The sequence below is a fragment of the Oncorhynchus keta genome, chromosome 10 (genome assembly GCF_023373465.1).
Source record: "Oncorhynchus keta strain PuntledgeMale-10-30-2019 chromosome 10, Oket_V2, whole genome shotgun sequence".
NCBI classification, from domain to species: Eukaryota; Metazoa; Chordata; class Actinopteri; order Salmoniformes; family Salmonidae; genus Oncorhynchus; species Oncorhynchus keta.
The window spans coordinates 24,827,379-24,893,603 of record NC_068430.1 but is presented as its reverse complement, the minus strand read 5'-3'; the positions used below and the strand labels follow the sequence as shown (position 1 = coordinate 24,893,603).

Sequence of the window (66,225 nt, the reverse complement as noted above, 5' to 3'; positions counted from 1 at the left end):
CATACAGTATGTGGCAACATTATTATTGGACTACTTGGGAGAATGATGATCTGCAACAGACAGAGCATCTCAGTATCAGAAGTAAAAATACAGCCAGACTGGCCTGCTACTGTGTCTTTCTAAACTGTCCAGAGGAAACCCACAATGGATCCAAATGGAATGAAACATTCAATTCACAGGACTTTAGCGCAGTTATTCAGATGACATTTTCACTGCAGCCTAGAGTAGAATTTTGTACCCACTTGAAGGCAATAATCCAAGTATTTGTTGCATTGTGGTGTTGTAGGGTACTATAGTCTAGGTAGGTTAATTGTATTATCCCTAAACAGGATCAATAGGAGAGCTTTTGAGCTGATTGTTTCATGGCTTCACTGTTCTTTCATATGCAATGATGCACCTCACCTCTCTGCGTTGCATCGTGCCTAAGAACAGCTCTTACCCATGGTATATTGGCCATATATCATAAACTCCTGGGGTGCCTTATTGCTATTATAAACTGGTTAACAACGTAAATAGAGCAGCATAAATGCATGTTTTGTCATACCCGTGGTATACGGTCTGATATACCTTGGCTATCAGCAAATCAGCATTCGGGGATCAAACCACCCAGTTTATAATAAAAGTTAGCACATGGAAAAGCATAGTGCATAAGGGAAGTACCAAAACACCTTGATATGGGGAAGGTGCATGCAAGCAGATGAGGAAATGTGGCTAGGATGGAAGAAATTATATAGTAAAACCTGCAAAACAGCTAATGTAAACAAGGGAAAAAACACACTACCCCCATTGAAAAAAACACAACCCACCCCAAAGCACACCCCTGTGTCCCTCCTTGGTCATAGTATTTTGTGTTTTCGTTAAATATTTGGTCAGGCCAGGGTGTGACATGGGTTTAAATGTTGTGTTTCGTATTGGGGTTTTGTAGGCATTGGGATTGCGGCTGAGTGGGGGTGTAGCATAGGTTTGGCTGCCTGAGGTGGTTCTCAATCAGAGTCAGGTGATTCTCGTTGTCTCTGATTAGGAACCGTATTTAGGTAGCCTGGGTTTCACTGTGCATTTCGTGGGTGATTGTTCCTGTCTCTGTGTAGTTGTTCACCAGACAGGCTGTATTAGGTTTTCGCGTTCCGTTTGTTGTTTTGTATATTATAAGTTATTTCATGTATCATCGTTTCTTCATTAAAGAACATGAGTAACAACCACGCTGCATTTTGGTCCGACTCTCCTTCAACAGACGAACGCCGTTACACCCTGCCCCAAAGCAAACCCCTGCCACAAAGCAAACCCCTGCCTAGTAAATGTTTATCTGTCCCTTAGCTAACTAGCTGCAGTGTCAAATATGTAGCTAGCTAACATGAGCTGGGTCAGTCCAGGGAAGCATCCTCCCACTCTACTGCTCTCTCTCACTCTGTGTGTCTAAATGTCATAAGCACATCTACCATACAGGCGGTTGATCATCCTAGTAAGCTTTTTGTACAACATATACTAGAAATCAAAAATGTTTGTGAGTTTGTCTTTTTATTTACAACTTGTAGTGGCACAACAGAGGGGAATGAGAATGTGCCAACAAAGAAAACAAAACACCCCTCAAGGTGGAAAGGAGAGGTTTGGAAGAGATGGAGGATGGAGGGTAAATCCCTTTTTGTCTAGAAGGGATACAGCTTTTGTCAAAATTATTCATTTAATAGCAGGTTAGGAGATTTGATGTAGAACATGCATTTTATACCATGCTGAAATGTGTCTGATTTGCATACTATTAACATGATTGATAGTAACATTTAGATATTGATTGTTGTTTGACTGATCAACCTTGATATTTCATTCTGACTGAAAAATTGAACATCACACTTGGAGCAAATCTTTTTAGTACGCATTCACCATCACATCTACTTGTAAAAGTAATTGTCATTAATGCTATTCAAATTGTAAAATTTGAGTACCGTTGACCTTTTTATGAAATTGAGCACATTGATAGATATTAAGGGAACTGTGTAAGACCTTAATTGAAACTGTCCAGCCTGTCCAGCCTACTGTCAGTCTTCATTCTAAACAACCTGTGCTGGAAGACATCTCCACTATGGTGCTGGAAGGCTTAATTAATAAATTAATGTCAAATAAATTGCACTAATTTGTTGTCGCTGTCACAGTTTGCCATGAGGTGTAAAATGAAATGTTTAACTAAGTACTTAAATAGTTTTCTGACTGGATACGTTTTACACTTACTTGAATAGTTTCTTAAGAGGCTTTTACTTGAGTAAATTACAATCTAAGTAATAGTACTTTTACTGAAGTATATTTTTTCTGTACTCTACCCATCTCTGTAAATTATACATAATCTAATTATAAAATGTGGGTGAGAATCCACACTGGAGGAAAGTAGCCTCATCAGAGTGTTTCATCATTATACATCACCCCTTGTTCCTGTGGCCGAGCCCATCAAGGCTCTGATTAGTGAACCACTGATCCATTCACAGCTCTTTGTTTGTTGGCAAGATTAGGGATTTCACACAATGCTTTTAACATACAGTGTTTTTCCAATTGACATATTTGACACACTTTAACATACACGATTACATTGTGCATGTTCATTTATACAGTAGTTATTATTCAACATGTCCTCCCATGGGAGTTTAACTCAAAATCTCTTTGTTCATGGCATTCCGATCTTCTTCCTATGCCGCCATGTCTGTGTCATTTATCAGTTAATCTGACTGTTCTCTCATCGTTGATTTGATTGACTTATTTCAGCAATTTTCGGGCTTTTTGTATAGTTGTCTAATGTTGGTGGGGTATATAACCCTGTTTTAATGTTACTCCAGTCCTGAATCACTATGATCAATAAAATATTTTTTCTTGAGTGTACTTTTAACAGACCTGAGATTTGCATTCATCCTATTGCTTACACCTATCCAGTTGTTTCAGATCAAGTGTCTAGGGAGAACGGTTAGGATTTGTTTACGGACATGGCCTAACTATACTGGCTCAATAAGCACATGCGTGCCCTAGAGCAGGGGCACTCAAATACTATTTGAGAAGGTCCAGTTACACTAATTTCCTAGGTGACAAAGGTCCGGATGGATATTGTCATTTATCGGCATAGTAACAAATGCCCAACTCAAATCAAATCAAATCTTATTTGTCACATGCGCCGAATACAACTTACCAGGAAATGCTTACTTACAAACCCTTAACCAAATCAAATCAAATATTATTGGTCACATACCGATGGTTAGCAGATGTTAATGCGAGTTTAACTAAATGCTTGTGCTTCTAGTTCCGACAGTGCAGTAATATCTAACAAGTAATCTAACAATTCCCCAACAACTACTTAATACACACAAATCTAAAGGGTTGGAATAAGAATATGTACATATAAATATATGGATTAGCGATGACCGAGCGGCATCGATTGTTCCAAGATGGCATAGCAGTTCAGACGTCTTTTGTCCTCGTCTTGTCGTGTCCCGTATATATATATATTTACAACTTTTTTCGCATACCTTTTTATATATTTTTTTATATTTTCCATAAACTCATCTTCAAAACACTCTCCTGCAACCCGCCTCACCAATTTATATTTATATTAAAAAATATATATTATTTACCTCAAATCTGTAATCCTCCATAGAAGCTAACCAGAAGATAACCAGAAGCGAATCAGAAGCTAATCAGATGCTAGTTAGCTTCTTTACTGGCTAATCGTTAGTATTCAGCTAACCACGGTTTGTGGTCATCAGCTATCCTTTAACTCGAAAATCTATCGCTAGTTTTGTACGGCGCGGCTCGGACCGGAACATACCGGACCTATTTTTCTCTCCATGACCCTGGATTTCAACCGCTAACTCTGGACATTCATACCTGGATCTCGCAGCTAGCTAACTGCTATCCGTGTGACTATCGGCTTTCGTCGATTCCGGAGCAAACATCAATTATTCCGGAGCTAGCCAGCTGAAGAGTTCCATCAATCACCCCTGGGCTACAATCACCTATCCGGACCCGTTTTACTGCCAACGCGGAGCCCCACCGGGCCTTCACAACTGGACTACCGACGTTATCTACCCGAAGGAGTTATCCGGCTGGCTCCTCCGTCGCGACGTTACCTGAACGCCCATCTGCGGTCCGCTAACCGTCAGCTGTCTTATCGGCTGCTATCTGAATAGACCCATCGGACAATTTATTTATTTTAATTTTATTTTTTCTTGGGCCTCTATAACTATATCTACTGTTTTTTTGTTTTTTGTGTGTGATTTGGATTCATCCCCTCTACCACACGGAACACCACTAATCCTACCGACGGAAACGCACAAGGTGGCTAATAACAGACCTCCATCCTATGCTAGCTTGCTACCGATGGCCCGGCCAGCTGTCTAAATCGCCGGGACCCCAACCAATGGTTTCTAGCTTCCCTGAACAGCTGCATAAGAACACCTCCTCCCAGCTGGCCATGCTTTCCACTTGGCTACTCCTACCCCGATCAACAGCACTGCACCCCCCACAGCAACTCGCCCAAGCCTTCAACATTTCTACTTCTCCTTCAAATCCAGTCAGCTGATGTTCTGAAAGAGCTGCAAAATCTGGACCCCTACAAATCAGCCGGGCTAGACAATCTGGACCCTTTCTTTCTAAATGTATCTGCCGAAATTGTTGCCACCCCTATTACTAGCCTGTTCAACCTCTCTTTCGTGTCGTCTGAGATTCCTAAAGATTGGAAAGCAGCTGCGGTCATCCCCCTCTTCAAAGGGGGGGACACTCTTGACCCAAACTGATACAGACCTATATCTATCCTACCCTGCCTTTCTAAGGTCTTCGAAAGCCAAGTCAACAAACAGATTACCGACCATTTCGAATCTCACCATACCTTCTCTGCTATGCAATCTGGTTTCAGAGCTGGTCATGGGTACACCTCAGCGACGCTCAAGGTCCTAAACGATATCTTAACCGCCATCGATAAGAAACATTACTGTGCAGCCGTATTCATTGATCTGGCCAAGGCTTTCGACTGTCAATCACCACATCCTCATCGGCAGACTCGACAGCCTTGGTTTGTCAAATGATTGCCTCGCCTGGTTCACCAACTACTTCTCTGATAGAGTTCAGTGTGTCAAATCGGAGGGTCTGCTGTCCGGACCTCTGGCAGTCTCTATGGGGGTGCCACAGGGTTCAATTCTTGGACCGACTCTCTTCTCTGTATACATCAATGATGTCGCTCTTGCTGCTGGTGAGTCTCTGATCCACCTCTACGCAGACGACACCATTCTGTATACTTCTGGCCCTTCTTTGGACACTGTGTTAACAACCCTCCAGGCAAGCTTCAATGCCATACAACTCTCCTTCCGTGGCCTCCAATTGCTCTTAAATACAAGTAAAACGGAGATGGTAGGGGACGCCATGTGCGACTGACTTGTTTTCCGTTTGCTCCCGTGGTATTTTTAAAGTTTATGTGAATTCTGCAGCAGAACCGTATTTATTTTCAAATATTAATTTGGTGATCCCTTTCCATAAAAAACAAGACTACTTTGCTTCCGAATGTCAGCATGTCGACCAAACATAAGGCCAAAAGCATGACTTTAAGAAAACCCGGCCTACAAGACCCGCTCTCATCACCGCCCTCTCCTGAGTCTGAGGGCCCAGGGACGCACACTTTACCCTGGGGCGCGGCTTGGCCTGGCGGCGCTGAAATTAACATTCTCGAGGCCATCAAACTACTACGCTCTGAGATAGTTGAAATGAAAACACAGGTGGTTGCTACGATTGAAGCCAGAATACAGGAGGTTTCTGATACTTTAAAAGCAGATTTAACCATCCTGCGGAACGAGACTGTGCCAGCAATCACAATACTCAAAACAACAACTGCGTCACACACTACAACGATTGCGGCACTGGAGACCTCCGCTACTAATGTCTCCGATTTAACTACATCCCTGGAAGCTGAAGTTAAACGCCTAGCTGCGGATTTGAAAAAGGTGAAGGAGAGCTTTGTGAGTCTAGAGGGATTCTTCCGCATCAATAATCTGAGACTTGTATCGGTCCCAGAGTCCACGGAAATGCATTGCGCCACAGATTTCGTTTCAGGGCTGCTGAAGGATGTTCTTGCCTTAGATGAAAAGACCCTGATTGATCGAGCACACCGGTCGCTGCGTCCAAAGCCCCGGGATGGGGAGAGGCCCTGTGACATAATTCTTTGAGTGCACTTTTTTCATGAGAAGATGGAGATCCTCCGACGAGCCCGCAATACCACTCTGAGCTTTCAAGGACAGAGCTTTTCCATCTACCAGGACTACTCCCCCACTGTTTCCAGGCAGCGCGCAGCTTTCGGACAGGCCAAACGAGTACTTCGGGACCATCCAAGTGTGAAGTATGGACTGCGATTCCCGGCCCGTTTATGGATATCTCATGAGGGTTAAGGCTACACATTTGAATCTCCGGATGAGGCTATTGCTCACATTCAACGTCACATCAAGTCTTGAACATGCTCACAGTTCAGCAACTGTTGCTTGCGAACTGTGGATAGTAAGTAACCCACTTATGGTACAATTATGCTTAGATATATCAGGCTAGTCTTGTATAGTTGGTGAAACTATTCAGGCTTATTTGATGTGATCTAATGTTTTGATCATCTATTGTGCGTGCCTTATCTCGCTCACCTATTTAGTTTGTTTACACATTGTCTCGGTGACTCAAAATATTTTTGGTTATTTGTTTACACCCGTTTGCATTGACCCAGTGAACAGTAAATGTCTCCCGAGGCTACACCGTTTTTGGGGCCTCACTTTAATTTAAAAAGTTTTGAGCGTCATTTAGGCCCAGCAAACGTTCAAAGGTTTTTGGTATTGGTTGTAAGCTGTCTCAGCTTCAACTAGACTACTATTATAATTACTATTATTTTTGATTGTCTTACTACGATTTCCTTACTTCAAATTAGATTTTTGGCTGAGAGCCTTTATACATTTGATTTATTTTCTCTCTCAATGCCTGTTATAAGACTGGGAATACAATTATATACATCTACAGGTGGTGCTTTTGTCATTCCGTTTGCACAAGGGATTCGCCTTTTTCTTATTTGAAAAAATACATACAAATCTTTCTTTTTGCTGCTTGATCCACTAACAAAACACGACTTTAAAGAGCGGGACTGTGGGTTTAGGTTTAAGACCGCACTCTCACAGACATACTGTGCGAAGAGAACATGTTCTATTTAGGATTGTACCTCGTTTGGGGAGGTATTGTCTGGGATGGGGGGAGGGGGTGGGGGGGCAGGTTGAATTGTTCAGTTCTAATGTTGTCATTCTGTCTTTTCCATTCTATGCTCTAATGACAGGGTTGAATAACGGGAATGCCCAGAGGGGCCGAAATAATACGATCAAGTACATTTCTTGGAATACCAAAGGGGTTAACAACCCGGTGAAGCGTAAGAGGGTGTTGACACACTTAAAGGGTTTGAATGCAAATATTGCATTTCTACAAGAGACTTACTTGAGGACTGGTGAGCATTTTAGGATGCGTAAGGACTGGGTTGGTCAAGTGTTCCACTCGAACTTTCATAGTAAATCAAGAGGTGCTGCTATTCTGGTTGATAAAGCTACTCGCTTTATAGCTTCTGAGGTTATTGCTGATCCTAAGGGACGATACGTCATAGTAACCGGTGAACTGTTTTCTACCCCTCTTGTTTTGGCTAGTGTTTATGCTCCCAATTGGGATGACACAAGTTTCATTTCTTCCTTTCTGTCTGCTATTCCCAATTTAGATTCTCATTAGTTGATTTTAGGGGGGGATTTCAACTGTAAAATGTCCCCAGTTCTTGACAAGTCCTCACAAACAAATACAGGCCCATCTAAATGTGCCCTACTTATTCCATCCTTTCTTCAGAAATATGCTATGTTTGAGGCCTGGCGTTTCCTACATCCTACAGATAGACAGTATTCCTTTTAGTCTCATGTTCATCAAACATACTCCCGGATTGATTACTTATTTTTGGACAAAAAACTTCTGCCTAACCTTCGGCAGTGTACTTACAAGAGTATTGTTATCTCTGACCATTCACCATTAGTGCTTGAACTAGAGTTTCCCCAGCGACCTCCTATGTGTTATCAATGGCGTCTCAACCCCATTTTACTCTCAGATAAGGAGTTTGTCAATTTAATTTCTTCTGAAATCACCTTATTCCTAGAAACTAATTCAACACCAGGTATGTCCTGCTCTACCATATGGAAGTCTCTCAAAGCATACCTACGTGGCCAAATTATTTCTTATACAGCCAACCAAAACAGAGTTCGCTCCCAGCGACATCGGGACCTGAGCGAGTCCATAGCCACACTGGATGAGAAGTATGCTACGGATCCTTCCTCTGATCTGCATAAAGAGGGCCAACTACTCCAATCTGAATTTGATGAGCTTTCTACCAGGCAAGCTGAACAGTTACTCTTGCGAGCTCGATACAAAGTCTATGAACAAGGCGACAAGGCCAGTAAACTCCTTGCGCATCAGATCCGTAAATCTGAGGCCTCACGTTTAATCCCAGAAATAAGGACCCCGTCTGGTGCCACCACAGTTATACATAAAAAGATGAACAATTTAAACAATTTTAAACAATTTTACTCTGCGCTATACACCTCTGAATCCCCTCAAGACCCCTTGCTGATTGACTCCTTCTTTAATGGCTTGAATATGCCTTCAGTTGATACAGACTCCCATGACTGTCTAGAAGAAGAATTTACGCTTGAGGAGATTGCAACAGCAGTGTCCGCAATGGACAGTGGTAAATCACCGGGTCCGGACGGTTTTCCAATCAAATTTTACAGGACGTTTTCTGGTCTGCTTTGCCCATTCTTGTCTCGACTATTTGCAGAGTGCCTCAATACTTCAAAGCTACCGCCTAGTCTTTATCAGGCTTCAATTTCATTAATATTAAAGAAAAACAAAGACCCCCTGGAATATGGATCCTATCGCCCAATCTCACTTTTAAACTGTGATTACAAAATCCTAGCTAAGCTTTTAGCCATCCGTATGGAAGGCTTGCTGCACCAAGTAATACACTCTGACCAGACTGGCTTTGTGAGAAATAGGCATTTATTTTTCAATATTAGGCGCCTGTACTCCCCAGCGTTGGAGGACCCGGAGGTGGTGGTCTCACTTGATCACTTGATGCCGAAAAAGCGTTTGACCGTGTTGAGTGGGATTACCTAACAGCTGCCCTTTATAGATTTGGCATTGGCCCCAAATTCATTGCGTGAATAAAGATTCTTTATTTTTCCCCCATGGCTTCGGTACGGACTAATAACTTGTCCTCTGACTATTTTCCCTTGCACCGCGGATCCAGACAGGGTTGCCCACTCTCCCCCTTGTTGTTTGCTTTGGCAATCGAGCCGCTCGCCATTGCACTACGCTCTAATGATACCATTCAAGGCATAATCAGGGGGGGCTGGGAGCAGAAAGTCTCGCTATATGCTGACGACCTCCTTTTGTTTATCTCCAACCCCGATACCTCATTGCCACGTGCCCTATCTGTTCTTAAAAAGTTTGGATCCATCTCAGGGTACAAGCTGAATCTAGGCAAGAGTGAGCTTTTTCCGGTAAACAAGGCTGCTTTAAAGTGCTCTTTTACAAGTTCTCAGTTTAGGATTGTCTGGGATCAATTCACTTACTTCGGAGTAAAAGTGACAAGGAAATATTCAAATTTGTTTCAGGAAAACTTTGTTGCACTAGCAGACAGATTGAAATAATCTGCTACCCCTTTCTCTTATCGGAAGGATTAATGTCATTAAAATGAATGTGTTGCCCAAATTTTTATATTTATTTCAATTTTTACCCATTTTTATTCCAAAATCTTTTTTTTATTTCACTGGATCAAACATTCATGCATTTTATTTGGGATGGCAAGGTACCACGGATTGGTAGAAAACATTTACAGAAGCCTAGGTCATTGGGGGGTTTAGCTTTACCAAATTTTCAGACATACTACTGGGCTGCAAATTTCAGAGCCGTTCTGTACTGGCTGCAGACTGATCCTACTGGCCCTAAACCACTCTGGGTCCAGATGGAGTCTGAATCGTGTAAACCTGCAGCACTTTCCTCTGTGCTGTGCTCGTCTCTCCCAGTGTCCCTAGGCAAAAGGTGTGTCAACCCAATTGTAAAGCAGTCTCTTAAAATTTGGAATCAGTTCCGTTTAGCCTTTAGCCTCCGAGGCTTTTCTCTATCAGGCCCAATCAATCAGAACATTTTATTTCCTCCATCTTTGAATGATGGGGCTTTTGGCATTGGCACTCACTAGGCCTCTCCTCGCTAGCCCAATTATTCTTTGATGATACATTTGCCTCTTTTTCTCAGCTGCAGGAAAAGTTCAATCTCCCCCAATCCCACTTTTTCCGCTATCTCCAGACTAGAAACTTTGTCAGGGCTAACACACCTGGATTTCCCAAAAGGCCTGCGAATACAGCTATAGAGAGTATCTTGGAGCTGAACAAGCTTCCTAGGGGCGCAATTTCAGATGTATATGCAATCATTCATGACTTACAGAACCCTTCTTTGGTGCCTTTAAAGACTCGATGGGAAAAGGATTTGGGGGAGGAACTTGGGGAAGACGCCTGGGAATCTGTGCTGCACAGGGTGCACTCGTCCTCTTTTAGCACTAGACACAGCCTCATTCAATTCAAGGTGGTTCACCGTATCCACTGGTTGGGGGCCAAACTTGGAAGAATATTCTCTGATTTTGATCCTACCTGTGTCAGATGTAAAGTGGAACCAGCCACACTGTTGCATATGTTTTGGGGCTGTCATAAACTGTCAGGTTTCTGGGAATTAATATTTAAATGTTTCTCTGATATATATGACACTGTTATAGATCCGTCTCCCCTTACAGCCCTTTTTGGAGTACTGCCCATGGGTACCCCCCTATCAAAAATCCAGTCGGACACTGTTGCTTATACAACTCTTTTAGCTAGACGGCTAATACTACAGAACTGGAAGATGGCAGCTCCCCCATCTTATAAATATTGGGTGAGGGATGTGTTGTGCTCTCTGAAACTAGAAAAAATTCAATTCAATTCACGTGGGAACCCCAAACTGTTTAATGAGGCTTGGGCTCCATTCGCGTCTTACTTTAAACAGTCCATCCTCTGATGGCATTCCAAATAATACTAAAATAAGTCTGTATTTGACCCCCCTGTGACTTAAGGGTTGGAGGAGCTTCTCTCTGTGTTTTTGCTGGGGGGGGCATTAAGGTCCATGTGCTTATTGATTGTGATCCGCAGATGCCTTGTTCATCTTGCTCGGGCAGAGACTGAAGTGTGAGCTTGTTTTTCCCAGTTATTTTTACATTTACATGAATAATCATTTTATTTTTTTATTTTAAAGCATTGTAAACTTTTTTTTCTGTCCAGTGGATGGTCGGTCTGTGGCCATGACTCTCTGTGAGTGGTTGCATTTCTCCACCCTTATCCCTTGCCTGTTTACAGGAACAATGGTGAGGTGTTTGCTCTGTCCCTGTACTATAGATTGCCCTTTAACCTCTGTAGCCTTCTGCCTGGTATGTTTAACTTGTCTAAAGTATGGTATCTTTAAAGCTATTTATTTATTTGTATTTTTATTTTTATTTTTTTCTAGTTGAGTATATTATTTATATTGCTTTGTCTTGTCTGTGTGTGTGTGTAAAACTTAATAAACAGAGTAAAAAAATAAAATAAAAATACAAGTAAAACTAAATGCATGCTCTTCAACCGATCGCTGCCTGCACCTGCCCGCCTGTCCAACATCACTACTCTGGACGGCTCTGACTTAGAATACTTGGACAACTACAAATACCTAGGTGTCTGGTTAGACTGTAAACTCTCCTTCCAGACCCACATCAAACATCTCCAATCCATAGTGAAATCTAGAATTGGCTTCCTATTTCGCAACAAAGCATCCTTCACTCATGCTGCCAAACATACCCTTGTAAAACTGACCATCCTACCAATCCTCGACTTCGGCGATGTCATTTACAAAATAGCCTCCAATACCCTACTCAATAAATTGGATGCAGTCTATCACAGTGCAATCCGTTTTGTCACCAAAGCCCCATATACTACCCACCATTGCGACCTGTACGCTCTCGTTGGCTGGCCCTCGCTTCATACTCGTCGTCAAACCCACTGGCTCCATGTCATCTACAAGACCCTGCTAGGTAAAGTCCCCCCTTATCTCAGCTCGCTGGTCACCATAGCATCTCCCACCTGTAGCACACGCTCCAGCAAGTATATCTCTATAGTCACCCCCAAAACCAATTCTTTCTTTGGCCGCCTCTCCTTCCAGTTCTCTGCTGCCAATGACTGGAACGAACTACAAAAATCTCTGAAACTGGAAACACTTATCTCCCTCACTAGCTTTAAGCACCAACTGTCAGAGCAGCTCACAGATTACTGCACCTGTACATAGCCCACCTATAATTTAGCCCAAACAACTAACTCATCCCTACTGTATTTATTTTATTTATTTATATATTTTGCTCCTTTGCACCCCATTATTTTTATTTCTACTTTGCACATTCTTCCACTGCAAATCTACTATTCCAGTGTTTTACTTGCTATATAGTATTTACTTTGCCAGCATGGCCTTTTTTTGCCTTTACCTCCCTTAATCTCACCTCATTTGCTCACATCGTATATAGACTTGTTTAAACTGTATTATTGACTGAATGTTTGTTTTACTCCATGTGTAACTCTGTGTCGTTGTATGTGTCGAACTGCTTTGCTTTATCTTGGCCAGGTTGCAATTGTAAATGAGAACTTGTTCTCAACTTGCCTACCTGGTTAAATAAAGGTGAAATAAATCAAATAAATGGGGGTGTGTCTAGACTGGCAGCTCCTTGCAGACTGGCAGCTCTGGCTGCTTCATGCAGACTGGCAGCTCAGGCTGCTCCGAACAGGCAGGAGGCTCCGGCAGCGCTGTAGAGGAGGAAGGCTCTAGAAGCGCTGAACAGGCGGGAGACTCCGGTAGCGCAGGAGAGGAGAAAGGCTCTGATAGCGCTGAACAGACAGGAGACTCCAGCAGCGCTGTAGAGGAGGAAGGCTCTGATAGCGCTGAACAGGTGGGAGACTCCGACAGCGCAGGAGGGAAGGAAGGCTCTGGCTGTGCTGAACAGGCGAGGCGCACTGAAGGCCTGGTGCGTGGGCACAGGAAGCCTGGTGCGGGGAGCTGCTACCGGAGGACTGGTGTGTGGAGGTGGTTCTGGATAGACCGGACCGTGCAGGCGCAATGGAGCACTTGAGCACCGAGCCTGCCCAACCTTACCTGGCTCGATGCCCACTCTAGCCCGGCCAATACGAAGGGCTGGTATGAACCGCACCGGGCTATGCACCCGCACTGGAAACACTGTGCGCTCCATAGCATAACACGGTGCCTGCCCAGTCTCTCTAGCCCCCCGGTAAGCACAGGGAGTTTGCGCAGGTCTCCTACCTGGCATAGCCATACTCCCTGTAAGCCCCCTGTGCCCCCCCCAATACATTTTTGGGGCTGCTTTTCGGGCTTCCTTGCCAGCCGTGTTCCCTCGTATCGTCGGCTCCTATCTCCGGCTGCCTCTGCTCTCCTAAGTGCCTCCACCTGTTCCCATGGGAGGCGATCTCTTCCGGCCAGTATCTCCTCCCAAGTGTAACAACCTTTGCCATCCAACACGTCTTCCCATGTCCATTCTCCGAATAATTCATCCTCCTTTCGCTGCTCCTGCTGTCGTTGCCTGTTACCACGCCACTCGGTCCGTGTGTGGTGGGTGATTCTGTAATGGCGTTCTTCTTGTCGAAAGAGAGTCGGACCGAAATGCAGCGTGGTGGTTACTCATGTCTTTAATAAAGAATAGCGATACATGAAATAACTTAAAAAAATATACAAAACAACAAACGAACCGTGAAAACCTATTACAGCATATTTAAAAAAATAATAATAATAATTTATTATCTTCAATACCATTCATTCTTTACAACTCATCATTTACATACATACTCAAATAATGGTATTTTACTTAAACTAATTTAACTAAACATAAACCCCAAACAAAACCTCAGGGGAGCATCTTCCCTCCCCGTCACCCTACAAAATACCTTTCCCTATCTCCCCGTCCCTAATCTATCCTCTTACAAATCTAAATGACACCCAGCCCTAAACCCCCCTTCCACCTCTCCCGAGCAGCATGCTGCCACCACTTCCTCTCCTCCCTCTTCATCCTCCCCCTCAAATCTCCTTCCACCCTCCTCACTATCCCTTCCACCCCCCAATCTCTCCCTGTCTTCACCATGTTCTGCCTTGCTTCCCACAGCCCCCTTTAAAGAGACTCATGAGAAGCCAGAGCAGAAACCTGTCCCTATCCGTCCCTCTCGCTCTCCCTACACCCCTCTCTAACCTGGCCCACATCAATACAAAATCCCCCTTTACCAAACCTAACAACACCCGTGCCCTAGCCCATACTACTCCGGCAAAGGCACAGTCCCAAAAGACATGGCGCACAGTCTCCTCCCTGCCACAAGAGGATCTTGGACAGGTGGGGGATTGCACCAAACTATACCGGTACAAGATGGAACGTACCGGCAAACACTTATGAAGGCTCAACCAATTCAGGTCCTTGAGCCTGTTGTCCAGACCCCGCGACTGCACTCCCTCCCAGACCACTTCCGAGATGCCCACTACAGGCGCCGGACTCCCTGCCTTTCTGACCTCCTCGTACAGGTGCCTGTGATCTAAACATACTCGGGCAACTTCAACCTCAGGGTGCGCACGCAGCCACTTGGCCGCATGACCAAAGTGCCACAGCAGCTGTTCCGCCCGAGGACCCGTGTGCTTCTCGCCTGATACGAGAAAAACACCCGCAGGAGGTAACCGGACGGGTGTATCACTGGCTGAGCAAGCTCCGTTAACAAGAAAGAAACAAAAATTGTGTCCAGCTTGAGGGGGAAATGTGGTACCCCCCTACCTCCCTCCCCGATGGGACAGATCATGCGTGCCCTGGCGACCCACTCGCACCTGCCAATCCACATAAACTGAAACACAAGCCTCACTAGAGGCCTCCTCAGACAAGCCGGCAATGGGTAGATGTATGCCAAATACAAAAGAGACGGCAACACATCCACCTTTAGGACCAGGACTTTGCCCATAAAAGACAAATACCTAGCTTTCCACATTGCTAGCTTCCTCTGTACCACTGCAATACGCATGTTTCAGTTTAGCGTCGCTGAGCCGGAGGTCTCAAAATGGACCCCGAGAATCCTCAGGGCCCCCTCACAGAGAGATAACCACCCAGGCACATCCGTTCTACCGCGCCATCTTCCGAAAAACTTGACGGAAGACTTTGCATGGCTCAGAACTGCTCCCGACGCTCGTGTGAAATCCCCAAAGATGGCAAGGGATCTTGTCAGGCACGAGTCCTTGCACAACAGCAAGGAAGTGTCGTCGGCGTACTGCGTCATCTTAACACGCAGCCCACCACTTCCAGGGATCAGCAAGCCTTCCACCCCTGTGTCTGCCCTAATGGCAGCCCCCAGAGGCTCCATGTACAGAACGAAGAGGAGAGCCGAGAGTGGGCACCCCTGCCTGACCCCAGACGAGAGGTCAAAAACGTCACCCAAGTGACTATTTACACTAACTCTGCACCCCGCTCCGACATATAATGTACGAATCCATCCTATAAACTTCTCCCCAAATCCTAATCGACCTAACACTCTGAATAAAAATGATTTATTCACGCGATCAAAGGCTTTCGCCTGATCTAGCGCTGCTACCATTAAAGGCAGTCCTCTATCTTCAACCCAAGCGATGGAGTCCCTGATTAACTGTAGGTTCCATCTAATAGAGTGGCCCTCTACCCCGCACGTCTGATCCTCATGAACGACGTAGGGAAGGGCAGTGCGCAACCGGTCTGCTAAAACCTTTGCAAGTAGCTTGTAATCTACACACAGCATGGTCAACGGCCGCCAGTTGCCAAGGTCTGTTACTTCCCCCTTCTTATATAAAAGTGACAGCACACCAACAGCCATTGATCCCCCGGGACCCCGTCTCAAGGATGGCCTTCAAGACTTCGAGGACCACTGGTCCAAGTATACCCCAAAACTTGAGAGAAAACTCAGCCGGCAGCCCATCCATCCCAGGCACCTTCCCTTTTCCCATCCTCCTAAGAGTGCTCTCAACCTCTTCTAGTGAGACCTGGGCCTCCATCACTTCTCTAATGTCCTCCGGCAACCGCCTGGACAAGTGTTCTAAAAACACATTTCCCTGCTCTACATCTATTTCCCTTTCCTTAAATAAACCTTGGAAATGATCAGTTGTCACCCTGACCATATCCTCTGGTTCTCTAACTATACTACCATTTTCTTCCCTAACACGTATTCGAGTTCAATTAACCTTTGGATACGATCCACCTCCCTCCTCTCCTCCCTTTTTTTCCTCTTGCAATACCCTATTATAAAAGCCCTAATCCTCACCTTAACTAATTCCCACTACTCTAACACCCCCTCGCACATGGACCGGAGGCCCTCGAGCCTCCAAAAGAAACCATAAAACCCGTCAACAAAAGCCTGCTCCTCCAGCACATTCCGATCTAGCTTCCAGTACCCCCTACCAAAGAGGCAGACAGGCGACCCCACCTGCAGGAGCACCCCGTCTTGATCCGAAAAGAAAACAGGCAACAGCCACCCAGACAACTTACCCAAAGACCTGGGTACAAAAATATAGTCGAGCCTCCGCTCAACCCCCCTGGAGTTGCGCCATGTAGGACCGTCCATTTTCGGAGTAGTGTGCAGACCACCATCTACCAGACCATGGCAAGCCATTAGCCTGGCAATGGCGCCTGCACTGCTATCCCCCCCTGTTCCTAAATCTGTATTAAAATTCCCCCCTATCACTAATTTCCTATTTGTGACACACAGGGGCGTCAGACAGTCCACCATCTCCCTCCTGTCTGCCACCACCTGTGGCCCATACACCACCACTAATCTAAATTTACAATCCCTTATCGTGACATCCACCCCTATAACCCTCCCCTGCATTACCACAAAAGAATCCTCCACTTTTACCTCCCTGTGCCCACACAAAATCCCTACCCCCGATGAGTGCACCCCCCCAACACCCCAAACCGACTCCCCCTTGTCCCACTCCTTCTTAAAGCTACTAACATCCCCTCCATCCCTCAGGTGAACCTCCTGTAAAAAAACAAAAATCAAACCCCACACCCTCCAAATAACTAAAAACCGCCCTCCTCTTAACAAAATCCCTTAAACCCCTTACATTTATACTAACAATAGTAAAATTAGACTCCATGAAAAAATAAAAACATGTAATACACTCAAATTCTAAACCCAGACAGAAAAAAAACAAAAACAGGAGACTCACCCGATGCTCCCCTGCTCCATATCTACCGGTGAGAACACCATCCGTAATCCCGACATCCCGCCCTCTTCCTCCATCACACCATCCCAGGATGCAGGAATAGTGTTTGGCTCCGGGGTGCCCTGCACCCTGGGTCTACCCCCACAATCCTCCCCCTCCCCAGTGTTGCAGCTGGTTTGGAAAAAAATTGGGGAGGCTGAGTCCCCAAACAAAAAACTCCCCACCTCCTCCTGTACCCAAGTCCTGAGTCTTGTTAGGTGTGTCCCCACCCAACAGAAGTTGAGGGCCTGGGGAAACCAGCTGCAACCCAGAGGTTTCTCCCACCCCATCACTCTCTTGGCCATCCCCCTCACTGTCGGCCAATCGCACCCTCTTCTTCATTCTCTTCTTTGGTGATGGCGGCAGTGGAGAGATACCACCCTCCTCCACCATACCCCTCATCTCTTCCACCAGGGCACTTTCCCCCCAGTCCACTTGCTCTTCCACCGTCTCCTTCTCCACCACTCCTCCCTTGCTTTCTTCTCTCTCATGCTCCTCCACTCGGTTGCCTTCTTCCGCCGCTTTTCCTGGTTCTCCTACTCCCGTGCCTTCCGTTTCCTTCTCTCTTCCATCCGCCGCTTCTTGCTCCTCCTCCTTCCTTGTGGCCTTCCCCTCTGGACCTGTACTCTGGTCATGAGGCGTGCTTCCTTCCCCTCCTCTTCTTCCCCCATCCCCCGCTCCTGCTCCCCCCCCAGCCGCAGACGCATATGACCTCTGACGGGCCGGGCACCCCCGCCACAGATGTGCTGACGAGCCACAACCATGGCACGTCTTAGGCTTGTCACAATCCCTCGCCTCGTGATCCTCAGATGCACAGAATCCACATTTTCTTGTACTGCACGAGGCGAATATGTGACCGTAGGCCATACAGCGCCTGCAAAATGGGGGCTGACGTGCATAAAACAACGTCCCCCTGTCAGCCCCTAGGGAGAACATAGCAGGAGGATGGAGGTAGCCACCATGTCCCTTTGGATCCTCTCTGAGGAGGGCCTGGAAGCCTCTCCTCCCATTCCAAAACCCAAGGGAGTCTTTGAGGTGCCTTGCTGAGGAGACGTTATCCATGTATCTCCCCAGAAAAGCCCTCACCTCTTCGTCCTTAACGTAAGGGTTGTAAATGTTGACAGTTACAACCCTAAAGTTATTCTTCGCCAGGCTTGTTATTTCGTAGTGGCACATCGGCCTCTCACCTCCCACTGCTCTTGCCCTTCTCAGGATATCATCGTGTTTTTCCTCTGTATATAGTGCCACGTCGTATGCCCAATCCAACGAGTTGCCTTGGAAACAAAACACGTCCTTCACCGTCAGCTTTAGAATCCCCATCAATATTATCCTTCCAAAAGATTCCCGTCCTAAAGGCTCCAACTCCTTTTCCTTCCAAGCAAACCGAATCGTGTTGGCCAGCCCAATCCCAGGGACCGACCGTGTTGATGTATTTAGCACCATCTCCACAAGGAGAATGGCGCTCGTTCTCTTCTTCCAAAACAAGTAAAAAAGAAAAACCAAAGTGACCGAGCCTATCTGGTGAAACTACACAGAGACAGGAACAATCACCCACGAAATACACATTGAAACCCAGGCTACCTAAATACGGTTCCCCATCAGAGACAACAAGAATCACCTGACTCTGATTGAGAACCGCCTCAGGCAGCCAAGCCTAAACTAGACACACCCCTAATCAACCACAATCCCAATGCCTACAAAAACCCCAATACGACAACACAATAAACCCATGTCACACCCTGGCCTGAACAAATATAAAACACAAAATACAATGACCAAGGCGTGACAATATACTGTATGTTAATGTAATTATTTGGCCACCGTTACAACACCCCTAACAGATCTAATTAAAATTGTTTTCTCATTGAAAGACGTGAATCTGTAGGATTAGCCCTTGAGCACAAATTATTACCACATGTCCTCTACCTCTCATGAAAATATCAGTATTTATTGATTCTATGTAGTTGAGCATTTCTCCATCATCTGCTTGTAGTCAAAGTGTGTCAAATATGTGTGTGTGTGTACGTGTGTATGTGCTTGTCCATAATCTTGCCAACAGAAAGCGCTGTAAATGGATCAGTGGTTCACCAATCGGGCTTTGATGGGTTCGGAAACAGTAACAACGCATGGTGTGTAATGAGAACTTTTTTTTGTTGTTCAAATGTTTTCTTTGGGACCATCAGGTGACACACAGAAATGTTACTGAAGCATTTCCATGAAACGTGTGTAGAACATTTATTATCTATTATTCCAAGAACATGACAACCATGTTCTGTGTATGTTTGGTGGGAAATTAATGGAATATTTTCCGAACCCTCAGAAAACTGGACACAGGAATATTCTTGCAACATTCCCACGCATGTCTAGAACATTAATATTGGATATCCACGTTCTGGGTCAATTCTGTTAGACATTTAGGGAATGCTCTCCTAACACCAATGCCAAAAACATGCTAAATAGGTTGTCAGGAGGTTTTGCATAAACATAAACATAAATAAAATGTTCCCCTAACTAATGGAGAGCTGGACACTCAAACTGTGTAAAATCTGGGTAACATTACAAAAACATTCTCTCTCCTAAATAAAATGCTCTGGGTATATATATCTCTATGGTGTATTTATTATATTTATATAAAATCAAATTTTAATGTGAAAATAACGTATAGATGAACAGCATATAGCTTTTCCTTTTTCCTGTGTTTTGTAGGATACATTCAATGTATCAAAATGTCTTTGAAAATGCAATGCAATAATCTATCCTTTGATTGGAGAAAACGTATTTTTCACTTAGACAATCAATTAGTACCAGTAACTCACATTTACCTATTTACGGAACCTTGTGGGCTATGTCAAAATGAGACAATAAATTGATCATCCATTTTTGAAAGGTTGCTTTGATATTTTATTTTGCTTTCTCTTTACCCCAAATAATTTTATTGGCTTGCTCTCTCATGCGATTGGCTGTCGTCTGTTTCCGGGGCTCACAGTAGTGACGTTTCACGGTCTGCTTTGAGACGATTTAGGCTAGAAGGGATTCAGCTTTTATCAAATTAACGTCAAAAGTTGAAATGTTTTGCGTTTTAGCTAACCCTTCCCATAACATAATTATCCTACGTTAATTATCATAACATGCTGCGTAAATTATCTTAACCTAACAAGTCTAATCTAACAAAAGCTGTATCCCTTCTAGCCTTAACAGCTTTGAGCTTGTAGACCAGTTTGAGAAAGACTGGGGGAGAATGGCTGCCAGTGGAGGTTAGCGTTTCTTGTTTGTTTGTGTTGACGATTCAAACTTATTTAACGCATTTTAAAGTTCCAGCATTCATAATGAAGGATATATAACCGAGATTACACTCTGACAAAAGTAATAGGCAATGACTTCTCTTTTGTTTTAGCTACAAGTGAAGCTGTAAGCGAATGGCTTCTTTAAAATGTGTGCTAGCTAGTTAGCATTGCTATAACCTTAGCTAATTCGATCAGATAGATGGCTAGCTAGTACAGCCGAGTCTAAACAATTGCATGTCTTTGTATGCAAATGACAGTCGTGGCTAAGACTGTCAACCTGTTCGTAGCTATCTTAGCTTTTATTAATAGTTGTCAAAGTGTGTAGTTCGATAGTTGACTAGTTAATATCCACCGCTACTATAGTTAGCCAACAGAAAAGTAGATATGTCCAGTTATCTACAGTACTTAACATAACCACGTCTCATCCTGACGAACAATTAACGGTGGTTGGCCAGTTTACTTGGATAGCCAGTTAACTGGCTAGCTCCATTTCAACATCATCAGCACGATATCCTTAACGATCAAATAGATTCGTGACTATCCGTTGTGTGGTTTTAGTGACCGTTTTGACTGGTTTAAGGGCTAAAAGATTGCTTTCGAGCTGCTTTAGCCGGCTAATAATGCCGCGGATGACTTGCTCTGGTACTATGCAACTGTGAGTTTCTAATCCGCAGAGCTAGCTGGCTTGTTGTGAAAGCCTCGTTGTTTTAGACGGGTCTTTGTTCTGTCATTAAGTTAACTCGAGCACACAAGTTGAACTGGGTGGGGAATTTCCATGGTACACTGGTAACGTTAGCACTACAAACAAGGTATAGAAAAGTAATTTTAGTTCAGTAATAGATTCATGCTACTAATCTCCACGTGTTGTAGCTAGAGTATTTGTTCTCCACTCTGTAAAGTACACTTGACTCAATTGTGCTGCATATAGCTAGCTAATGATGCCATTAACGTTAAGTAATCGTATTTAGTACCAACATAATTTTAACATCTGTAGCCTTTTGTTTGTGACTCTCGTATGTCAGTGTTGTTTAATCCATAATTTTTAAAAGGCATGTTGTCTCTTTCATGTTTGTTCCATAGACGTAGGCAAGCTGTTACAAGTACAGAATGTGACTCCTGCGAACACAACCTACAGTGGGGTTGATGCCGTTCATGCCTGTAACATCCTCCAGCAGCTCAAAGCCTTGTATGATGAAGCACAACTCACAGACATTGTCGTTGAGGTGGACCATGGCAAGACATTTCCGTGTCACCGAAATGTCCTTGCAGCAATCAGCCCTTACTTTAGGTAGGTCAGATATGTGAGGCGTTTGCTTGCTTTTAGTCTTCTACATTTGGGATATCACTTTGAGTTCAGGGAAATGTATTAGCTATGCTGAGTTTTTGAAGGGTCAAACCTTTATATGATAACAAATACCGTGACTCGCCAGAGTGCCAGTTTGTTTGCGCCATCATGCCAACTCTGTAACTTATTGTCATGTCAATGACAGCAATGGAGTAGGCAAGAGCCCAAAATATGCTGCAACACCTTTCAAACTTTTATGCATTTTCTGTTTCCTCTTCTTCCTACCAGGTCCATGTTCACCAGTGGCCTTACCGAGAGCAGCCAGAGGGAGGTGCGGCTCATCGGGGTTGAGTCTGAGTCCATGCACCAGGTCCTGGACTACGCCTACACGTCCAGAGTCATGCTGTCCGAGTCCAATGTCCAGGCCCTGTTCACGGCAGCCAGCATCTTCCAGATCCCAGCCCTGCAGGACCAGTGTGCCCTGTTCATGATCAGTCGTCTGGACCCCCAGAACTGCACCGGGGTCTACATGTTCGCAGACGCCTACGGCCACCAGTTGCTGAGGGAGCGCTCCCAGGACTACATACGCAAGAAGGTGGGTTTTATTCTAAGAACAAGCTGTTCTGTTCCACTGTTGTGCTTCACTTTGCTTGCCTTTTGGGAAGGATTAATGTATGGATCTGTTGTTAATATGGCCTTATAACTACATTAATATGAGAGCACATTGAAGTACATATGGTAGATGACACACTAAATAAGATTTAGATAAGTATCCCAGGTCTATTAGTTGAGCATGCTGTGACAGATGAAATGTAACATGCGGTGCTGTGTTGTAGTTCCTGTGTGTGGCACGGGAGCAGGAGTTCCTCCAGCTCACCAAGGAGCAGCTGGTGAGCATCCTGAACAACGATGACCTGAACGTGGAGAAGGAAGAGCATGTGTATGAGAGCATTGTGCGCTGGTTGGAGCACGACAGCCCTCGCAGGGAGACCCACCTGGCTGAGGTGTTTTCTCAATGCATCCGACTGCCCCTCCTGGATGACTCTTTTCTCAGCCGCATCCCGGCCCCTTTCGCCTGCGCCCTCTCTCTGTCCAGGGAACCTGCCGAAACCAAGGCACGTCTCAACGGCTGCTCTCAGCGCCTGGGCATGACCGCCTCCGAGATGGTCATCTGCTTTGACGCGGCACACAAACACTCAATGAAGAAGCAGACCGTGCCTTGCCTGGACACTGCTGCTGGGAAGGTGTTCAAGCTCTGCAAGCCCCCCAATGACCTGCGGGAGGTGGGCATCCTGGTGTCATCGGAGAACGACATCTTCATCGCTGGGGGCTACCGCCCTAGCAACAGCGAGGTGTCCATCGACCACCGGGCGGAGAGCGACTTCTGGCAATACGAGCATGCAGGGAACCGTTGGCTGGCGCGTTCGCCCATGCTACGGGCCCGGATCGGCTGCAGGCTGGTCCACTGCTGTGGGAAGCTGTACGCCCTGGGGGGCCGTGTGTACGAAGGGGACGGAAGGAATGCACTGAAGTCAGTGGAGTGCTACGATGCCAGGGATAACTGCTGGACTGCCGTCAGCCCCATGCCTGTCGCCATGGAGTTCCACAGCGCTGTGGAGTACAGAGACCACATCTACATCCTCCAAGGTGAGTCGGGATAGTGGAGCGACTATGGGATCTTGAAATGCAGTGGGAAAAATATTCAGGAGAGGTATTTATTTTTCCATGCAAGTTGACTGAGAACATGTTCTCATGTACAGCAACGACCTGGGGAATAGTTACAGGGGAGATAAATGAGCCAATTGGAAGCTGGGGATGATTAGGTAGCCATGATGGTATGAGAGCCAGATTGGGAATTTAGCCAGGACACCAGGGTTACCACCTCTGCTCTTACGATAAGTACCACGGGATCTTTAGTGATCACAGAGAGTCAGGACATCCGTTTTAATGTCCATTACGAAAGACGGCACCCTATACAATGTCCCCAACACTGCCCTGGGGCATTGGGATCTTTTTGTAGACCAGAGAAAAGAGTGCCTCCTACTGGCCCTCAAACGCCACTTCCAGCAGCATCTGGTCTCCCATCCATGGACCAACCATGCTTAGCTTCAGAGGTAAGCCAGCCATGGGATGCACGGTGGTATGCTGCTGGCAGGCGTAGGAGACTAAATAAATATAAAGCTACAGTTCATTCTTTTTTCAAAATGTGTCTTAACACTGGTGCTTCTCTTCTCTGTTTAACAGGTGAGTACTTCTTCTGTTTTGACCCTCGCAAGGACTACTGGGGCCACCTGTCCCCAATGAGTGTACCCCGGAGCCAGGGTCTGGTTGCCTTACACAAGAACTCCATCTATTACATTGCTGGCATTTGCAAGAACCACCAGCGCACCTTCACCATGGAGGTCTACGACATCGAACAGAACACCTGGGCCCGCAAGAGGGACCTTCCCTTCGACCAGGCCACCAGCCCCTACATCAAGGCCCTGCTCCTCCAGGGCAAGCTGCACCTGTTTGTCCGAGCCACGCAGGTCATGGTGGAGGAACACGTGTTCCGTACCAGCAGGAAGAACTCCCTCTACCAGTATGACGACGAGGCGGATGCTTGGACCAAAGTCTACGAGACGCCTGACCGCCTCTGGGACCTGGGCCGCCATTTTGAATGTGTGGTGGCCAAACTGTACCCGCAGTGTCTTCAGAAAGTGCTCTGAAAGGACCTTGGGGAATGGGTGGCAGGTAGCCTAGCAGTTAGAACATTGGGCCAGTAACCGAAAGGTTGCTGGTTCAAATACCCAAGCCGGCAAGGTGAATATCTCTGTGCCCTTGAGCAAGGCACTTAACCTTAATTTGCTCCAGCGGCGCTGTACTGATAAGGCTGACCCTGTAAAGCGTCACATTTCACTGGACCTATCTGATGTATGTGACAAACATTTATTGGGTTGAACCCCTCCGGGAGGAGGGAGCGTGAGGTCCTGCTTGTCTTGTGCCTGATGCTGTCCTGTTTTGCACCACAAGGGCAGTTAAGAGTTTAGTCTTAAAGCATTAACATATAAGGTTTAACACGATCAAATGGAGGTGCTTTCAAAAGATTGCAGTATTTGTGTTTTTTTCTTCCACTCAGCACCAAATACCCAAACTGATGCTTGTTTTACAGTCCAATGAATTATAAGTGCAATTATTATGTTTGCTTGTTGTTGAGCCATTTTGTTCCATTTAATCTTAAACATTTTAGGTTAAAAATTTTACAATTGATTGACATGCAGTTGATGGATCAGATGAAGTACCCTCTAGTTATGGAACCACGACATGTTAGCATAAAGTGAAAATTATATATATCATTAATTTTATATATATATTCATACGGGTAAGATGAGCAGTGTTGCTCATTGGTAGGTTGTTAGTCCAGATTGAGGGTTTTTGTCTGACTTTTGTATTGATTTGAATGCTGATTGCTCCCTACAGCAAGTTCGTCTTTGTGGAAGTGTTTATTAGTTGTGTATGAAGTGTGCTAGTGATTTAGATCAATTTAGTATTATTGCCATGTGTGATCGGTATGATGCTATTTTATGAAACTAATACTTTGCTTTCAAGAGATGGCCTAAGTTGTCAACCAATGTGCTATTTGGCAGTTGGATTTATACTTTTTGAATTCGTAGACTAATGCAATGGACTCTCAGAGCTGGCATCCATTTTGTTGCAACGAGTTTCACATGCCAAGACAACTTAAGAGAAGTTATTTTTTATTTGACCTTTATTTAACTAGGCAAGTCAGTTAAGAACAAATTCTTATTTTCAATGACGTCCTAGGAACAGTGGGTTAACTGCCTTGTTCAGAGGCAGAACGACAGATACCTTGTCAGCACGGGGATTTGAACTTGCAACCTTTCGGTAACTAGTCCAACGCTCTAACCACTAGGCTGCCCTGCCACCCCAAGTTAGACGATTCACTCTCCACATTGGAGAAACGAGCAGGGCGTCAGATGTGTGGTTTGCCAAGATAAGTGTGACATTTCGAACCAGGCAACAGTTTGCTTTGATAGCAACTTAACAGAAGTCAGATAAGGAATGAAGGGACATGGTTCAGGCTGATGCATTGATTTGGCCAAAGTGTGGGCAGCTCGCTGCAGAATAGTCTTTTCTGGGGGGTTTTCAGCATGTCTGGTATTCATTACAATCTGCTTTAAAAAGTGTTTGGGTTAACCTACCTCTTACATGCCAAAATGCATTTAAGAACTTTTGTTTCATCTGAAAAGTTGATAAAGTTTCAATTAGCTATAACTAAGGAAACTTTGATACAGTTAGGTTGGGCTGGGACGATACCAGTATTGTGATACTTGTTATTATGGCAAGGAAACAAAACATGAAGCAGATTTAACTTCTTTAGGATAACAGTTATAATGTTGGAAACAGACCTCATTATGTTATCCGGGGTCACCTTTATTTATTTTACAAACTATAGCACAATAGTTGACATACAGCAGGTTTTTAAAGGGCCAAAGAGGGTGGTCTGCTTCATGTTTTCATTTTTGCCGTTGATAAAATATTGCAATACTGGTATCGTCACAGCCCTACATTTAGGTTTACGCTAGTTGAAGTGGATTACATTTTGTTTTCAAGCTTAATTTGGGTACTTACATTTGTTCGTTGAAATGTTTCAATATTTGCCTGTGTGGCTGGCTGCTGTACAGTAGTTGTCAGAGGAGGAGTAAAGTAGAGATTGTTGGTGTGTAAGTTAGTCCAGATCCCATTGTGCCTATGGGTGGGTGGGGCATCCAGATAGTAGTCCTGTGTGTTTTAGCCTGGCGAGGTAGTGTGTCTCAAGTCTTATTGATCATTGCACTGAATCACTCTTCAACGGTCCGTCACTGCAAACTTGACCAAGCAGCACCCACCTGGACAGAGCATTACCACAGAGAGTGCTTCTTTTATACATGAATCCATCTCTATGCTATGACATAAAGAAAAACTAACTATTGGTGCTGCTTTTTTGATGATCTTGTATATATTAAATAAGTAACAGCAATTGACTGATGTTCCCTATGGAACTGTAACAAATTCAATGACGTCAATTTCCTCATGCAGGTTCCTGTATCATCTTTGCACTACATATGATCATTTATTTGATCTCATATTTAAAGCATTTCCCCAAAATATATCATTGACCACAAAGCAATCTTGGGAAATGCAGTTCTGTCTTCACAGAATTTCAACTGGAGAGTAGTATGAAAACGTTCTGTTTGTAGCTGTGGACATGAACTTTTGTAAAGAAAAATACAGCACATCACTTGGCACTGGTTTGATCTGGCCAGAGCAGTGCCCTCCATGGGTGAGGAAGGAGAAAAGGGGTTTCCTCAAATGCCTAAAAACTCACGTGGGAACCAGGAATGGACAACTCAGGATTTCTATTGATAAACAGTACTGTATTTAAATGTCTTGTTTCATGTGTAATATACGTTTGCTGTACTTGCACAGTTTTTTACAACTTTTTTTCTTTTATAACTTGAAAAGTAGAAATGTTATTTTCAATGGCTATTTTTCCATTTTTTATGTTTAGTTATAGTAGAGCGATTAATGTAAATATTCAAAGTAGTTTTGCTTTACCAAAACTTCACAATAAGCAGATCTGTAACTCCAATGTTACATTATCTCCAACACATCAGTTTTGTGAAATACTTAAAGTGTACAACGAATCAGCCAGTCAATGTGCTTTTTGTGCAAAATATATAGTTGGCCTTGTGTGGCCATGCCCAAGCTCATTCAAGCCCTGTATGTATGCATCCTGCATGGATGGCTACTACCAGTAGAATCTTACTGCTTTTCTTTTTGTTTGCTGGTTTGTCTGTAGTTTGGGGAATAGTGGTGGTTGAGCTCAACTGTGAAATTCACATTGCACATAATTTGAGAATAAAATGACAAGTGAAACCATAGTGACTTTTTAAAAATTGCCATATGATTATTTGGTGCTGAATGAATGTTTTCTAACCTTTTATTCCCCTTGTAGCCTATTGTGTGTGTGTGTGTGTGTGTGTGTGTGTGTACATATATAGCTATTTTTGAAAGTAGGCTAACATAGATCACATTCATGTAACATGTTATGAGACATGATACCCATCACCAGTTAGTTACAAGGTTGCAACTTTTGTAACAAATAGACCTAGTTGACATCCCTGAGTAGCGACATTCTTGTGACCTTTTTAGTGAAAGATAAGACAATCAGAAATAGATTTGTCTTTAGCTAAAAGATAAACCGGACAGAATTGATAGCCTAGAAAATGCTAATTCCTGGACTTTTGGGAGCAGAAGACAGTCACCGTTATAATTCAATGAACCAATAGGGGCAAATGAGGTACACATGTCTAAAGTCGACTGAAAAATCAAATCGATGTTTCAGAAACGTGCTTGAACTGGGAGTTTAAGTTCTGCGCTGTTCGTCACCAAGGTAAGATCGTTTATTTTTTTTTGTCTTGCATCCAATGTAAAATATTTTGACGTGCTTCAACTTTCTGTTGTGTGTATGTATTCCAAGTCGGATATCCACGTGTACAAACCACATTTCATCATTAGGCTACTTCTGAAATTACATTCTTAGAACCTAGACTAAAGTGCCCTCGTTCGTTTACGTGCTGCGGCTTTGCGTTTCATCAGGTAGACTGATGCAACTTCCATATCCCCCCCGAGACACGAAAAAAACAAGTTTGGGATTTTTTTCTCACATAATATAAGTGTTGGAGGTATAAAAAAAGTGAACAATGATTTTATTTTATTGTAAGTGCAAAATTGGCCTCTTTAGTGGTCATTATGGTGTAAATATGGCAACATTTATATTTCAGTCAATGGGTACAGTAGATGAAAAACGAAGTTGCAGCATCCGGGTGTCCACTACAGAGGACATTTCTTGATAAACTCGTATTTAGGTCGTATTTAATGTCAACAAAAAATATTACACAGTCCTGACACCCTGAGTCGAACAATTGGTTTGGGTAAATGAAGTGATGATTTGATTGACTGCTCTCTGTGGTGATTCATCTGCTTTCTAAAAAAAAGGTACATTCAGGATTATGTTTTTGCTTTCATGAAACACTTAGATCATCATCCTCCTCCCCTCTATCAACAGAAACATGTCCCCTGCACCAGCATCTATTCTGCGGGACACCCCTCCGGACGGGGGCTGGGGCTGGGCCGTGGTGTTTGGGGCCTTCATCTCTATCGGCTTCTCGTATGCCTTCCCCAAAGCCCTCACTGTCTTCTTCAAAGACATCCAGCTGATCTTCGGTGCCTCCTACAGCCAGATTGCATGGATTTCTTCCATCATGCTGGCAGCAATGTATGCCGGTGGTGAGTAGACATGCATGTAGCCAAGCAGCTCCCAGTCAGCATTGCGTCAATTATGACCACAATGCACAGATTATGTATTAAGAGATGCATGGCTTCTATGGAGCGTTGCAGTTGCTTGTTTTTTCATCCCTAAAATGTAGGCCTATATCTTCCATGTGAGGACTCATTGTAATAGCTGATCAAGAGTAATGAGTATTGCTATGTTCAAATTATTATGAATGCCTAAAAAGTAAAGTCTTTGTGCAGTTGTCTCCTCTAAAATCATATATATTATTCAGGGATAATAACATCTGTTTGTAGTTTATTTAGTAAGTTTACTAGTTGAATAAAATACTGTAGTAGGCTATTTAAGATGAAAGACAAGCAATTGTAAGTAACCTAACTTACTTAATCATGTTGATAGAATAAACACCTTGTTACCTCTTACTTTAGTATAATGATCTTTGATAGCAACCTCTTTCTTGGAAACCTGTAAATAAAATGTATTGAGTAAAACGAACTGCTAAACCAGTGGCTGCGTCTTGCTGCCTATTGTTAGGCTTCATATGGAAGGGTTAGAAATGGGTTGTTCATGTGCTTTTGCATCTGACACGAATTTGGATGTTTAAACAAACCCACTCTTTCACTTATCATTGGGGACGTGCAGTGGCAGGTGATTCACCCTGGGGCACGTTCAGTAGGCCATCATGGAGTGATCCAGGTCACAAATGTCTGCACTGTCATTTGCAAATGTTATTTATTTTGTCTATCCGTGCTCTGTTTGCATGAACATTTGTATATTCATAATTGTCAGTCTGTGGCTCAAGTGTAAGGATGTTTTATAATGCACCTTCAATGACTCATTAGATGACACTGAGATATTATCCATCAGTGGCTGCAAGGTTAAAAGACGACAGGGCGCCTGACTCACCTGCATTCACCAGCATAGAGAATCCTGTGAAATATTCCCACGCACAGTGGCAGAGGCACATGTCTTTATCATATTGTCCTTGACTCTGCTTTTGCAATGTCACACAGTGGAAAAAGGACAGGGGGAATATATCAGACATGGGTTCAGTACATTTGGGCCTCACAACAAGTCCCTATGGGACGAACGTGACAGCATTTCAGGGGACCTATGACTTAGGGAGCCAGAGTGATAAGGTTCTAATGGGTGAGGAAATTGTGATGATGTCTGGGATGCCACCCCAAAGGGTGGCACTAGGAGGACACGGTCTGTATGTACACCTAGTCTATATATCCACACAGGGTTTGCTAGGCTGAATGAATCTGATCAAGCAATAGCTAAGGTCACTGCTAGGATGAATTTATTTTATATAATAGCTAATCCAGAGATTTCTTCTGTATCTTGTAGATAGGTAAATATAAAAGTGCATCTTTTTATCTTTCGATTCAGCTGTAGTAAAAAAAAAAAACTATGTTTACGCTGTAATGACTAAACATAGCATTTTACATTTATAAAAAAGGATAAAAGACTAGATATGGAGAAAGAGTAACTCTGTAGATGTGCAGTGTACAGCTGCTTTTATATTAAGTATAACACCAAGGTCCTTGTCAGAATGTCTAACTGATGAGGGGAATGATTTGTTTTTTCACATTTAAACGTCCTTTTGATATGCATAAGTCCTGATCAATGTTTAACGATTTAAGATGTATTTTTTTTATGTATGAAATCAATTTTGGACAATGGATTCAGGTGTATGCCAAAACTGTAATCTTCTTATTGTTTACTTGGAATGTTCTATTATCACCCGCCTTGCTACTGCACTGACTAGAAAGTCAGCATGTTGAGATTTCAATATTCGTGTCAGCCTACATATTTTTTTGATTGATGCTGAAGGGAATGATTTAGTGACTATTTCAATCTTCTGGTTTTAGCAGGGAACAGAAGTGGGTGTTAGGTTGTGTGATGCTAAAGGACTGTTGTACGTATTCTCTGAGGCAGGGTTATGAATGAAGGATAAAGAGAGACAGAATATAGACAGCTATTTAATGATTGATCACACTTTTTTTGTGGGAACATTATCAGGAGACATGCAAATTAGGCACTGGTCTGCTTTGCTTATGTAGGTAAGATAACTATTTAGAACATCAGCCATCTATTCACGCCCGACATAAGTTACTTTGTGTGGATATTTGAACAGCAGTGCATTAGGGGTAACTTAAGATCAAGGGTTAGGTTTCGGGAGGGATCTATCGGTCCGATGTCAACTGCCTATCTATTATCTCAATGCTGCATGAACCTAAGACGAACATTTTCTCTCCCCTTTTCATCTCTCCTCTTTCACTTTTTTTTTTTGCAGGACCTATCAGCAGTATTCTGGTCAATCGCTATGGAAGCCGGCCTGTGGTCATAGCTGGTGGAGTGATGTGTGGCATTGGTATGGTAACTGCTTCTTTTGGCAATACCATTACGCATTTGTACATATGCGTAGGAGTCGTTGGAGGTATGGTACCCACTCATACCATACATTTGATTGACATGGCTTGTTTTGCAATTGATGTGTATATTATGTGGGGGCCAACAGAAACAGAAATCACTTGTTTTTAATGCCATTAAAGTTGACTAATGAGAGATACTAATAGTTTCTGTAGGCCTAATCCATAATCTTACTATATGCTCTAAATGTGAAAACCTAAGCAATTTAATTATTGGTTCTATTGAAGATACTGTAGTGGATTCATTATACATAAAACACAACTTTAGATATAGGCCTCATAGTTTTCTTCAGGAGAAACTTCTGGCACAATGGCTGGATGTTGTGTATGTGAAGTAGTCTCCTGACACCGCTAGACCAACCCTCTCCCATCTCTCAACCAGCCCTGGTGGTGCTCCTTTAGGAGTATGTATCCTCCCTGGGTGGCCAGGTCTCCCTGGCATACAGTCTGTCAATGACGGCCTAGGAACAGTGGGTTAACTGCTTGTTCAGGGGCAGAACGACAGATTTGTACCTTGTCAGCTTGGGGATTTGAACTTGCAACCTTTCGGTTACTAGTCCAACACTCTAACCACTAGGCTACCCTGCCGCCTGGGCCCAGGGAGTCTCTCAGCCTCTGGGCTTGGGCCGGAGCACTGTGAGGACAGCGCAGGTGTAATTAAGACGGTGTCATTCCGGTTTCCAGAGAGTATGGTCTACCAGGACCCCTGTTCTTTCCCGTAGGCTTCAGTCCTGGTCCTCTCACGGGATTCACTGCCATCCTCCACCCAGCGAGACTCATTAGCCAGCGCCAGGCCCGCAGGCCTGGAAGATTAATAGAGGGAGGAGGTGGCTATAGCTATAGGGCCTTGTGTTGTGTTCTAATCTCTCTGCATCCCCTCTGCCCTGGCCCAGTGAAATGAGCTAGCTAGGCTAACACACACATCCCTTTCTCACATACATCTTACCAGTCTGTTGAAAGCTGCCACAAACACCCTGTGAGTTTAGATGGTAGTTGAGATACAGAACTCCTTGTAAATGCAGCTACCATTTAAATGGAAGTGATTTTCTTAGTTTGTACCTTCTAAAAGAGACAAATAATAAATAAAAATTAGTATTCATTTATAATCAGTGTACTTTAATGAGCCTCCAAATTCAATCAAGTTGAGACAGCCATAATTGGAGGTGAAAACTAATCAACACTAATCTGTGTTGGCATTATGACATTTTAATCCAGGAAGAATGCACACTAAGAACTATTTTTTTTATCTGTACATTTCGTAAAATAAGGCTTTGGAAATTGTGTAGCTCATTGGGCATTAGTGTGGAATTGTGAGCAGAAGACATTTAGCAAATGTTATAATGATGGAATGGGTCAGTCGAGGTCACTACCTGGAGCTCTACATCTTAAAGTGAAGACTCATTTAGAGAATAAGATGCTCATTTACAGGCTGAAATGCTACTAAATTGGATTTTTGGGAAAGGAGGTGGTAGTGAATGGACTACCCGGAGCCTGTAATTTATTTCCATTTAAATGGAGAAATCATTTCTGAAATGATTCCTGCTTTCCTTAATGAGATTTTAGTAGGCAATGTTCAATGAGATGGAACCTTAATGTGCACAAAGTAGAATTGGTCTTAATTTAATCCTGCAGTACCAGGCGTTTATGTCAAGGTTTTAGCCTCTGAAAATGGAACTTGTGAATGTGACTGCTCTCCTCTCTTGTATTCCCGCAGGATTTGGTCTTTCTTTTAACCTCCAGCCATCCGTCACCATCATTGGGAAGTACTTCCAGGTCAAGAGGCCGTTAGCTAATGGGCTGGCCATGGCAGGAAGTCCAGTCTTCCTCTGTACCTTAGCACCTATCAACCAGTTCCTGTTTAACCAATTTGGCTGGAGGGGCAGTTTCTTCATCCTGGGAGCTCTGCTGCTCAACTGCTGTGTTGCCGGCTCTCTCATGAGGCCCATTTGTCCAAAGCCAACTGGAGGCCAACTCACGCAGACAAACGGAACCCCAAAGAAACCTCCCACTGACCGGTCTGAGGCCCAGGTGAATGGACACAACACACAGCTGGAGAAAGGCTGTTTGGAAAACTTCAACAAGTTTCTGGACCTCTCGCTCTTCAAACACAGGGGTTTTCTGATCTACATCGTAGGGAACGCGGTGATGTTCTTTGGTTTCTTCGCCCCTGTAGTGTTCCTGGCCCCTTACGCCCTGAGCCATGGCTTCGACGAGTATTCTTCTGCCTTCCTCTTGTCCATCATGGGCTTCGTAGACATGTTTGCCAGGCCGTTGACAGGGCTGATGGCTAACACTAAGTGGATCAGGCCCAGGATACAGTACTTCTTCAGCTTTGCCATCATCTATAATGGTTTATGCCACCTTCTGTGTCCCTTGGCCAGTGGATATGGGGGGCTGGCGGCCTACTCAGTGTTCTTTGGCATAGCATTTGGAATGGTGTGTGCCCTGCTGTTTGAGACGCTCATGGACCTGGTGGGGCCTAAGCGGTTCTCCAGTGCAGTGGGACTGGCCACCATCATAGAGTGCTGCCCCGTACTCCTGGGACCACCTATTGGAGGTAAGCCTTCACGCTGCACACAGCCCACATTCCCGCTCTCTCTAAAGTTAATACACAACCATACAGCTCTTAGACAACTAATGCTATGACACCTTTAGACAAACATACTCCCTATTAACAAAGGACAAGCACTATTTTCCCTTTAGTCAACAAACACTCTCCCGCCATTTCCCCCAAGACCACCTCTCCATGGTCATTTAATACATGGCTGACAGTATCCCAGTGTTACGCATGCACTTGAGAGAACCTTTATTGTCAGAGTATAGGAAAAGTCCTTCTTTAGAATAACTTCGGTAAATAAAGCAGAAAATGGATTTGGAGCAGAGAAAACCCACCAGTCAGTTGTTCCCCTCTCTCTCACTCTGCTCCTCGGTCACGGCCGTGTGCTGCATGCTGCATGGTGCCGGAGTGGAGCCCAACTACTTTCCAGGGTGTCATTATTGTAAGACATTCCAGTAGAATTGGATTATCATCGGTGAGCAGCGCGGCCTGGAGCGCACGGCCTGCCCAGAGAAAAGCAGTAATTGGTCACGTTTTTTTACTGTTGTAAATAAGCCGGGCCGCTCTGCCTTTCAGGGCACGCCCGCTAGAGGATTCGTCCTCCACACAAATGATGGAACATTTTTCGGAGCTAAGAAGCCGTAAGTAAGGGTAATGAAGGTCTCTCTGCGACTCTTTCTCTCAGTCTATTTTCCCCTTCTCTCTTTACCGGGTCCCCTCGGTCTAGAATAGACCTACTGCCACTGGCTGCCAACACAAGCTTAGAGAGTTTCAGTTACGGAAAACTTTGACCATTGCGATGTTACCAACTTCATTTGATAAGCTGATAATACTAGTCAAATCATTGACCCTAACCCCAAATCCTAATTAGCCTGCACACTCTGGTACACTTTACCATGGCATAAATCTCTCTCAAAATCTAAGGTTTAAGATGAGAATGACCTTTCCCAATAATAGCTTACTACTGATGAAATGAACATCAGGAGTCATTGTGCAATGTTATTCCAAGACGGGTCTTCTTTTTGTAAACCACAAGCAGTGAGTTTTAGAGGACCTTTTTCCTTTCATGCTTTTTAGAGTGTGTAATCAAAAAGGTTATGTTTCCCGCCCATATTTCCCTGAGATTACTAGGGATAGCACACATTTTGAAAACTCTGTCTCCTACAGCCCACTTTCATTTTGGTCTTATTTGGCACAGAGGAGAACTAACAATGCTAACATTCTCTGCTCAGCCCAAGCTGTTAAATAACACATTTCCATGGAAGTCAACTTGCTTAGTCTTTGAACCACCTGTGGGCTTTCTCTGACAGAATACAAATGTTCTCCTCAGAGTGCTGCTAGAGCCCATCTCATTTCACAGTCTCTGAAATGGCAGACAGACACAAACGGTGGAGTGAAAAAGGAGGGAGAACGGGCTCTGTCAGAACACACTTCTCTTCTCCATACAAACTGGTTGTCTGTCTAGTCTGTCTGGTAGAAGTAGGATCACGTTTGTTGGCATTCCTATGCTTCTCTCTCCTCTGCAGAGTTTTAATGATGTGTAAATGTATAGTCCTCCTGGTTGTTTTGTGCGACCCTGTTCTGAGGCGCTCATTTAATGGGGGTAAATAAGCGCCTCCCTGCACGTTGAGCGTTATTCTCCAGAGGGCAGAGTCTCTACATTTCCCTTTACAAGTCTCCTCATTACTACAGCCAGCCTCGTCATGCCGCGCCATGCCTCCTCCCAAACCTGGGGGTCAGCCTAATTAGAGAAAGTGAGGTAATTGGTGTAATTAGCCTTTTGCTTTCGGTGTTTAATGAATCTCAGTTCAGACTTCACTCATTAGAGGCCCGTACCTGGACCATAATGAAGCTATGAATACATTTAAAAAAGAGGTGACTCTGCCAGATGGACTTAATTACCATTCAGCCAATCAAGAGTTGCCTTAATGAGGGTGATGGTCATCTGCACACACCCACAGGATAGAACGCCATTAATCAGACCATGTCCCTGTTGCTGCTTTGTACTGGACCACGGGCAAAGTGACCTACACACACACACACACACACACACACACACACACACACACACACACACACACACAGAGTGAGAGAGACAAACTCATGCCCCCATCATCAACTTAATTGAAAATTGACTCATTAAGACCTGTCTTTGAATTGGTTTACCTAACCTGAAAACTGCCCTTCTATTTAACAACCTAACTCTGTGTTTATGTATAGTGGGGTGTTGTGTTGATTGTGTCTCCCAGATGATTCAATAATGCCAGACTCGGTAATTGACCATTAGTTACTGATGTTTGCGGGAAATGAGTCCATTACAGATAAACACCTCAATATAAGTTTGAAATATAGAGAGCAATCAAAGGCCCTGTCTCATTGCATAAACAAGGCGGCGTTACATAAGATACATAAAAGGGGTGTGGTTAAATCATGTAGTGTCGCTCTGCTGTGGGTGTTCGAGTGCTTGGAACTATACGTTTCTTTCTGCATTTTTATAAAAATGGTATTATTGACATAGCCTTGTTCTGTTTTATATTCTCTACCTATATAATTCATGTTGTTTAGTTTGAAAGAATACAAGATAAAAATAGCTGAAACCATTCAAACCAATGAGGGTTCGGAACTTTAAAGCCAATTATCTCAGAATCCTCTTTTTACAGATAGAACCTTCTAGTTCCAAGCTCTTGTCTTATACTTTCTAAAGTTGTTCATTGTGAATGAATTAGTCAATGACCTTCAACTGAGCACACAATAGCTTGGGAAAGTACACTGTTGTCACAGTTGATCTTCCCTTCATTAATCAATTTAGTGGTTCCTACAAACATCTGACTTGCATGATCCTGCAAATTGATATACAGTATGCACAGACGGATGGACAGACAGTTGATTAGATGTTCACTGTGGAGGCTGAATGAGTTGGGGAGGACTGCCGATCGATCCAGGGGGAGGTTCAAGAAGCTTATGGCTCCAATCTGATATAAACTCCATTTGTCACTTTTCCTCTGAAGCGGGCTAGATTTTGATCGTTTTCAGAATCGACATGGCCACACTCCTGATTTGTTCTGGTGCAGCAGCCAAAATTGCCTTCCCAGAGAGCCGTGGCAAGCAAGGTCAGGTGTAATGGCTCCATGTCATGTCTCCAGTAGGATCTTCTTCTCTACAGAACAGAGTTTGAAAAGCACATCTAAACCATACCCATGTTACACCTCCTGATTCACCTCGTGGAGAGAGATGGGGAAAGGCTTACCTTAACCCATAACAAACTGTTGATAGGAATATACTATAAGCAGGGGGGATTTTGTGGGCATCTTGTCTAACTATCCTTCCTATAACTGAACTTTTTATCTGATAGGGGGGAAAACATAGCTACTTTATGTAACCTTCAGTAACATCTCCCCTCTCCTCCCCTTCAGGAGCCTTGGTGGACACCTTTGGTGACTACAAGTACCTGTACCTCATGTGTGGAGCGGTGATGGTGTTCGCAGGACTCTTCCTCTTTGTTATGAATATCTACAACTACAGGATGCTGGAGCGGGAGAGGAAGCAGGAGGAGGGACAGGTAGAGGAGGGCAGTGAGAGCCAGGAGCAGGACCAGGAGCAGGGCCTGGGGCTGAGGGAGAGGGGAGAGCCCTCCTCAGAGGAGCAAGGAGAGGCAGGGAAGGAGGCTAAGAAGCAACAGATCCCCTAGGGAGACGAATCAGAAGCGGAAGAGACTAAATTAAGCCATGCATGATACCACTGTTTACAAGTACACTCTCATATATTGATGCCAGTATGTCAGTATATAGGCCTACCCAATACTGTATATAGTCCACACACACACACACACACACACACACACACACACACACACACACACACACACACACACACACACACACACACACACACACACACACACACACATGAACACACACACACGAACACACACATACTACTACTAACCTTGGAGGGGGACACTCCTGAAGTTTTTACTCTGTTTTACGCTGTTTTTCTCCATGTAGCAGTTTTTCCCCCATGCTGACAAAGGCTGTTTGGAAAGAAGTACTTCTGACTGTATGAGATCAAATAGCAGTGTAATCCTTTCTGGGCCTTTATTTATTTATTTGAGCTGCAGGTGTGCCACTCCCCACTAGTATCGCAGTTACAGCTAGTATCCATTTTTTCTTTTGTGCTCAGTAAATTCTCCTGGCCCTAGGTATACCGTATAAGTTAAAACCACCTAAAAATTATATTTACATTTATATTGAGTGTTATTCTGTGAATTTTGGCAGTTAAATTCATATGTTATATCAATCATGAAACTGAACACATGTTAGCAGTTGAGATGTGTGTCACGTACATGCTGACGATGTAATATTTTCAGCCTTGAGGTAGTCATGAACATTTTACTCTTCCACCTGTATAGATGTTCCAATGAGTGAATGAAGAATGCCACATGTTTCTACATGCACTGTTACAGACATAATGATGTCATTTTATATTCTTGCTCAGGATCCATTTATATTTGAATATGACCAAAATAAATGTCTGCTTTTACATTTTCACATATAGATCATAGAATGAATGCACAAACAGTTTCAGCTGTTATGAAGTCTATGATGACAACCATGTAATTCATGTCTAGATAGGTTGTAGCTGTGCATTAGTGTCTTTTGAAAGATGCTTTTATTGTTATAAGATACTGATGGGAACTCACTTTTTTAAATGCTGTAGAAGAACTCTTTTTGAAGTAAATATGATTGTTGAGTAGAGTGCTCAGCAATAAATGACATCATTATCATTCAGTATTTGCATATAATTATTTAATAAAGAAATGATATCAATTACAATTCACCAGATGTGAATACCCTGTCATTCACCTGTGTCTACTCAGGTAGCTATTAAAATGGGTAAGATGATTGTTTCTTGTAATTTTACCGTTACAATTCAGCTAAGACAAAACCATGTCTGTGCGTTCTATTTATTATCAGCATGTTAACATTGGAAGAGGAAAATGACAGTCAACATGGTGTCAAAGCCAGATTTACAATGCAGCCATGACTGTTTGTTTGTAGCTGTGTCCAATTTTTCACGCCAATTGGAACGCTGTGTAACAAGTTTGAAAATGTCAGCGCTAAGGGTGTGACTAGCTAATGAATCAAGGCCCCGATGTTCCAGGCTAGCGCTCTGAGCCGCATGCAGTCTGAAACACTCAACAAATCACTATGCCAATAAGTTAGAACACACACCAGCCCACTGAACCCAGCCCAAGGTCCTGGGACATGACAAGGTGGTAGATGCCCCAGAGACCCGGGGGATGGTCGCTGAGGCTGAGGATCTTATTATTATTATAATATTTTATTTCACCCCGCTCCCTCCACCCTGTTGACCCCCTACCCAACCCCCATCTACACCCTGTGTGTTCCCATAATGTCCCTTTATGCTTTTCCTCAGAACAACTTCCTGGTCTCTGGTGTGTCCACAGGGTTGAGTGACCAACCTTTCCACATAACTTTGAGGTCATGTTGACACAACCTGGTCTCAGAGCATTTTGTATTATGTTGTACATAAATCCGAGACACTCCATTTAGTATAATTTGTTTCATATGTTATGTACTGTATAACTTTGTGGATGTCCATCACCCATTTCATATGATATGTTATGAAATACCATTTGCAAAACGTATGATATGTTACGAATTCTGGCTAGGTGGCTAACACTAGATAGCTGGCTAATATTGGTTAGGCTAGGAGTTAAAGTTAAGTTTAGGAGTAAGGTTAATAAAGGATTAAGGTTAAGGGAAGAGTTATTTAACATGCAAAGTAGCTAAAAAGTAGTAAGTAGTTGAAATGTTGCTTATTAGCTAAAATGCTAAAGTTGTCCATGATAAGATTCATACTCGCAACGTTTGAGTTGCGAAAAACTCACGTTATATGCCTACCCATCCACCCTGATCAACCACCCTACATTTGTTTATTCATTAAGTAACCATCTCTCTTATGTAACCATACCAAATGTAACATACAGTTAGTTCGGAAATCCCAAAGACTTTTTCCACATTTTGTTTCTTCACAGCCTTATTCTAAAATGGATTACATTGTTTTACCCTATGACAAAGCAAAAACAGTTTTCTTTTTACATTTTTGCAAATGTATTTAAAATCTAAAACTGAAATATCGCATTTACGTAAGTATTCAGACCCTTTACTCAGTACTTAATTGAAGCCCCTTTGAAGCCCCAGCGTTTACAGCTTCAAGTCTTCTTGGGTATGAAGCTACAAGCTTGACACACCTGTATTTGGGGGGCTCTCAGTATCTCAGAGTATCTCTCTGCATCTCAGTGCTAGTGGAGTCACTACAGACACCCTGGTTCAGATCCACATTCTACATTGTGGAATAATAGTGAAGAAGTCAAAACTATGAAAGCTGTCATCAAAGCAAAGGGTGGCTACTTAGAAGAATCTCAAATATAAAATATTTTTTGATTTGTTTAACACTTATTTGGTTACTACTTGATTCCATATGTGTTATTTCATAGTTTTGATGACTTCATTATTATTCTACAATGTAGAAAATAGTAAAAAATAAAGAAAAATCCTTGAGTGAGTAGGTGTGTCCAAACATTTGACTGGTACTGTACGTGCTTCTCTTATGAAATTAGGATATAAGACACTGATTGGCAGGCCACATGAACATGTCAGTTATAGTTAAGAACTAAGATACAATATGGAAATTAAAGACTCACTCTTTGTTACGATAGTGTCATTTTTACCTCAGATGAAAAGCTAGAAAGATAGATATACTGTTCGTTGAATGGGTGTTTTTCTTGACCTTGCTAATGCAGGTCTATACTGTGTTTGAATTTAGAGTTGGCTTGCACAAGAAACACAGTCAGGGCCGTGGTGAGATGGAGAGATTTAGTCCCTCAGGGCTCAAAGAGCACCACCATCTATCAGCAGTAGAAATTGAATGGGTTGTGTTTCTCTGAGCTTCACAGATTAGATAGGCATAGATGTTGTGCAAGCAGAACAGAGGCTACCAGTATGCTTATCTTGCTTCTGCTACTGTTGTAGGATCAAACATAGCACACTGACACAACTCTGGGGAAACCTTCTGTCTGTCTGTCTATCTGTCTTTGGAGATGACGTGTTCTAGTTATTAGTTTAGAGAGAACATCCCTGTACCCTGGAGTATAATGTCAGGCCTGTACTATTTCCACACTAAGCAGCCCAGGGAGAATTCATTATGTATTGTAGATGGGATGTTTGGTAATGTGTGATTCCCATTGGAGTGTTCTCTGCGTATTTGTATTATTAACCATATGAAAGTGAGGTTCATCAAAGGCGGCTTAGGTTTGACAAACTTTTTTTTAACCCTCATACTACCGCCTGGGGTCATTTCAATTTGTAAGTCGCTCTGGATAAGAGCGTCTGCTAAATGACTTAAATGTAATGTAAATGTAAATTTTAACCCTCATTACTACCGACTGGGGTAATTATATCCCTCATACTACCGACTGGGGTAATTTTATCCCTCATACTACCGACTGGGGTCATTTTGACCCTCATACTACCGACTGGGGTCATTTTAACCCTCATTACTACCGACTGGGGTCATTTTGACCCTCATACTACCGACTGGGGTCATTTTGACCCTCATACTACCGACTGGGGTCATTTTGACCCTCATACTACCGACTGGGGTAATTATATCCCTCATACTACCGACTGGGGTCATTTTGACCCTCATACTACCGACTGGGGTCATTTTAACCCTCATACTACCGACTGGGGTCATTTTAACCCTCATACTACCGACTGGGGTAATTTTAACCCTCATTACTACCGACTGGGGTCATTTTAACCCTCATACTACCGACTGGGGTAATTATATCCCTCATACTACCGACTGGGGTCATTTTAACCCTCATAATACCGACTGGGGTCATTTTGACCCTCATACTACCGACTGGGGTCATTTTAACCCTCATACTACCGACGGGTCATTTTAACCCTCATACTACCGACTGGGGTCATTTTAACCCTCATACTACCGACTGGGGTCATTTTAACCCTCATACTACCGACTGGGGTCATTTTAACCCTCATTACTACCGACTGGGGTCATTTTAACCCTCATACTACCGACTGGGTCATTTTAACCCTCATACTACCGACTGGGGTCATTTTAACCCTCATACTACCGACTGGGGTCATTTTAACCCTCATTACTACCGACTGGGGTCATTTTAACCCTCATTACTACCGACTGGGGTCATTTAACCCTCATACTACCGACTCATTTTAACCCTCATACTACCGGGGTCATTTTAACCCTCATTACTACCGACTGGGGTCATTTTATCCCTCATTACTACCGACTGGGGTAATTTTATCCCTCATACTACCGACTGGGGTAATTTTATCCCTCATACTACCGACTGGGGTCATTTTAACCCTCATACTACCGACTGGGGTCATTTTAACCCTCATACTACCGACTGGGGTCATTTTAACCCTCATACTACCGACTGGGGTCATTTTAACCCTCATACTACCGACTGGGGTCATTTTAACCCTCATACTACCGACTGGGGTAATTATATCCCTCATACTACCGACTGGGGTAATTTTATCCCTCATACTACCGACTGGGGTCATTTTGACCCTCATACTACCGACCGGGGTCATTTTAACCCTCATACTACCGACTGGGGTCATTTTGACCCTCATTACTACCGACTGGGGTAATTATATCCCTCATACTACCGACTGGGGTCATTTTTTGACCCTCATACTACCGACTGGGGTCATTTTAACCCTCATACTACCGACTGGGGTCATTTTATCCCTCATACTACCGACTGGGGTCATTTTAACCCTCATACTACCGACTGGGGTCATTTTAACCCTCTTTACTACCGATTGGGGTAATTATATCCCTCATACTACCGACTGGGGTCATTTTGACCCTCATACTACCGACTGGGGTCATTTTAACCCTCATACTACCGACTGGGGTCATTTTAACCCTCATACTACCGACTGGGGTCATTTTGACCCTCATACTACCGACTGGGGTCATTTTGACCCTCATACTACCGACTGGGGTCATTTTGACCCTCATACTACCGACTGGGGTAATTATATCCCTCATACTACCGACTGGGGTAATTTTATCCCTCATACTACCGACTGAGGTCATTTTGACCCTCATACTACCGACCGGGGTCATTTTAACCCTCATACTACCGACTGGGGTCATTTTGACCCTCATTACTACCGACTGGGGTAATTATATCCCTCATACTACCGACTGGGGTCATTTTTTGACCCTCATACTACCGACTGGGGTCATTTTAACCCTCATACTACCGACTGGGGTCATTTTATCCCTCATACTACCGACTGGGGTCATTTTAACCCTCATACTACCGACTGGGGTCATTTTAACCCTCTTTACTACCGATTGGGGTAATTATATCCCTCATACTACCGACTGGGGTCATTTTGACCCTCATACTACCGACTGGGGTCATTTTAACCCTCATACTACCGACTGGGGTCATTTTAACCCTCATACTACCGACTGGGGTCATTTTGACCCTCATACTACCGACTGGGGTAATTGTAACCCTCATTACTACCGACTGGGGTAATTATATCCCTCATACTACCGACTGGGGTCATTTTGACCCTCATACTACCGAATGGGGTCATTTTGACCCTCATACTACCGACTGGGGTCATTTTGACCCTCATACTACCGACTGGGGTCATTTTAACCCTCATTACTACCGACTGGGGTAATTATATCCCTCATACTACCGACTGGGGTCATTTTAACCCTCATACTACCGACTGGGGTCATTTTGACCCTCATACTACCGACTGGGGTAATTGTAACCCTCATTACTACCGACTGGGGTAATTATATCCCTCATACTACTGACTGGGGTCATTTTGACCCTCATACTACCGACTGGGGTCATTTTATCCCTCATACTACCGACTGGGGTCATTTTAACCCTCATACTACCGACTGGGGTCATTTTATCCCTCATACTACCGACTGGGGTCATTTTATCCCTCATACTACCGACTGGGGTAATTTTATCCCTCATACTACCGACTGGGGTCATTTTAACCCTCATACTACCGACTGGGGTCATTTTAACCCTCATACTACCGACTGGGGTCATTTTGACCCTCATACTACCGACCAGGGTCATTTTAACCCTCATACTACCGACCGGGGTCATTTTAACCCTCATACTACTGACCGGGGTCATTTTAACCCTCATACTACCGACTGGGGTCATTTGAACCCCAGAGACACATTTTCTATCATAGCCCAAAGGTGTTTTTTCTGTGCTTCAAATTTTCATGACCTTGTCAATAAACTTGTTCTTAACAATTCTAAATCATTTTTTAGTGTTTCTGTATCAATATAGACTTTGAAAAAAATGTATGTTCTAAACTAAAAATGTAAACACAGAACAAAACTTTCTTTTCATATATGTTTCTCTGGAGACATAATATAAAGTTATCCATACCACCAGAGGGGGGAGGGGGACCTGTATCAGTGATGTTGACAGGTTATCCATACCACCAGAGGGGGGAGGGGGACCTGTATCAGTGATGTTGACAGGTTATCCATACCACCAGAGGGGGGAGGGGGACCTGTATCAGTGATGTTGACAGGTTATCCATACCACCAGAGGGGGGGGGGACCTGTATCAGTGATGTTGACAGGTTATCCATACCACCAGAGGGGGGAGGGGGACCTGTATCAGTGATGTTGACAGGTTATCCATACCACCAGAGGGGGGAGGGGGACCTGTATCAGTGATGTTGACAGGTTATCCATACCACCAGAGGGGGGAGGGGGACCTGTATCAGTGATGTTGACAGGTTATCCATACCACCAGAGGGGGAGGGGGACCTGTATCAGTGATGTTGACAGGTTATCCATACCACCAGAGGGGGGAGGGGGACCTGTATCAGTGATGTTGACAGGTTATCCATACCACCAGAGGGGGGAGGGGGACCTGTGTCACAGATTTTGACCAGATAGACAAATCATCTGCAGAGATATAGTTGTACCACGTATCAAATGACTGTGTACAAAACCAAAATGGCCTTATTTTTGTGCATATATAAATCTGATAATGGTATACAACATATGCTAATTGTTTAAATACTTGATAGAACTGCAATACAAAACTTAGATACACTCTGAATGTACACAGAGAGATGTATTGGTATGTTTTCTCCAAAAAGTAGTTATTCTAGGAGAAATGTAAAAACGTATTTATTTGAATCCAGATATTCTCTGGAGATGTACTGTTAAGTTAAACATATCCTCAGAAGGTGGAGGAGGACGTGTTGGAGTGATCATGGCCTGATAGACAGATCACCTGCAGAGATGGAGCACCTAATGGGCTCGCATATACTGTAGTTATAACTGGGTATAATGACGTATGACTGTATTGGTGTGTATTTAGCCAAAAAATAGTTATTCTACAGAAAATTGCATATTAATACCAGAATTCCTATAAAATCCTCCAATATTCGACATGTGCAACTTGTTATGGTATTTGCGTTGCTATACCATTTGATTTGAAGTGACTTTGAGGATTTGGGCTAACTTTTTAAAGCCTCCTGCAATAGGTTCTACCACTCCCATTGTTTCACAAGCAGTAATGCTGATGCTAACTGTAGGGTAAGTGAATAAATAAAACTAAGCCATAGTTGTGGTCATTGTCTCTCAGGATCAATGGATAAATAACGTTTTGTCAATAAAATTATGTATATTAAAATGTTTTATGATATTCCAATCAAATTATGGTAAATCTGCTTTTTAGTACTTGTGGATTGAACACATTTTTTTAAGGAAACATTTGTATTTAACTGTCATTTTGCTAAATGAATAGTCTGTTTTGGTTATTTTCTATTTCATATAACATTATTTAAATGTATAATGATGTTTTGCTTTTTCCAATAGTTTTTTCTTGGGATCAAAATGACCTCAGATGGTGATCCATGCATGTAAAATATGTGACACGGTATGGCAGACCACAGTAGAATGTCAATTATAGTTAAGAACTAAGATACAATAGTCAAATTAAAGACAGTCTTCGATAAGAAAGTGTAATTGCTACAGCAAGTGAAAAGCCTAACATGAAATAAGATGGATGTACTGTTAGTTGAATGGATGTTTTTCTTGACCCTTGACACCTGGTAATGCAGGTCTATGCTGTGTACAAGATAATGCCCATCTGATGAATTTAGAGTTGGCTTGCACAAGAAACACATTCGGTCGTGGTGAGATTTAGTCCCTCAGGGCTCAAAGAGCACCACCATCTATCAGCAGTAGAAATTGAATGGGTTGTGTTTCTCTGAGCTTCACAGATTAGATAGGCATAGATGTTGTGCAAGCAGAACAGAGGCTACCAGTATGCTTATCTTGCTTCTGCTACTGTTGTAGGATCAAACATAGCACACTGACACAACTCTGGGGAAACCTTCTGTCTGTCTGTCTATCTGTCTTTGGAGATGACGTGTTCTAGTTATTAGTTTAGAGAGAACATCCCTGTACCCTGGAGTATAATGTCAGGCCTGTACTATTTCCACACTAAGCAGCCCAGGGAGAATTCATTATGTATTGTAGATGGGATGTTTGGTAATGTGTGATTCCCATTGGAGTGTTCTCTGCGTATTTGTATTATTAACCATATGAAAGTGAGGTTCATCAAAGGCGGCTTAGGTTTGACAAACTGCTTTGTTAAATGTCAGAATGTGTCCCCATGTGTACGGTTTGACATCATGCAAGAAATGCCAGATTAGATTGCTTTACAGTACAGAGTGGGAGGGTGGGCAGAACCGTCTTTTTGACAATTTACACTAGAGCTAGCTAATATATTCAGAATATATTCCTTTTGAGAGGCACTTTTTTCAGTTGAATGTAGGACAGAAGAATTTCCTATGATCGAAGACAATATAAATATTGACCAGTTTAAACATTACCGCAAGGGGGTTTATTCTGACCAAAATGAAGTTGTTTAACAGTTGGGTCTGTTGCACTATCTTTATATGTGTGAGTTTTGTATATTGTTTATATAAGAGATGGTATATACAGGAGGGTTTACTTTTTCCCTTATTGTGGAGTCTGGCCATAATCTATCCCTCCCCTTCTCTCCTCTCTCTTCCCAGTACCTACATGGATCAGAACCTATTTCACACTTTCCCCTGTTAGGAATCCTGCAGTGATGGATCATGGGTCATTTCGGTCTTCTTTGCACAATTCACCTCTCTCTCCATCTCTCATCCCCCCCCAGTAGACCTTCCTTAATGCATTATCTATTCACACCAACATTTGACATGGCCTTTTCTGCACAGCCCTCCTTAGTATAAAAACTGTTCAGCAGTCTGCCACATTGAGATAGACGGAGGGAGGGAAGGAGAGAGAGAGACAGCGAGAGAGAAGGAGAGAGGCAGTAAAGGAGGGGAGGTACAGAGCAGAGAAGAGGTGGGGTAGAAAAGCGAAGGAGAAATAGTTGGAAAAAGAGTGGGAGCAGTAGAGAGTAAGAGAAACAGGGGAGAGTTCACGGCTAGAGGAGGTATTGAAACACTATTTCATTAGTCACTCTCTCTGTCCCATCCATGGACCAGGGGAGGTAGTGAAAGTAATTTAACATACATCTATAATTAATTTGCTCTCTTTGGGCTGTTGCATGTGATTGGTCTGTGCGGCTGAGCTTGATCGGGTGATGGAGTGGGTTTATTACGTGTGTGTGAAGGAGCTTGCGTGGCGGGGCACAGGGCCACTGACACTGTAATGCTGTAGCCAACAGTACAGCACAAGGTTGAGCAGGGAATGTGGGCCGATGCTGGCCCCTAACTCAAACACCCACACGTGCATGCATGCACAGACATACACACACACACAGCTTCCTGAAGGCAGAGATGGGAGTCACAGCATGTAGCACAGCCTGAGGCCAATGTTCTACCACTATGTGTCCCACTATTGTCCCATTTTGTGTCCCACTATTGTCCCACTATGTGTCCCACTATTGTCCCATTTTGTGTCCAACTATGTGTCCCACTATTGTCCCATTATGTTTCCCTGTAACGAATCTCTTCTTCATCTGAGGAGGAGTAGGAAGGATCGGACCAATATGCAGCGTGGTAAGTGTCCATGTTCATTTATTAGACTGAACACACAAAGCAAAATAACAAAGTGAATGAAAGAAATGAAACAGTTCTGTCAGGTGAAACACACAAAACAGAAAACAACTACCCACAAATCCTAGTGGCAAAACAGGCTACCTAAGTATGGTTCTCAATCAGAGACAACGGTTGACAGCATCCTCTGATTGGGAACCATACCAGGCCAAACACATAGAAATACAAACATAGAGCAAAACATAGAATACCCACCCACATCACACCCTGACCAAACTAAAAATAGAAACATACAAAGCAATCTACGGTCAGGGCGTATTGTCCCATTATGTGTCCCACTATCTTCCCATTATGTGTCCCACTATTGTCCCATTATATGTCCCACTATTGTCACATTAAGCGTGCCACTATTGTCCCTCTATTGTCCCACTATGTGTCCCACTATTGTCCCACTATGTGTCTCACTATTGTCCCACTATGTGTCTCACTATTTATTTCCCTTTCTCTCTTCTCTCTCTCTTTCTTTCTCTCTCTTCCTCCCTCAATGTGAGCACACACTTTTGCTGCTTCTGTACATTTCCTGTACCGCCCCCTATAGCCCCTCTGCAGATGTGCCGATGCCTTCCTCCACCCCCCCACCCCCCTCATTTCTCATACTACTTTCCTCTCCTATCTCTGACAGAAACTCACTTAATGGTCTTCAGAAATGTATTTCTTACCCAGAGTCCTTTTCACAAACACAGTTCAAACCAAACTGCCCTCAGTGCTGGTTCCTTTTGAAACTCCCTGCTCTTTGAATCCTGTCTTTTTGAAGAGAATAACCTCTGCATCTCTTTCTCAGAAACCCAGACTCACACACATACACACGCACACTCTCACACTCAATCTCTCTCTCTCTTTTTTTCTTTCTTTCTTTCTTTCTTTCTTTCTTTCTTTCTTTCTTTCTTTCTTTCTTTCTTTCTTTCTTTCTTTCTCTCTCTTCTCTTCCTCTTCATCTCTCCACTGAATGTGATTAAGGCTTTGTAAGCAGATGTGGAGTGGGTCAGTAGGTGCTTGGACTTTGCCAGGAAGTTGCTCACATGTCTGGTTTTAATGGGCAGCATATGGAGAGGATGACTGATGAGTGGTGAATCGTGATGACAGGTGCTGAGTCATCTGTCGCACTGAGCCCCAGTGCACAACAGGCCAAATCAAAGGACACCTTCAACCCCCTCACACACACACGCACACAGCGCACACACAGCACACAACCTCTGAAGTCTTACAGGTTGACCACACATTGCACAGCACCAGGTGCCTCAGTTTCACACTCTTTACTTTGCTATTTTGGATTCTCTCATCTCCTCAGCTTGCCTCGTGTCTACACACACCCACTCAGTCACACAATATAGAAAACATCTTGTTCTTTAGTAGGAAGTAATTATGTTTTTGAGCAACATGAGACATATGGTTTAGGATTTAATGTTCTTCATGTTAATTTAATGTTCTTCTCTGGTTAATAATGAGAGGGGGAATAACTACAAACTGGCCTCCGGATTGCTTATTCAAGAGCGGCCTGTACATTTATTTACCTTGCCTGAGGCAGAAAAAAATCTATTTGCTTCCACTTATGCAGGGAAGATAGTGTTCTTTGGTCATGTTTATTCATTCTATTGGTTGGGGAACTATAACCTACTACACATAGTGATAAGACAACCTTTCTCCATCCACCTCACATGTGCTCGACAAACACAAATAGTCTGTACCCCTCCTATCAAAGTAGTGTCTCTGTGCTGGAGGTCAATCCAGCTCATTTATACTGAGGAGATTATTTTGTGTAATTGGGACTTTTGAGGTAACGACACCCTATAAATTGGAGATGAGAGATCTAGATGACGCAGGGCCCAAATGTATTGCTATTCCATGGCAACTGCCTCCCGCAATAAGGTCACAGAGGAGGTGTTTAATTAGTCCAGCATGGCCGTCCCAGAGGAGGGGCTTTTTATTACCTCAATATGTCATAGGAATGCATCAGCAACCAACATGCCAACTACCGAAGAGAGACAGCGAGAGAGAGAGAAAGAGACCAAGAGCGCGAGAGAGAGAGAAAGAGAAAGAGAGCTAGAGCACGAGAGAGAGGAAGATACAAAGAGTGAGAGAGAGACAGAGAGAGAGAGTGAAAGAGAGTGAAAGAGATTGAGGAAGCGAGAGTGAGAGGAAGATACAAAGAGGGAGAGAGGGGGGGCGTGGGGGGGTGGGTTGGGAGAAAGAGAGGAACAGAGAAAGGGAATTGGAGAGAAGGAAAAAACTATGTAGTGTAGCTTCTTGCTGTCTTATCATTGAGTTGAGCATTAATTTCACTCATTACTGGTTGGTGTTTTTTGGATGGGTGGCCAACTGATCTTTGGGCCACTGGCCAGCAGAAATGAATGGCATCTGTTCAGTCCTGCCTGTGTGAACGTGGTGCCAATCGAACATGTCTCTTCTTCACAGTAGAATGTTTTTGTTGTTGTCAGCCTTGGCCCTGCCTGTTTGTTACAGTGGATCCCTATGTTCAGTAACATACCTATACTAATGAGCCTGTCCAGGCCTGGGAGGACTCCTGGGTTGCCCCTAACTGTTATAATTATAGCTCAGTGCCCCTGACACACTCTCAGCACTAACACCTGCAGGTGGCCTCTTCACTGCCTGTCTAAAACAGAACTGAACTGATCTGGAGGGCTGGTTTTTGAGAGAAGAGCTGTGTGACAGGTGCACATTTCCGATTTCTAGCTATCCCAAGGTCACTAAACATTTCAGTATTCTGAATAAGTCACAGGCAGTGGAGGTAGGCTACTGTCTACCTAAAGTGGTGGTGTAAACTCTGGGCTACGATCTGGGTGACACACATAGACACACCCACACACGCACACACATAGCATGTAGGGGGAAAGTGATTGATTAGGTTTTTAAAAGTCTGATGTGGACCCACGGCCAGTAATTGGCACAGTGCTTTGTTTTTTTTTTGTATTCCTCCACGGCTTGATCTATGTCCCCTCTCACATTCAGAATGATTTAAGAAAGCAATTTGAGAGCTCAAGTAGCTGCGGGGTGGGAGAGCAACAGGCAGAGTTGTTCTGTGATTTTCTCAGACACTAGAGGTCAGTGTTGCTCCACTGTTGAAGTTTCAGGGCAGCATTATCTGAGCTGTTTAAATTCTCATCTGACTGTTGCCCAGTAACTAAGCACTGCGGTTGAGGCTGATTGAGCCAGGGCTGATGGCAGTCTGACAGTCTCTGGTCACTCCCTGCACAAAGCTGAGGTTAGACCAGCTGGAGGGCTTGATAAACTGGGCGACTGGAGCAGTTATCTTCAGATACATTATGTCATGCATAATCTGATTCACCAACTACGTATTTAGTGATAATAAAATATAATAGTTTTTTTGTATTACAATACATAATGAAATGTTTGATAAAGGATCAATAAATAGATTGAATGTGTGTGGACTGAAGAATATCTACTACAAAAGTAGGCTTGTGTGAAAAGTGATGCAAAAGAACACTGAGAGAATCATATTCAGGGAATATTTTTTAAACATTTTATGTTTATTTGATAAAATTAAACATTTATTTAACTAGGCAAGTCAGTTAAGAACAAATTCTTATTTACAACAATGGCCTACCCCAGCCAAACCCAGATGACACTGGGCCAATTGTGAGCTGCCCTGTGGGACTCCCAATCACGGCCGGGTATGATACAGCCTGGAATCAAACCAGGGACTGTAGTGACGCCTCTTGCACTGAGATGCAGTGCCATAGACCGCTGTGCCACTCGGGAGCCCCAATGGAATATGAAGGGGCGGGAGGTTGATATGTGTCAATAGGATAATGACATGGTGTAAAAATGAAGAAACAAACACACATGAAATGATGAATTCATATTGTGCTGTAAATTCCCCCTCCTCCTTCCTCCTCTGCATTGATTGCTGGACGTGTTGTTGTTAACATTTAGATTTGATTACTGCTGACATGCAGGCCAGGGCTGAAACACAGGCTGGTAATGACTGGATGCACCCTGCATATTAAATATAGAATGGATCCTGCAGGAGTAATTAATATCGCACTGTGGTTATGGATTTCCTGGCAGAAACTGACAATCAGATTTGCATGGCTAGAAAGTTCCTTACATGGTTAAATGAATCCTCCTCTCTCTGTTTGATGGGTTTCTGACTCGGTCACAGTTGTCTTTGGGGTCTCAAGCTAAAACTAGGTGTTGAAATTTGAGTTTTTTTCACCTTTTCACAGTTAAGAGGAAGGCATTCTGGTCATTTCACAGTTGTGGCTGGGAATAGTGGAGGCATGCATGGGGGACATTGGGTCTGTAGTGTTGTTGATACCCTTGACATAGGGCTTTTCTTTCGCTTTACGGCACGGTGCCTTTGCTTAAGTGTGAAGCTCTTGCTTTTTACAGGTCCTGGTGTTTCTTGTTGCGTGCCATGGCCCTGTTAGAATATTCCAGGCCATTCTGTGTGGCTCCGGAGGGAATCATTCTTCTGTACCTCATGTTCCATTTGACACTGGATTGTGTTCCTCCTCTGAAAATCACCTCAGCTCTCCAGAGATTCCATTGTGGTTTCTCAAAAATCATTCCACTTTAAAAGGTGTCAGTTTAGTTGCAGATTATAATGCAGTCAAGATGTTGGAGAGGATATTGACCTTGCAGTAAACATGACTATGACATGACCACTTATTTTATCATAATACTGTATATTGCTATATTTCAGCAATGTCAGTTTAGTTTGTAAGAAATCCTCAGTAGAGTCCTTAGAATAATGTCATAAATAATGCTATTTTCTGTAAATAAGCACTTCGAAAAATATAGCTACGACAGTGCCTCTGAAAAGATGAAGTGGTCTTGGTGCTGAAAACATGCCCTTGAATCATCTCTCCTGCATAATAATCCCTCTCTGAAATAACATTTAAACCCTTATGCGTGAAATATCAGGTGTTTGTGTCCATAGCTCCTGTAATGCATCTTTGTCCTTTTTTTGGGCCCCTGCAGATGAGATGACTGATTCTCCTGCATCTGGGTTCTTCTCACAGTCTGTGTCATTTCCAGGCCAGCGCTCCCCTGGGAGACCCCCCTGCCCCGGGTCTGGCACACATAACACATTGGCTCTGTCACCACTGCTTATTTTAGAATGGCCTCCTTGGCTGCATGCGAGAAGTTGAACTTCATGTAAATCATATTAATACATTTGCTCCAAAGTTGCTCTAAGGATTTGGGCTCTGGTGAGAGACTGACAGTAATGCTTATGTACTGCAGGGGCTACATCCACAGTCTGCTGGCTCTGCTGTTTGTGTTGGAGAGAAATGGATATAAAGGGGGTCACTATCAATTCTGAAAGATCACAGAGAATATTTGCTGCAGGACATTGGAACAAAGCTGTAGTGTAGGGTTTACAAGGTTGTTTATCAGTGTGTGTGTGTGTGTGTGTGTGTGTGTGTGTGTGTGTGTGTGTGTGTGTGTGTGTGTGTGTGTGTGTGTGTGTGTGTGTGTGTGTGTGTGTGTGTGTGTGTGTGTGTGTGTGTGTGTGTGTATCTGTGCATGCGCATGTAAGAACACATTTTGGTGATGTTCAGTTACCCACAAGAAACAAAAACAGGGATTGTATTTGTTCCATTTAACTCCTGCTGCTTGCTCAATAGCTCTCTCCACTGTCTTCATGTCCTCCATTTCAGCTAACACCTGGGTCCCCATCATAAAAACAGAGAGGGAGGGGAAAATGGAGGGAGAAAGCGAGGGATCAAGAGAGAGGATGAGTGAGTGAAAGAGAGAGACCGAGACAGGGAAGAGGCAGAGAAAGAAAGAGAGCGATAAATAAACAAAGAGTGAGCGGGAGGAGGAGATAGAGATGATAGATGAGATGAGATGATGAAAAATAAAATCCTTTGTCTTCACTTTAAGCACAGCTCAGTAGCTGGGCCAGCCATTGATTAGAGTGTGAGGTAATGTTAATGTGATCAATATGTGCCGAGCTGATAAGGATGTTCACAGAAAGTGAGGCTGTCATCTTCCTCCCTCACCTCGCCTGGCCTCGCCACGGAGCCAAGGAGGGGGAAGTAGAGGAAGAAGAGAAGAGGTGGATGAAGGGAGAAGAGGAGAAGAGGAGAAGAGGAGGAGAGGAGGAGACTGGCCTATCTTTATCTCCACCATGAGCTAATTGCTCCAAGAGATCAAAGAGCCTCATCGTTAGGGAGGTACTGGATAGAGAGTAGAATGATGATGTCACTTGCTTATGAAACCCTCTCAACACGACTCCAATAGATCAACACAAGGAGAGGGAGAGGTTTTGGATGGTTGAGGGGCAGCTTTTGGGGAACTGTGGGGAATCTTTGATGGTTGGTTGCCTGGTGGTTGGGAGCTTGGCCCGGTGGGTGGTGGCCAAAACGGATCCCCGTTTTGACTTGGTGGGAGAACCCTTTGGCGAGAATGCCAAGAGTGTGCAAAGCTGTCATCAAGGGAAAGGGTGGCTATGTAGTAATAAATACGTTTTTGGTTACTACATGATTCCATATGTGTTATTTCATAGTTTTGGTGTCTTCACTATTATTCTACAATGTAGAAAATAGTAAAAATAAAGAAAAACTCTGGAATGAGTAGGTGTTCTAAAACTTTTGGCCGGCAGTGTAACTACATACACTTTATAGAAAATGTGCTCTTTTACTATTTCTCCAGCTGGTTTCCTGAAAAAGAAAGCCTCCACTTCTATGTCAAAGATAATAAAACACTGTAGTAAATACTATAGTAATGTCTGCAAAAACAATACAGTAAATACTACAGTATACTACAGTCCGCAAAAACACTACAGTAAATATGACAGTATAGTAAAGTCCGCAAAAACACTACAGTAAATACTACAGTATACTACAGTCCACAAAAACACTACAGTAAATACTACAGTATACTACAGTCCGCAAAAACACTACAGTAAATATGACAGTATAGTAAAGTCCGCAAAAACAATATAGTAAATACTACAGTATACTACAGTCCGCAAAAACACTACAGTAAATACTACAGTATACTACAGTCCGCAAAAACACTACAGTAAATACGACAGTATAGTAAAGTATGCAAACACACTACAGTAAATACTACAGTATACTAAAGTCCGCAAAAACATTACAGTAAATACTACAGTATACTACAGTCTGCAAAAACACTAAAGTAAATACTACAGTATACTACAGTCCGCAAAAACACTACAGTAAATACTACAGTATAGTAAAGTCCGCAAAAACACTACAGTAAATACTGCAGTGTACTACAGTCTGCAAAAACACTACAGTAAATATTACAGTATAGAAAATTCTGCATAAAACACGACAGTAAATACTACAGCATAGAACATTCTGCATAAAACACTACAGTAAATACTACAGCATAGAACATTCTGCAAAAACACTACAGTAAATACTACAGCATAGAACATTCTGCATAAAACACTACAGTAAATACTACAGCATAGAACATTCTGCAAAAACACTACAGTAAATACTACAGCATAGAACATTCTGTATAAAACACTACAGTAAATACTACAGCATAGAAAATTCTGCAAAAACACTACAGTAAATGCTACAATATATTAGAATCTGCAAAAATACTACATTAATTACTATAGCACATACTACAGTCCGCAAAAACACTACAGTAAATACTACAGCATAGTAAAGTCCGCAAAAACACTACAGTAAATACTACAGCATAGAAAATTCTGCATAAAACACGATAGTACATACTACAGCATAGAACATTCTGCATACAACACTACAGTAAATACTACAGCATAGAACATTCTGCATAAAACACTACAGTAAATACTACAGTATAGTAAAGTACGCAAACACACTACAGTAAATACTACAGTATACTAAAGTCCGCAAAAACATTACAGTAAATACTACAGTATACTACAGTCTGCAAAAACACTAAAGTAAATACTACAGTATACTACAGTCCGCAAAAACACTACAGTAAATACTACAGTATAGTAAAGTCCGCAAAAACACTACAGTAAATACTGCAGTGTACTACAGTCTGCAAAAACACTACAGTAAATATTACAGTATAGAAAATTCTGCATAAAACACGACAGTAAATACTACAGCATAGAACATTCTGCATAAAACACTACAGTAAATACTACAGCATAGAACATTCTGCAAAAACACTACAGTAAATACTACAGCATAGAACATTCTGCATAAAACACTACAGTAAATACTACAGCATAGAACATTCTGCAAAAACACTACAGTAAATACTACAGCATAGAACATTCTGTATAAAACACTACAGTAAATACTACAGCATAGAAAATTCTGCAAAAACACTACAGTAAATGCTACAATATATTAGAATCTGCAAAAATACTACATGAATTACTATAGCACATACTACAGTCCGCAAAAACACTACAGTAAATACTACAGCATAGTAAAGTCCGCAAAAACACTACAGTAAATACTACAGCATAGAAAATTCTGCATAAAACACGATAGTACATACTACAGCATAGAACATTCTGCATACAACACTACAGTAAATACTACAGCATAGAACATTCTGCATAAAACACTACAGTAAATACTACAGTATAGTAAAGTACGCAAACACACTACAGTAAATACTACAGTATACTAAAGTCCGCAAAAACACTACAGTAAATACTACAGTATACTACAGTCTGCAAAAACACTACAGTAAATACTACAGTATACTACAGTCCGCAAAAACACTACAGTAAATACTACAGTATAGTAAAGTCCGCAAAAACACTACAGTAAATACTGCAGTGTACTACAGTCTGCAAAAACACTACAGTAAATATTACAGTATAGAAAATTCTGCATAAAACACGACAGTAAATACACAGCATAGAACATTCTGCATAAAACACTACAGTAAATACTACAGCATAGAACATTCTGCAAAAACACTACAGTAAATACTACAGCATAGAACATTCTGCATAAAACACTACAGTAAATACTACAGCATAGAACATTCTGCAAAAACACTACAGTAAATACTACAGCATAGAACATTCTGTATAAAACACTACAGTAAATACTACAGCATAGAAAATTCTGCAAAAACACTACAGTAAATGCTACAATATATTAGAATCTGCAAAAATACTACATGAATTACTATAGCACATACTACAGTCCGCAAAAACACTACAGTAAATACTACAGCATAGTAAAGTCCGGAAAAACACTACAGTAAATACTACAGCATAGAAAATTCTGCATAAAACACGATAGTAAATACTACAGCATAGAACATTCTGCATACAACACTACAGTAAATACTACAGCATAGAACATTCTGCATAAAACACTACAGTAAATACTACAGCATAGAACATTCTGCATAAAACACGACAGTAAATACTACAGTATAGAACATTCTGCAAAAACACTACAGTAAATACTACAGCATAGAACATTCTGCATAAAACACTCCAGTAAATAATACATCATAGAACATTCTGCATAAAATACTACAGTAAATACTACAGCATAGAACATTCTGTAAAAACACTACAGTAAATACTGCAGCATAGAACATTCTGCAAAAACACTACAGTAAATACTACAGCATAGAACATTCTGCAAAAACACTACAGTAAATACTACAGCATAGAACATTCTGCAAAAACTCTACAGTAAATACTACAGCATAGAACATTCTGCAAAAACACTACAGTAAATACTACAGCATAGAACATTCTGCAAAAACACTACAGTAAATGCTACAGTACAGTAAAGTCCGCAAAAACACTACAGTAAATACTACAGTACAGTAAAGTCCACAAAAACACTACAGTAAATACTACAGCATAGAAAATTCTGCATAAAACATGACAGTAAATACTACAGCACAGAACATTCTGCATAAAACACTACAGTAAATACTACAGCATAGAACATTCTGCAAAAACACTACAGTAAATACTACAGCATATAATATTCTGCAAAAACACTACAGTAAATACTACAGCATAGAACATTCTGCATAAAACACTACAGTAAATACTACAGCATAGAACATTCTGCAAAAACACTACAGTAAATACTACAGCATAGAACATTCTGCAAAAACACTACAGTAAATACTACAGCATAGAACATTCTGCAAACACTACAGTAAATACTACAGCATAGAACATTCTGTATAAAACACTACAGTAAATACTACAGCATAGAAAATTCTGCAAAACACTACAGTAAATGCTACAATATATTAGAATCTGCAAAATACTACATGAATTACTATAGCACATACTACAGTCCGCAAAAACACTACAGTAAATACTACAGCATAGTAAAGTCCGCAAAACACTACAGTAAATACTACAGCATAGAAAATTCTGCATAAAACACGATAGTAAATACTACAGCATAGAACATTCTGCATACAACACTACAGTAAATACTACAGCATAGAACATTCTGCATAAAACACTACAGTAAATACTACAGTATAGTAAAGTACGCAAACACACTACAGTAAATACTACAGTATACTAAAGTCCGCAAAACACTACAGTAAATACTACAGTATACTACAGTCTGCAAAAACACTACAGTAAATACTACAGTATACTACAGTCCGCAAAAACACTACAGTAAATACTACAGTATAGTAAAGTCCGCAAAAACACTACAGTAAATACTGCAGTGTACTACAGTCTGCAAAAACACTACAGTAAATATTACAGTATAGAAAATTCTGCATAAAACACGACAGTAAATACTACAGCATAGAACATTCTGCATAAAACACTACAGTAAATACTACAGCATAGAACATTCTGCAAAAACACTACAGTAAATACTACAGCATAGAACATTCTGCATAAAACACTACAGTAAATACTACAGCATAGAACATTCTGCAAAAACACTACAGTAAATACTACAGCATAGAACATTCTGTATAAAACACTACAGTAAATACTACAGCATAGAAAATTCTGCAAAAACACTACAGTAAATGCTACAATATATTAGAATCTGCAAAAATACTACATTAATTACTATAGCACATACTACAGTCCGCAAAAACACTACAGTAAATACTACAGCATAGTAAAGTCCGCAAAAACACTACAGTAAATACTACAGCATAGAAAATTCTGCATAAAACACGATAGTAAATACTACAGCATAGAACATTCTGCATACAACACTACAGTAAATACTACAGCATAGAACATTCTGCATAAAACACTACAGTAAATACTACAGCATAGAACATTCTGCATAAAACACGACAGTAAATACTACAGTATAGAACATTCTGCAAAAACACTACAGTAAATACTACAGCATAGAACATTCTGCATAAAACACTCCAGTAAATAATACATCATAGAACATTCTGCATAAAACACTACAGTAAATACTACAGCATAGAACATTCTGCAAAAACACTACAGTAAATACTGCAGCATAGAACATTCTGCAAAAACACTACAGGAAATACTACAGCATAGAACATTCTGCAAAAACACTACAGTAAATACTACAGCATAGAACATTCTGCAAAAACTCTACAGTAAATACTACAGCATAGACCATTCTGCAAAAACACTACAGTAAATACTACAGCATAGAACATTCTGCAAAAACACTACAGTAAATGCTACAGTACAGTAAAGTCCGCAAAAACACTACAGTAAATACTACAGCATAGAAAATTCTGCATAAAACATGACAGTAAATACTACAGCACAGAACATTCTGCATAAAACACTACAGTAAATACTACAGCATAGAACATTCTGCAAAAACACTACAGTAAATACTACAGCATATAATATTCTGCAAAAACACTACAGTAAATACTACAGCATAGAACATTCTGCATAAAACACTACAGTAAATACTACAGCATAGAACATTCTGCAAAAACACTACAGTAAATACTACAGCATAGAACATTCTGCAAAAACACTACAGTAAATACTACAGCATAGAACATTCTGCAAAAACACTACAGTAAATACTACAGCATAGAACATTCTGCATAAAACACTACAGTAAATACTACAGCATAGAACATTCTGCAAAAACACTACAGTAAATACTACAGCATAGAACATTCTGCAAAAACACTACAGTAAATGCTACAGTATATTATAATCTGCAAAAATACTACATTAATTACTATAGCACATACTACAGTCCGCAAAAACACTACATTGAATACTACAATAATGTCTGAAAAAACACTACAGTGAATACTATAATATTTATACCATGTTATAGTATACTATAACACTTTTATGTGGGTAACCCTTGCTGCAATGCTGGAAAGCTATAATCTCCACAGCAGCAGGCGATTTCAGGTCAATTCGACAGATAGATGTTTAACTAGACTTTCTCTGGACTTGTTACAGGTTAGTCAAATGAAAGATGCACTATGCAGATTTCGCTCCGCCATTTCCTGGTTTCTAAAATGTAGTTTGCCTAATAGTTCACCTAATTTCAGTTTATGTGACAAAACAAGAAAGTATAGTGTAGAGCCCTCAAACTCTGGACTTCGAAGCCAGTCCACTGTGTTTTTTCATTGTTCCCCTCGAATCAGGCACTGATTTAGACCCGGGACACCAGTTGTGTGCAATTAAATATCAGGAATGTTGGCAGTTGATGTTACTCTTCAATAACACAGATCCAAAGCAAATCAGGGGGAGAAAAAAAGGTTTATTCAAAGATAAAACCAAATCATAGATGTTGTGCTGAGAAGTAGATGTTCATTCTTCCTTATCCTCAGTGATTCTTTCCATAGAACAAAGAGGCAGGATATAGTTTTATATCCGAACCCTGTGGTTGACCAATTAGAATTCCTTGCAATAAAACTGTTTCAGGCTCAATGCCTAGACAAATTCCTCCCATGTCTCTGACCCATTGATCATTAATTCCCTATTACAGAAATACCACTATTTCCATTGATCATTAATTTCCTCTTGACCTTTAATCTTCTGCGTTGTGCATTTATCTTCAAAATATTCTTACACTCCCCCTAGACCATTTTTAAAATACATATACTTAAATATGTATTCCTAGAAAATAATAGGAAACATGAAAATATAGGCAGTATAAAAAACATTAGCAGTAAGCATAAAATCATTCACATTAAACACCTTGCTGTCACGCCCTGACCGTAGATTGCTTTGTATGTTTCTATTTTTTGTTTGGTCAGGGTGTGATGTGGGTGGACATTCTATGTTTGTACGTCTAGGTTTTGTATTTCTATGTTTTGGCCGTGTATGGTTCTCAATCCGGGACAGCTGTCTTTCGTTGTCTCCGATTGAGAACCATACTTAGGTAGCCTGTTTTCCCACTGTTAGTTGCGGGTGGTTATTTTCTGTTTAGTGTTGGTTGCACCTTGCAGAACTGTTTCGGCTATTCTTTTGTTGTTTTGTATTTGAGTGTTCAGTTCAGTATATTAAAAATGAATACGTACCTCGCTGCATTTTGGTCTGACGATTCCTCTTCTTCTTCCGATGAATGCTGTGACACTTGCATTTCAAATTAAACACAAAGGGTATATTTTACTTGCTGCTACAATAAGAAATACATTTCAAACAAAGTTATAAACAATAAGTATTAACAGGTGTCATGATGATGTCCCTTACGACTCCTACCACATCCTATTAGGGTGCACACATCCTCAAGTGTGCGTGCTCAGCCCCCTCCTGTACTCCCTGTTCATCCATGACTGCATGGCCAAGCACGCCTCCAACTCAATAATCAAGTTTGCAGACGACACAACAGTAGTAGGGTTGACTACCAACGATGACGAAACAGCCTACAGGGAGGAGGTGAGGGCTCTGGGAGTGTGGTGCCTGGAAGACAGCCTCTCACTCCACGTCAACAAAACAAAGCAGATGATTGTGGACTTCAGGAAACAGCCGAGGGAGCACCCCCCTATCTACATCGACAGGACCACAGTGGAGAAGGTGGAAAACGTCAAGTTCCTTGGCGTACACATCACTGACAAACTGAAATGGACCACCCACACAGACAGCGTGGTGAAGAAGGTGCAATAGAGCCTCTTCAACTTCAGGAGGCTAAAGAAATGTTGCTTGTCACCTTAAACCCTCACACATTTTTACAGATGCACAATTGAAAGCATCCTATTGGGCTGTATCATCACCTGGTATGGAAACTGCACCGCCCGCAACCGCAAGGCTCTCCTGACGGTGGTGCGGTCTGCCCAGCGCATTAACGAGGGCAAACTACCTGCCCTCCAGGACACCTACAGTACCCGATGTCACAGGAAGGCCAAAAAGATCATCAAGGACATCAACCACCCGAGCCATTGCGTGTTCACCCAGCTATCATCCAAAAGGTGAGGTCAGTACAGGTGCATCAAAGCTGGGACAGGGAGACTGAAAAACATCTTCTATCTCAAGGTCATCAGACTGTTAAACAGCCATCACTAGCACATTAGAGGCTGCTGACTATATGCATAGACTAGAAATCACTGGCCACTTTAAGGAATGGAACACTTGTCACTTAATAATGTTTACATATCTTGCATTACTCATCTTATATGTATATACTGTTTTTTCTATACTATTACACTGTATCTTAGTCCGTTCATATGTATAACTCATTCCTACTTAGATTTATGTGTATTGGGTATTTGTTGTGTAATTTGTTAGATATTACTGCACTGTTGGAGCTAGAAGCACACGCATTTTGCTACACCCGCAGTAACATCTGCTAATCACGTGTATGTGACCAATAAAATTGGATTTGATTTGATTTTGACTATGAGGAAACTCACAAAATAAATAATTGTCTGCAAGACAATAATATTCAATCGTCCTATGAAAGTAACATGTCTGTAACGGCTCTCTTCTATCTCCTCCTCTGACGAAGAGGTGGAACAAGGATCGGACCAAAATGCAGCGTGATGATGATTCATGATGTTTTAATGACGGAAAAACTATACATACAGAATCTACAAAAATAATTAAATTAAATAATGAAAACCGAAACAGCCCTATCTGGTGCAAACACAAAGACAGGAACAATCACCCACGAAACACTCACAGAATATGGCTGCCTAAATATGGCTCCCAATCAGAGACAACGATAATCACCTGACTCTGATTGAGAACCGCCTCAGGCAGCCATAGACTACGTCGACGCCCCACAAAACCCCAAGACAAAAAACACACCACAATAACCCATGTCACACCCTGGCCTGACCAAATAAATAAAGAAAACACAAAATACTAAGACCAAGGCGTGACAGAACCCCCCAACCATAGGGAGGGTCCGGGTGGGCGTCTGTCCATGGTGGCGGCTCCGGCTCGGGACGTGGACCCCACTCCATAAATGTCATAGTTCCTCCCCCTCGCGTCCTGGGATAATCCACCCTCGCCGCCGACCATGGCCTAATAGTCTTCACCCAGAACCCCACTGGACTGAGGGGCAGCTCGTGACTGAGTGGCAGCTCGGGACTGAGGGGCAGCTCGGGACTGAGGGGCAGCTCAGGACTGAGGGGAAGCTTGGGACTGAGGGGCAGCTCAGCACTGAGGGGAAGGCCAGCACTGAGGGAAAGCCCAGCACTGAGAGGAAGCTCAGCACTGAGAGGAAGCTCAGCACTGAGAGGAAGCTCAGGCAGGTAGTTGGCTCTGGCAGATCCTGGCTGGCTGGCGGATCTGGAAGAGTCTGGTTGAATGGCAGATCTGGAAGAGTCTGGTTGACTGGCAGATCTGGAAGAGTCTGGTTGACTGGCAGATCTGGAAGAGTCTGATTGACTGGCAGATCTGGAAGAGTCTGGTTGACTGGCAGATCTGGAAGAGTCTGGTTGACTGGCAGATCTGGAAGAGTCTGGCTGACTGGCAGATCTGGAAGAGTCTGGCTGACTGGCGGATCTAGCTGATCTGGCTGCTCCATGCAGACTGGCAGCTCTGGCTGCTCCATGCAGACTGGCAGCTCTGGCTGCTCCATTCAGACAGGCAGCTCTGGCTGCTCTATGCAGACTGGCAGCTCCATGCAGACTGGCAGCTCTGGCTGCTCCATGCAACCTGGCAGCTCTGGTTGCTCCATGCAGACTGGCAGCTCTGGCTGCTCCATGCAGACTGGCAGCTCTGGCTGCTCCATGCAGTCTGACAGCTCAGGCTGCTCCATGCAGACTGGCAGCTCAGGCTGCGCTGAACAGGCAGGAGACTCCGGCAGCGCTGGAGAGAAGGAAGGCTCTGGCTGCGCTAAACAGGCGGGAGACTCCGGCAGCGCAGGAGAGGAGAAAGGCTCCGACAGCGCTGAACAGGCGGGAGATCACCCACTGTCTTGGTTCTACGTCATTTCCCCCCTCGGGAGTTATTCCCCTCTTTTACTTGTCTGTCTGCTTCCCCTTCTGCATTAGAGAGTTGTATGCAATAGTTAAGCCTTGTGTCACTCACAAAGTGAACGTCTGCTTTCCTCAAACCTAACGTGCCTGTCACTATCACATTGTCCATTATAGTAACTGCCCAGCCTGCCTTCCTCACACCCTCCTTCACAATGCTTGAACCATCTGTGTACAAGATAAGCTCAGGGTTTTCCTACAGATGACTCTTAGTAAACCCATCAGAGAGCTGATCCAAAACCAACTCACAACAGTGGTGTTCAAGTAATGTGGTGTCTGGAGGAAGCATCAGAGTAGCTGGATTACATGGTGTGTCACGTTGTATGATGATGTTATACAACTTTTGAAGTTAATGTAATACCATTTTTAAGTGAGAGAACCACTCTGGAAAAGGGCAGGACAGCTCCTCCGGATGTGAACATGAAAAATATTTTAAATTCACTGTCTAGTGACATGAAGAACCATTTCAAAGTAGAGAAGTGTAGGCAAGAGATAATAAAGAAATATTCCGTCATTGTTGACAAAGATGGAACATGGAATCTAACTGATATGCAAAAAGCTTAGGGAAAAATACAGAAAATGTCTAACTCATTGACAAAAACGCGATGGTCTTTAACAGTGTTTGACGAAATCAGAAAAAGGGAAGATAAATGCTGTCTTGAGAACCGTGATAGAACATTAAATAGAAATACAGAGACTTTGAGGGCTCTTGGTGAACAGATAAAAACATTAAAAGAAGAAATTCAACAATTACAGGCAAGGGTCGTAAAAGCAGACTTGGTCCCAACCTGTGGACCTTTTGTTCCCTCAGGCTGAATTGCGCAAGGATGATAGGGTTTCAAACATCTGGTCTGCATTGCGTGGCTTTGAGTTAATATATTCTGACAGCGGTGACAAACAATGTCTTAGGCCAACCAGAACACAGGCTGTAAAAGGTAGTAAAGACAAACCTCCGGTGACAGTAATCACACATAAATCAGCATCTCCAAAACAGTTGGATAAATGGTCAAAAAGTTTGAAGCATCCACGAGACAGGGGTATGAAGATGTGGGACCCCGTATCTCTACTTGCACATCATCATCTGCACATCTATCACTCCAGTGTTAATGCTAAATTGTAGTTACTTCTCCACTATGGCCTATTTATTACCTTACCTCCCTAATCTTACTACATTTGCACACACTGTATATAGATTTTTTCTGTTGTGTTATTGACTGTTTGTTTATCAGATGTGTAACTCTGTGATGTTGTTTTTGTCGCACTGCTTTGCTTTATCTTGGCCAGGTCGCAGTTGTAAATGAGAAATTGTTCTCAACTGGCCTACCTGTGAAATAAAATGTTTTTTAAAATGTTGAAGCGTTACACGAAACTCTACAA

The 66,225-nt window shown here is 42.7% G+C and overlaps 2 protein-coding genes across 2 annotated transcripts; both read left to right on the top strand.

The window, feature by feature from the left end:
- Window positions 1–20,347: 20,347 nt before the first annotated feature.
- On the top strand, window positions 20,348–27,869 carry kbtbd8 (kelch repeat and BTB (POZ) domain containing 8). Its single transcript, XM_035777492.2, has 5 exons — window positions 20,348–20,630; window positions 21,741–21,948; window positions 22,234–22,540; window positions 22,782–23,592; window positions 24,190–27,869. Exons 1-5 carry the CDS (start codon window positions 20,615–20,617, stop codon window positions 24,651–24,653), a joined length of 1,806 nt encoding a protein of 601 aa, XP_035633385.1. The 5' UTR covers window positions 20,348–20,614; the 3' UTR covers window positions 24,654–27,869.
- A 1,191-nt stretch (window positions 27,870–29,060) lies between these two features.
- On the top strand, window positions 29,061–39,750 carry LOC118388152 (monocarboxylate transporter 2-like). Its single transcript, XM_035776977.2, has 5 exons — window positions 29,061–29,277; window positions 31,581–31,724; window positions 33,431–34,273; window positions 37,687–37,875; window positions 39,710–39,750. The coding sequence occupies exons 1-5, from the start codon at window positions 29,061–29,063 to the stop codon at window positions 39,748–39,750; spliced, it is 1,434 nt and encodes a 477-aa protein (XP_035632870.2).
- Window positions 39,751–66,225: the final 26,475 nt, after the last annotated feature.

Excerpts from the sequence above, each read along its gene's own strand:
- kbtbd8 (XM_035777492.2), top strand. Across the intron at positions 21,949-22,233 it reads GCAATCAGCCCTTACTTTAG|GTCCATGTTCACCAGTGGCC; the intron begins GTAGGTCAGATA and ends TCTTCCTACCAG. Across the intron at positions 23,593-24,189 it reads CCACATCTACATCCTCCAAG|GTGAGTACTTCTTCTGTTTT; the intron begins GTGAGTCGGGAT and ends TCTGTTTAACAG.
- LOC118388152 (XM_035776977.2), top strand. The coding sequence starts at position 29,061 with ATGTCCCCTGCACCAGCATCTATTCTGCGGGACACCCCTCCGGACGGG. Across the intron at positions 29,278-31,580 it reads GGCAGCAATGTATGCCGGTG|GACCTATCAGCAGTATTCTG; the intron begins GTGAGTAGACAT and ends TTTTTTTTGCAG. Across the intron at positions 37,876-39,709 it reads GGAGCAGGACCAGGAGCAGG|AACAACTTCCTGGTCTCTGG; the intron begins GCCTGGGGCTGA and ends GCTTTTCCTCAG.